Source organism: Cetorhinus maximus, unplaced genomic scaffold, assembly GCF_964194155.1.
Source record: "Cetorhinus maximus unplaced genomic scaffold, sCetMax3.hap1.1 HAP1_SCAFFOLD_2048, whole genome shotgun sequence".
NCBI classification, from domain to species: Eukaryota; Metazoa; Chordata; class Chondrichthyes; order Lamniformes; family Cetorhinidae; genus Cetorhinus; species Cetorhinus maximus.
The window spans coordinates 1-58,125 of record NW_027597988.1 but is presented as its reverse complement, the minus strand read 5'-3'; the positions used below and the strand labels follow the sequence as shown (position 1 = coordinate 58,125).

The 58,125-nt window shown below is 51.6% G+C and overlaps 1 protein-coding gene across 1 annotated transcript; it reads left to right on the top strand.

The window, feature by feature from the left end:
• Nucleotides 1-6,175: 6,175 nt before the first annotated feature.
• LOC144676886 (CKLF-like MARVEL transmembrane domain-containing protein 5) lies at nucleotides 6,176-50,238 on the top strand. The gene is made up of 6 exons (XM_078537204.1): nucleotides 6,176-6,195; nucleotides 6,592-6,781; nucleotides 19,405-19,557; nucleotides 19,935-20,030; nucleotides 20,666-20,774; nucleotides 50,147-50,238. The coding sequence occupies exons 2-6, from the start codon at nucleotides 6,662-6,664 to the stop codon at nucleotides 50,167-50,169; spliced, it is 501 nt and encodes a 166-aa protein (XP_078393330.1). The 5' UTR covers nucleotides 6,176-6,195; nucleotides 6,592-6,661; the 3' UTR covers nucleotides 50,170-50,238.
• The last annotated feature ends 7,887 nt before the right edge of the window (nucleotides 50,239-58,125 follow it).

Here is a 58,125-nt window from a genome sequence, read left to right as displayed (position 1 = left end):
TGTCCGAGTGTCAGTGCTGAGGGAGAGCCCCGCACTGTCGGAGGGTCAGTGCTGAGGGAGAGCCCTACACTGTCGGAGGGTCAGCGCTGAGGGAGCGCCGCACTGTCGGAGGGTCAGTGCTGAGGGCGAGCCGCACTGCCGGAGGGTCAGTACTGAGGGAGAGCCGCACTGTCGGAGGGTCAGTGCTGAGGGAGAGCCGCACTGTCGGAGGGTCGGCGCTGAGGGAGAGCCGCACTGTCGGAGGGTCAGGGCTGAGGGAGAGCCGGACTGTCGGAGGGTCGGCGCTGAGGGAGAGCCGCACTGTCGGAGGGTCAGTGCTGAGGGAGAGCCGCGCTGTCGGAGGGTCAGCGCTGAGGGAGAGCCGCACTGTCGGAGGGTCAGCGCTGAGGGAGAGCCGCACTGTCGGGGGGGTCAGTGCTGAGGGAGAGCCGCACTGTCGGAGGGTCAGTGCGGAGGGAGAGCCGCACTGTCGGAGGGTCAGTGCTGAGGGAGAGCCGCACTGTCGGAGGGTCAGTGCTGAGGGAGAGCTGCACTGTCGGAGGGTCAGCGCTGAGGGAGCACCGCACTGTTGGAGGGTCAGTACCGAGGGAGAGCTGCACTGTCCGAGGGTCAGTGCTGAGGGAGAGCCCCGCACTGTCGGAGGGTCAGTACCGAGGGAGAGCTGCACTGTCCGAGGGTCAGTGCTGAGGGAGAGCCCCGCACTGTCGGAGGGTCAGTGCTGAGGGAGAGCCCTACACTGTCGGAGGGTCAGCGCTGAGGGAGCGCCGTACTGTCGGAGGGTCAGCACTGAGGGAGCGCCGCACTGTCGGAGGGTCAGTGCTGAGGGAGAGCCGCACTGTCGGAGGGTCAGTGCTGAGGGAGAGCTGCACTGTCGGAGGGTCAGTACTGAGGGAGCACCGCGCTGTCGGAGGGTCAGTACTGAGGGAGAGCCGCACTGTCAGAGGGTCAGTGCTGAGGGAGAGCCGCGCTGTCGGAGGGTCAGTGCTGAGGGAGAGCCGCACTGTCGGAGGGTCAGCGCTGAGGGAGAGCCGCGCTGTCGGAGGGTCAGCGCTGAGGGAGCGCCGCACTGTCGGAGGGTCAGCGCTGAGGGAGAGCCGCACTGTGGGAGGGTCAGTGCTGAGGGAGAGCCGCACTGTCGGAGGGTCAGTACCGAGGGAGAGCTGCACTGTCCGAGGGTCAGTGCTGAGGGAGAGCCCCGCACTGTCGGAGGGTCAGTGCTGAGGGAGAGCCCTACACTGTCGGAGGGTCAGCGCTGAGGGAGAGCCGCACTGTCGGAGGATCAGTACTGAGGGAGAGCCGCACTGTGGGAGGGTCAGTGCTGAGGGAGAGCCGCACTGTCGGAGGGTCAGTGCTGAGGGAGAGCCGCACTGTCGGAGGGTCAGTGCTGAGGGAGAGCCGCAGTGTCGGAGGGTCAGTGCTGAGGGAGAGCCGCACTGTCGGAGGGTCAGTGCTGAGGGAGAGCCGCAGTGTCGGAGGGTCAGTGCTGAGGGAGAGCCGCACTGTCGGAGGGTCAGTGCTGAGGGAGAGCCGCACTGTGGGAGGGTCAGTGCTGAGGGAGAGCCGCACTGTGGGAGGGTCAGTGCTGAGGGAGAGCCGCACTGTGGGAGGGTCAGTGCTGAAGGAGAGCCGCACTGTGGGAGGGTCAGTGCTGAGGGAGAGCCGCACTGTGGGAGGGTCAGTGCTGAGGGAGAGCCGCACTGTCGGAGGGTCAGTGCTGAGGGAGAGCCGCACTGTCGGAGGGTCAGTGCTGAGGGAGAGCCGCACTGTGGGAGGGTCAGTGCTGAGGGAGAGCCGCACTGTGGGAGGGTCAGTGCTGAAGGAGAGCCGCACTGTGGGAGGGTCAGTGCTGAGGGAGAGCCGCACTGTCGGAGGGTCAGCGCTGAGGGAGAGCCGCACTGTCGGAGGGTCAGCGCTGAGGGAGCGCCGCACTGTCGGAGGGTCAGTGCTGAGGGAGAGCCGCACTGTCGGAGGGTCAGCGCTGAGGGAGCGCCGCAATGTCGGAGGGTCAGTGCTGAGGGTCGGTGAGGAATGTGTTAAGAGTTCCTTCTCTCTCTCTCTCTCTCTCTGTTTCCTCCTGGATTCTGGGGAACAATGAACTGATTAATATTCTGCTCCACTTGGTAACATCTCCACCAGCGTTGGCCTGGTATCAAAGATCCCCTTTGTTGCCTCACTCCGATCCACCACACGCCTGACGCAGCATCTCCGCCTGGGGGAAGGGGAGGCCATTCAGCCCATCTAGCTTGTGCTGGCGCTTTGAGAGATCAGTCCAATTAACCCTTCTCACCCCCACCCCACCGCCCAAACCTTGGAGTGTTTTCCAATTCCTGTCTTGAAAGTTGCTATTGAATCTGCTTCCATCGCCCCCCCCAGCTCGGTCAGTAGAGTTCCCCCTCAGGGTCAGGGGTTTCTGGCTGCTTTTCCATCCTCTCCGATCCTGTACCCCACCCCCCAAAGGGAACCCGCTCATTCCAATCATAGAGACTAGGAGCGGGAGGAGGACATTCGGCCCTTTGAGCCCTGCTTCCCCCACTCATTATGATCATGGCTGATCATCCAACTCAATATTCTGCTCCCCGCTTTCTCCCCGAACCCTTTGATCCCTTTCACCCCAAAAGCCATATCTAACTCCGTCCAAGTCAATATCCTGCTCCCGCTTTCTCCCCATACCCTTTGATGCCTTTCACCTCAAGAGCTCTATCTAACTCCTTGGAAACACACAATGTTTTGGTCTCAACTACTCTCTGTGGTAGTGAATTCCACAGGCTCACCGCTCTCCGCGTGAAGACATTTCTCCTCATCTCAGTCCTAAATGGTCTACCCCGTATCCTCAGACAGTGACCCCCTGGTTCTGGACTCCCCCCACCACCATCGGGAACATCCTTCCTGTATCTACCCTGTCTAGTCCTGTTAGAATTTTATAGGTTTCTATGAGATTCCCCCCCTCATTCTTCTGAACTCCAGCGAATATAATCCTCACCGACTCGATCTCTCCTCATATGTCAGTCCTGTCATCCCAGGAATCAGTCGCTGCTCTCCCTCTATAGCAAGAACATCCCTCCTCAGGTAAGGAGACCAAAACTGCACACACAATATTCCAGGTTGTGGTCTCACCAAGGCCCCTGTACAATTGCAGCAAAGACATCCCTGCTCCTGTACTCGAATCCTCTGGCTATGAAGGCCAACATACCATTTGCCTTCTTTACCGCCTGCTGCACCTGCATGCTTACCTTCAGCGACTGGTGTACGAGGACCACCCAGGTCTCGTCGCACATTCCCCCTCTCTCAATTTATAGCCATTCAGATGATAATCTAACTTCCTGTTTTTGCTACCAAAGCAGATAACCTCACATTTATCCACATTAAACTGCATCTGCCATGCATTTGCCCACTCACTCAGCTTGTCCAAACCACAACTGAAGCATCTCTGCATCCTCCTCACAGCTCACCCTCCCACCCAGCTTTGTCTCATCTGCAAATTTGGAGATATTACATTCAGTTCCCTCACCTAAATTGTCGAAAGCCCTTCCGAAAGTCCATATAAACCACATCCACTGCCTCCCCCCATCATCAACTCTACTAGTTACACCCTCAAAAAATCCCAGTAGATTTGTCAAGCGCGATTTCCCTTTCGTGAATCCATGCTGACTCTGTCCGATTCTGCCACTGTTTTCCACACGCTCAGCTATTAAATCTTTTATAGTGTGGACTCTAGAATTTTCCCCGCTACCCACGTCAGGCTGACTGGTCTATAATTCCCTGCTTTCTCTCTACCTCCCTTTTTAAATAGCGGGGTTACATTAGCCGCCCTCCAATCTGTAGGAGCTGTTCCAGAGTCCGCAGAATCTCGGAAGATGACCACCAACGCATCCACTGTTTCTCGGGCCGCTTCTTTAAGTGCTCTGGGATGTAGATGATCAGGACCCGGGGATTTCCCCAACACCATTTCCCTATGATTACTGATTTCTTTCAGTTCCTCCCTCTCACTAAACCCTGTGTTCCCCAATCGGTGAAGGCACTGGCTTGGTGCTCTCCCTCTCTGTGACTTTGTCCCTCTTTCTGTTATCACAGAATCACACGGGGTGCAGAAGAGAGGCCCTTCGGCCCATCGAGTCTGCACCGACACGTGAGAACCACCTGACCTACCTACCCTAATCCCATTGACCAGCGCTTGGCCCCCATAGCCTTGAATGTTTATGAGGTGCCAAGTGCTCATCCAGGTACTTTTTAAAGGATGTGAGGCTAACCCACCTCCACCACCCTCCCAGGCAGCGCATTCCAGACCCTCACCTCCCTCTGGGTAAAAAAGATTTTCCTCACACCCTCCCCTAAACCTTCTGCCCCTCACCTTGAACTTATGTCCCCTTCGTGACTGACCCTTCAACTAAGGGGAACAGCTGCTCCCTATCCACCCTGTCCATGCCTCTCATAATCTTGTACACCTCGATCAGGTCGCCCCTCAGTCTTCTCTGCTCCAACAAAAACAACCCAAGTCTATCCAAACCTCTCTTCGTAACTTAAATGTTTCATCCCCAGGCAACATCCTGGTGAATCTCCTCTGCACCCCCTCCAGTGCAATCACATCCTTCCTATAATGTGGCGACCAGAACTGCACACAGTATTCCAGCTGTGGCCTCACCAAGGGTCTACACAACTCCAACATCACCTCCCCACTGTCTCCCTCCCCCCTCTCCCTCTCTCTCTCTCCTCTCTCTCCCTCCCCCCTCCCTCTCTCTCCCTCCCCCCTCCCTCTCTCTCCCTCCCCCCTCCCTCTCTCTCCTCCCTCTCTCTCTCCCTCCCTCCCCCCCCCTCTCTCTCCCTCCCCCCTCTCCCTCTCTCTCCCCCCCTCTCCCTCTCCCCTCTCCCTCTCTCTCCCTCCCCCCTCCTCCTTCTCTCTCTCCCTCCCCCCTCTCCCTCTCCCTCCCCCCTCTCCCTCTCTCTCTCCCTGCCCCCCTCTCTCTCCCTCTCCCCTCTCCCTCCCCCTCTCCCTCTCTCTATCTCTCTCCCTCCCCCCTCTCCCTCTCTCTCCCCCCCTCTCTCTCTCCCTCCCCCCTCTCCCTCTCTCTCCCTCCCCCCCCCCTCTCTCTCCCTCCCCCCTCTCCCTCTCTCTCCCCCCCTCTCCCTCTCCCCTCTCCCTCTCTCTCCCTCCCCCCTCTCCTTCTCTCTCTCCCTCCCCCCTCTCCCTCTCCCTCCCCCCTCTCCCTCTCTCTCCCCTGCCCCCCTCTCTCTCCCTCCCCCTCTCCCTCTCTCTATCTCTCTCCCTCCCCCCTCTCCCTCTCTCTCTCCCCCTCTCTCTCTCCCTCCCCCCTCTCCCTCTCTCTCCCTCCCCCCTCTCCCTCTCTCTCTCCCTCCCCCCTCTCCCTCTCTCTCCCTCCCCCCTCTCCCTCTCTCTCCCTCCCCCCTCTCCCTCTCCCCTCTCCCTCTCTCTCTCCCTCCCCCCTCTCCCTCTCTCTCTCCCTCCCCCCGCTCCCTCTCTCTCTCCCTCCCCCCGCTCCCTCTCTCTCTCCCTCCCCCCTCTCCCTCTCTCTTTCCCTCCCCCTCTCCCTCCCCCCTCTCCCTCTCTCTCTCCCCTCCCCCTCTCCCTCTCTCTCTCCCTCCCCCCTCTCCCTCCCCCCTCTCCCTCTCTCTTTCCCTCCCCCCTCTCCCTCCCCCCTCTCCCTCTCTCTTTCCCTCCCCCCTCTCCCTCTCTCTCCCTCCCCCTCTCCCTCCCCCCTCTCCCTCTCTCTCTCCCTCCCCCCTCTCCCTCTCTCCCTCCCCCCTCTCCCTCTCTCTCTCCCTCCCCCCCCTCCCTCTCTCTCTCCCTCCCCCCTTCCCCTCTCTCTCTCCCTCCCCCCTCTCCCTCTCTCTCCCTCTCTCTCCCTCCTCCCTCTCCCTCTCCCTCCCCCCTCTCCCACCCCCCTCTCCCTCTCTCTCTCCCTCCCCCCTCTCCCTCTCTCTCTCCCTCCCCCCTCTCCCTCCCCCCTCTCCCTCTCTCTCTCCCTCCCCCCTCTCCCTCCCCCCTCTCCCTCCTTCTCTCTCTCTCTCTCTATTTGGATTTTCAGACTCTCTCCTTTTTGCTGATAGGTGGACAGGAATCTCCGGTTTGTCACAGAGACAGAGACAGGAAATTGTTCCAGACCCCGGAGCGGCCGAGGGGGGGAAACCAGACGGAGTCCGCAACTTCCCCTCGCACTGCCCCGAATCTCCGCCAACTGCGCCCCGACCAAACTGCGCCGGACTCTCTGCCAACTGCCCCCCGGACCAAACTGCGCCCCAACTTTCCGCCAACTGCCCCCAACTTTCTGCCAATTGCCCCCCGACTTTCCGCCAACTGCGCCCCAACTTTCCGCCAACTGCACCCCCCAACCAAACTGCCCCCAACTTTCCGCCAACTGCCCCCAACTTTCCGCCAATTGCCCCCCGACTTTCCGCCAACTGCGCCCCAACTTTCCGCCAACTGCCCCACCCCAACCAAACTGCCCCCAACTTTCCGCCAACTGCCCCCAACTTTCCGCCAATTGCCCCCCGACTTTCCGCCAACTGCGCCCCAACTTTCCGCCAACTCCCACCCCCCCCCCCCGACCAAACTGCACCCCAACTTTCCGCCAGCAGCCCCCAACTGCGCCCGACTCTCCGCCAATTGCGCCCCGACTTTCCGCCCACTGCGCTCCAGCTCCGGGCGATGCTGGATTTTCAGGCGGATTCCGGGGATCCTCCGCGATCGGCCAGTGGATTCGCTGCTCTCCGCCTGGACCAGAGTTTCCTGAAGAGCCGGCGAGGGATCGTCCTGGGATCGGAACTGGTAGGAAATCGATAGGAAATTCCCCAGCGACCCAATAGGGACAGAGTGTGATCAATCGCGATCCCTTGTGATCCACAGCAACTGTGATCGAAAGGATTTGATTGCGGTGGATCACCAGGAACGGACTGATCAACAGCAGCCAGCCCAACCAAAGGGCATAGGCAGTGATCAATAGGGATCCACTGTGATCAACAGGAGAATCCCGTGACCAATAAGAACAGACTGTGATCAACATGAATCAAATGTGATCAATAGGAACAGCCTGTAACCAATGAGAATCCACTGTCATCAGTAAAACAAGATCATGATCGATATGAATCAATTGTGATCAATAGAAACAGACTGTGATCCATATGAATCGATTGTGATCAATAGACACAGACTGTGATCCATATAAATCAATTGTGATCAATAGGAAGAGACTGTTATCAACATGAATCAATTGTGATCATTAGGAACAGACTGTGATTCATATGAATCAATTGTGATCAATAGAAACAGGCTGTGATCCATATGAATCAATTGTGATCAATAGGAAGAGACTGTGATCCATATGAATTAATTGTGATCAATAGAAACAGACTGTGATCCATATGAATCAATTGTGATCAATAGGAACAGACTGTGATCCATATGAATCAATTGTGATCAATAGGAAGTGACTGTGATCAACATGAATCAATTGTGATCAAGGGGAACAGACTGTGATAAATAGAAACAGACTGTGATCAACATGAATCAATTGTGATCAAGGGGAACAGACTGTGATCAATAGAAACAGACTGTGATAAATAGAAACAGACTGTGATCCATATGAATCAGTTGTGATCAAGGGGAACAGACTGTGAACAATAGAAACAGACTGTGATAAATAGAAACAGACTGTGATCCATATGAATCAATTGTGATCAATAGCAACGAACTGTGATCCATATGAATCAAATGTGATCATGGGGAACGGTTTGTGATCAATGGGAACAGACTGTGATCAACATGAATCAATTGTGATCAATCGAAACAGACTGATCAATGGGAACAGATTGTGATCAACATGAATCAATTGTGATCAATGGGAACAGACTGTGATCAACATGAATCAATTATGATCAATAGAAACAGACTGTGATCAACATGAATCAATTGTGATCAATAGAAACAGACTGTGATCAACATGAATCAATTGTGATCAATAGGAACAGACTGTGATCAACATGAATTAATTGTGATCAATAGAAACAGACTGTGATCAACATGAATCAATTGTGATCAATAGGAACAGGCTGTGATCAACATGAATCAATTGTGATCAATAGAAACAGACTCTGATCAACATGAATCAATTGTGATCAATAAAAACAGTCTGTGATCAACATGAATCAATTGTGATCAATATGAATCAATTGTGATCAATAAAAACAGTCTGTGATCAACATGAATCAATTGTGATCAATAGGAACACACTGTGATCAACATGAATCAATTGTGATCAATGTGAACAGATTGTGATCAACATGAATCAATTGTGATTAATAAAAACAGTCTGTGATCAACATGAATCAATTGTGATCAATAGGAACAGACTGTGATCAATATGAATCAATTGTGATCAATATAAACAGACTGTGATCAACATGAATCAATTGTGATCAATAGGAACACACTGTGATCAACATGAATCAATTGTGATCAATGTGAACAGATTGTGATCAACATGAATCAATTGTGATTAATAAAAACAGTCTGTGATCAACATGAATCAATTGTGATCAATAGGAACAGACTGTGATCAATATGAATCAATTGTGATCAATAGAAACAGACTATGATCAACATGAATCAATTGTGATCAATTAAAACAGACTGTGATCAACATGAATCAATTGTGATCAATAGGAACAGACTGTGATCCACATGAATCAATTGTGATCAATAGAAACAGACTGTGAACAATATGAATCAATTGTGATCAATAGGAACAGACTGTGATCAATAGGAACAGACTGTGATCCATATCCATCAATTGTGATCAATAGCAACCAACTGTGATCCATATGAATCAAATGTGATCATGGGGAACAGACTGTGATCAACATGAATCAACTGTGATCAATAGAAACAGACTGTGATCAATAGGAACCGACTGATCAACATGAATCAATTGTGATCAATGGGAACAGATTGATCAACATGAATCAATTGTGATCAATAGAAACAGACTGTGATCAACATGAATCAATTGTGATCAATAGAAAAAGACTGTGATCAACATGAATCAATTGTGATCAATAGGAACAGACTGTGATCCATATGAATCAATTGTGATCAATAGAAACAGACTGTGATCCATGTGAATCAATAGAGATCAATAGAAACAGACTGTGATCCATATGAATCAAATGTGATCATAGAGAACAGACTGTGATCAACATAAATCAATTGTGGTCAATTGAAACAGACTGTGATCAATAGGAATAGACTGTGATAAACATGAATCAATTGTGATCAATATAAACAGACTGTGATCAACATGAATCAATTGTGATCAATAGGAACACACTGTGATCAACATGAATCAATTGTGATCAATGTGAACAGATTGTGATCAACATGAATCAATTGTGATTAATAAAAACAGTCTGTGATCAACATGAATCAATTGTGATCAATAGGAACAGACTGTGATCAATATGAATCAATTGTGATCAATAGAAACAGACTATGATCAACATGAATCAATTGTGATCAATTAAAACAGACTGTGATCAACATGAATCAATTGTGATCAATAGGAACAGACTGTGATCCACATGAATCAATTGTGATCAATAGAAACAGACTGTGAACAATATGAATCAATTGTGATCAATAGGAACAGACTGTGATCAATAGGAATAGACTGTGATAAACATGAATCAATTGTGATCAATATAAACAGACTGTGATCAACATGAATCAATTGTGATCAATAGGAACACACTGTGATCAACATGAATCAATTGTGATCAATGTGAACAGATTGTGATCAACATGAATCAATTGTGATTAATAAAAACAGTCTGTGATCAACATGAATCAATTGTGATCAATAGGAACAGACTGTGATCAATATGAATCAATTGTGATCAATAGAAACAGACTATGATCAACATGAATCAATTGTGATCAATTAAAACAGACTGTGATCAACATGAATCAATTGTGATCAATAGGAACAGACTGTGATCCACATGAATCAATTGTGATCAATAGAAACAGACTGTGAACAATATGAATCAATTGTGATCAATAGGAACAGACTGTGATCAATAGGAACAGACTGTGATCCATATCCATCAATTGTGATCAATAGCAACCAACTGTGATCCATATGAATCAAATGTGATCATGGGGAACAGACTGTGATCAACATGAATCAACTGTGATCAATAGAAACAGACTGTGATCAATAGGAACCGACTGATCAACATGAATCAATTGTGATCAATGGGAACAGATTGATCAACATGAATCAATTGTGATCAATAGAAACAGACTGTGATCAACATGAATCAATTGTGATCAATAGAAAAAGACTGTGATCAACATGAATCAATTGTGATCAATAGGAACAGACTGTGATCCATATGAATCAATTGTGATCAATAGAAACAGACTGTGATCCATGTGAATCAATAGAGATAAATAGAAACAGTCTGTGATCCATATGAATCAAATGTGATCATAGAGAACAGACTGTGATCAACATAAATCAATTGTGGTCAATTGAAACAGACTGTGATCAATAGGAATAGACTGTGATAAACATGAATCAATTGTGATCAATATAAACAGACTGTGATCAACATGAATCAATTGTGATCAATAGGAACACACTGTGATCAACATGAATCAATTGTGATCAATGTGAACAGATTGTGATCAACATGAATCAATTGTGATTAATAAAAACAGTCTGTGATCAACATGAATCAATTGTGATCAATAGGAACAGACTGTGATCAATATGAATCAATTGTGATCAATAGAAACAGACTATGATCAACATGAATCAATTGTGATCAATTAAAACAGACTGTGATCAACATGAATCAATTGTGATCAATAGGAACAGACTGTGATCCACATGAATCAATTGTGATCAATAGAAACAGACTGTGAACAATATGAATCAATTGTGATCAATAGGAACAGACTGTGATCAATAGGAATAGACTGTGATAAACATGAATCAATTGTGATCAATATAAACAGACTGTGATCAACATGAATCAATTGTGATCAATAGGAACACACTGTGATCAACATGAATCAATTGTGATCAATGTGAACAGATTGTGATCAACATGAATCAATTGTGATTAATAAAAACAGTCTGTGATCAACATGAATCAATTGTGATCAATAGGAACAGACTGTGATCAATATGAATCAATTGTGATCAATAGAAACAGACTATGATCAACATGAATCAATTGTGATCAATTAAAACAGACTGTGATCAACATGAATCAATTGTGATCAATAGGAACAGACTGTGATCCACATGAATCAATTGTGATCAATAGAAACAGACTGTGAACAATATGAATCAATTGTGATCAATAGGAACAGACTGTGATCAATAGGAACAGACTGTGATCCATATCCATCAATTGTGATCAATAGCAACCAACTGTGATCCATATGAATCAAATGTGATCATGGGGAACAGACTGTGATCAACATGAATCAACTGTGATCAATAGAAACAGACTGTGATCAATAGGAACCGACTGATCAACATGAATCAATTGTGATCAATGGGAACAGATTGATCAACATGAATCAATTGTGATCAATAGAAACAGACTGTGATCAACATGAATCAACTGTGATCAATTGAAACAGGCTGTGATCAATAGGAACCGACTGATCAACATGAATCAATTGTGATCAATAGAACCAGACTGTGATCAACATGAATCAATTGTGATCAATGGGAACAGACTGATCAACATGAATCAACTGTGATCAATAGAAACAGACTGTGATCAACATGAATCAATTGTGATCAATAGAAACAGACTGTGATCAACATGAATCAATTGTGATCAATAGGAACAGACTGTGATCCATATGAATCAATTGTGATCAATAGAAACAGACTGTGATCCATTTGAATCAATAGAGATCAATAGAAACAGACTGTGATCCATATGAATCAATTGTGATCAATAGAAACAGACTGTGATCCACATGAATCAATTGTGACCATTAGAAACAGACTGTGATCAATGTGAATCAATTGTGATCAATAGAAACAGACTGTGATCAATAGGAACAGACTGTGATCCATATCAATCAATTGTAATCAATAGCAACCAACTGTGATCCATATGAATCAAATGTGATCATAGAGAACAGACTGTGATCAACATAAATCAATTGTGGTTAATTGAAACAGACTGTGATCAATAGGAATAGACTGTGATAAACATGAATCAATTGTGATCAATATAAACAGACTGTGATCAACATGAATCAATTGTGATCAATAGGAACACACTGTGATCAACATGAATCAATTGTGATCAATGGGAACAGATTGTGATCAACATGAATCAATTGTGATCAATAGAAACAGACTGTGATTAATAGGAACAGACTGTGATCCATATGAATCAATTGTGATCAATAGAAACAGACTGTGATTCTTATGAATCAATTGTGATCAATAGAAACAGACTATGATCCATATGAATCAATCGTGATAATTAAAAACAGACTGTGATCAATATGAATCAATTGTGATCAATAGAAACAGACTGTGATCAATAGGAACAGACTGTGATCCATATCAATCAATTGTGATAAATAGCAACCAGCTGTGATCCATATGAATCAAATGTGATCATGGGGAACAGACTGTGATCAACATGAATCAATTGTGATCAATAGGAACAGACTGTGATGAACATGAATCAATTGTGATCAATTGAAACAGACTGTGATCAACATGAATCAATTGTGATCAATAGGAATAGACTGTGATGAACATGAATCAATTGTGATCAATTGAAACAGACTGTGATCAATATGAATCAATTGTGATCAATATAAACAGACTGTGATCAACATGAATCAATTGTGATCAATAGAAACAGACTGTGATCAACATGAATCAATTGGAACAGACTGTGATCAACATGAATCAATTGTGATCAATAGGAACAGACTGTGATCAACATGAATCAATTGTGATCAATAGAAACAGACTGTGATCAACATGAATCAATTGTGATCAATGGGAACAGACTGTGATCAACATGAATCAATTGTGATCAATAGAAACAGACTGTAATCAACATGAATCAATTGTGATCAATGGGAATAGACTGTGATCCATATGAATCAATTGTGATCAATAGGAACAGACTGTAAGACCATAAGACCATAAGACATAGGAGCAGAAATTAGGCCATTCGGCCCATCGAGCCTGCTCTGCCATTGAATCATGGCTGATAAGTTTGTCAACCCCATTCTCCCGCCTTCTCCCTGTAACCTTTGACCCCCTTACCAATCAAGAACCTATCTATCTCGTTCTTAAATACACTCAATGACCTGGCCCTCTACAGCCTTCTGTGGCAATGGATTCCATAGATTCACCACTCTGTCTGGCTAAAGAAGTTTCTCCTCATCTCTGTTCTCAAAGGTCTTCCCTTTACTCTGAGGCTGTGCCCCTCGGGTCCTAGTCTCTCCTACTCATGGAAACATCTTCCCCCACGTCCCACTCTATCCAGGCCTTTCAGTTATTCTGTAAGTTTCAATCAGATCCCTCCACCCCTCATCCTTCTAAACTCCATCGAGTATAGACCCAGAGTCCTCAAACCTTCCTCAATATGTTAAGCCTTTCGTTCCTGGGATCGTTCTCATGAACCTCCTCTGGACCTCTCTCCAGGGGCCAGCACATCCTTCCTGAGATACGGGGCCCATTTAGAGTATTTCCTAAGTGGTGAGAGATTAGAAAGTGTAGATGTTACAAAAGGGCCTGGGTGCCCTCATCAATAAGAGACTAAAGGCTGACATGGTGGTGCAGCAGGCAGTTAGGGAGGCTAATGGTATGTTAGGCTTTCAGTACAAATGGCAAAGGTCAGTGGTTGGTAGAGAAGGAGGAACTTAGAACAACCACCAGCACTAGAGGAAAAAGTACTGAAGCAAACTATTGGGATTAAAAGGTGACAGGTCCCCAGGACCTGATGACCTACATCCCAGGGTCTTAAAGGAAGTGGCAGTGGAGATAGTGGATGCATTGGCTGTAATATTCCCAAATTCCCTGGATTCTGGAAAGGTCCCAGTGGATTGGAAAAATGCTAATCTAACGCCCTTATTCAAAAAGTAGGGGGAGAGGCAGAAAGTAGGAAACTATAGACCAGTTAGTTTAACATATGTAATTGTTGGAATCCATTATTAAGGAAGTGGTAATGGGGCATTTGGAAAGTCAAAGTGCGATCCATCAGAGTCAGCCTGGTTTTATGAAGAGTAAACGGTGTTTGACTAATTCGCTAGAGTTCTTTGAAGATGTGATAAGCCAAGTGGATACTGGGGATCCTGTAGATGTAGTATATCTGGGACTTCCAGAAGGCCTTTAATAAGGTGCCGCACAAAAGATTAATACACAAGATAAGATCATATGGAGTTAGGGGTAATATATTAGCTTGGATAGAGGATTGGCTAACCAACAGAAAGCAGGGAGTCGGGATAAATGGGTCTTTATCTGTAACTAGTGGGGTTCCACAGGGTTCGGTCCTTGGAGACCCAGCTATTTACAATCGATATCGATGACTTGGATTCAGGAGTAGAAGGTACTATGGCGAAATTTGCAGATGACACCAAAATAAGGCGGGAAAGTAAGTTGCGATGAAGAAATAAGACATTTACAAATGGATATGGCCAGGTTAGGCGAATGGGCCAAGATGTGGCAGATGGAGTTTAACGTGGAGAAATGTGAGGTTATCCATTTTGGTCGGAAGAATAAAAAGGCAACTTATTATTTCAACGGAGAGAAACTTCAGAATGCTTCAGTGCAGAGGGATCTGGGTGTCCTGGTGCATGAATCACTGCAGGTACAGCAGGTAATAAGGAAGGCCAAGTGGAATTTTGGTATTTATTGCTAAAGGAATAGAGTATAAAAATAAGGAAGTGTTGTTGCAACTGTACAAGGCATTGGTGAGACCGCACCTGGAGTACTGTGCACAGGTTTGGTCCCCTTACTTGAGGAAGGATGTAGTTGCACTGGAGGCGGTTCAGAGGAGGTTCACTCGATTGATTCCAGAGATGTGGGGCTTGTCTTATGAGGAGAGATTGAGCAGTTTAGGGCCTATACTCGCTAAGAGTTTAGAAGGATGAGAGGAGATCTAATTGAGGTCTATAAGATGCTAAAGGGGATGGACCAAGATGACGTGGATGGGATGTTTCCCCTTGTGGGGCATTCGAGAACGAGAGGCCATAGTTTTAGGCTAAGGGGTGTTGGATTTAAATCAGAGATGAGGAGGGATTACTTTTCTCAGAGGGTGGTGAATCTGTGGGATTCACTACCTCAGAGTGCAGTGGATGCCGGGACACTGAATAAATTTAAGGAGGAGATATAGACAGATTTTTAAATTAGTAATGGGCTGAAAGGTTATGGGGGAGAGGGCGGGAAATTGGAGTTGAGGCCGAAATGAGATCAGCCACGATCGTAATGAATGGGCGGGGCAGACTCGAGGGGCTGAATGGCCTACTCCTGCTCCCGGTTCTTATGTAGATGAGCAGCCAAGTCTTGCTTCAGTCGTACAGAAGCTTGGTTAGACCACAGCTGGAGTGCCGTGTGCAGTTTTGGTGTTTCAGTGATCGATTGTGAGACCGTGGCCAATAGGAACAGCCCGTGATCAATGGGAATCCATTGTGATCGATAGGACCGGGATTGTCGTCAATGAGATTGCACTGTTGTAATCCTTTGGGGTGAGATCATGATCGATGTGGATCAATAGGAATCCGCTGTGATCAATAGGAACAGATTGTGATCAATAGGGACAGGCTCTGATCAATATGAACCCACAGTGATCAAGGGGATCAGATTGTTATCCATGGAAACTCACTGATCAAGAGGATAGGCTGCGATCAGAGGAAGCCACTGGGATCAATGGGATCAAATCCTGGTCAATGGGCATCTACTGTAGTCAACAGAAACATACTGTGATCAATAGGATCAAATTCTGATCACTTGGGATCTACTGTAATCAACAGAAGCTTGCTGTGATCAATAGGATCAAATTCTGGTCACTTGGGATCTACTGTAATCAACAGAAGCTTGATGTGATCAATAGGATCAAATTCTGGTCACTTGCGATCTACTGTAATCAACAGAAGCTTACTGTGATCAATAGGATCAAATTCTGGTCACTTGGGATCTACTGTAATCAACAGAAACTTACCGTGATCAATAGGAACCCATTGTGATCAACAGGGATAGACTGTAATGAATAGGATCAGTTTGTGGTTGATTAGCAGGAGACTACAGTGACCATTAAGAATCCACTGTGATCAGTGGGATCAGGTTGTGGCTGATCAGTGCGAACAGACTGTGATCAATGGAAATCCACTGTGATCTATAGGTTCAGGTTGTGAGCAATGGGGAATCCACTGATCAAAAGGAATCGACAATGATCAATAGGAATTTTTGTAGTTTATATGGGTTTCAGCAAAGCCTTTGACAAGGTTCCACATGGGAGACTTATAAAGAAGGCAAATGCACATGGGATACAGGGTAATTTGATAAGGTGGATTCAAAATTGGCTTAATTGTAGGAGACAGAGGGAGATGACAGAAGGAAGCTTTAGTGACTGGAAGCCAGTGTCCAGTGGCGTACCACAGGGATCTGTGCTGGGTCCCTTATTATTTGTCATATATAAACGACATTGATGACTACGTGGGGGGTAGGATTAGTAAGTTTGCGGATGACACAAAGATCGGCCGGGTGGTTAACAGTGAGGTTGAGTGTCTTGGGCTACAGGAAGATATAGACGGGATGGTCAAATGGGCAGATAAGCGGCAGATGGAATTTAACCCTGAAAAGTGTGAGGTGATACACTTTGGAAGGAGTAATTTGACAAGGAAGTATTCAATGAATGGCATGGCACTAGGAAGTTCTGAGGAACAAAGGGACCTTGGCGTGTGTGTCCATAGATCTCTGAAGGCGGAGGGGGCATGTTAGTGGGGGTGGTGAAAAAGGCATAGGGGACACTTGCCTTTATCAATCGAGGCATAGATTACAAAAGTAGGGAGGTGATGTTGGAGTTGTATAGACCCTTGGTGAGGCCACAGCTGGAGTACTGTGCGCAGCTCTGGTCGCCACATTATAGGAAGGATGTGATTACACTGGAGGGGGTGCAGAGGAGATTCACCAGGATGTTGCCTGGGATGAAACATTTAAGTTATGAAGAGAGGTTTGGATAGACTTGGGTTGTTTTCGTTGGAGCAGAGAAGACTGAGGGGCGACCTGATCGAGGTGTACAAGATTATGAGGGGCATGGACAGGGTGGATAGGGAGCAGCTGTTCCCCTTAGTTGAAGGGTCAGTCACGAGGGGGACATAAGTTCAAGGTGAGGGTTAGGAGGTTTAGGGGGGGATGTGAGGGAAAACTCTTTTACCCAGAGGGTGGTGAGGGTCTGGAATGTGCTGCCTGGGAGGGTGGTGGAGGTGGGTTAGCCCCACATCCTTTAAAAAGTACCTGGATGAGCACTTGGCACCTCATAACATTCAAGGCTATGGGGCCAAGTGCTGGTCAATGGGATTAGGTAGGTAGGTCAGGTGTTTCTCATGTGTTGTCCCTCTCACTTGTGAACACCGACACAAAGTATTCATTTAGAACCCTACCTACGTCTTCCGGCTCCACACACAAATTACCACTATGGTCCTTAAAGTGCCCTACTCTTTCCCTAGTTATCCTCTTACTCTTAATGTACTTGTAAAATAACTTCAGATTTTCCTTTAGTTTACCTGCCAATGTTTTTTCATGCCCCCTTTTTGCTTTCCTAATTTCCTTTTTAAGTTCCCCCCCTAAACATTCTATACTCCTCTAGGGCTTCTGCTGTTTTGAACCCTCGGTATCTGCCATAAGCCTCCCTTTTCCTCTTTATCCAATCCTGTATATCCCTCGACATCCAGGGTTCCCTGGATTTGTTAGTCCCACCCTTTATCTTTACTGGAATATATTGGCTCTGTACTCTCCCTGTTTCCTTCTTGAATGAGTCCCACTGGCTCTGACGAAGATTTACCTAAAAGTAGCTGCTCCCAGTCCACTCTGGCCAAATGAGATCTGATCTTATTAAAATCGGCCTTTCCCCCAATCTAGAACTCCGATTTCTGGCCCATCCTCGTCCTTTTCCATAACAACCTTGAATCTAACTGAGTTATGATCACTATCTGCAAAATGCTCCCCCACTGATACCTCTACCACTTGCCCGGCTTCATTCCCTAAAATTAAGTCCAGGACCACCCCCTCTCTTGTAGGATTTTCTATGTACTGGCTTAAAAAGCTCTCCTGGATGCATTTTAAGAAATCTGTTCCCTCTAAACCTATCACACTATGACTAACCCAGTTAATGTTGGGGAAGTTGAAATCCCCCACTATTACTCCCCTATTATTTTTACACTTCTCTGAAATTTGCCTACATATCTGCTCTTCTATTTCTCTCTGACTGTTTGGGGGCCAATAGTACACTCCCAGCAATGTGATTGCTCCTTTTTTGTTTTTCAGTTCTACCCATGTGGCTTCATTTGGGGAGCCTTCTAAGATGTCATCCCTCCTTACTGCTGTAATTGGTTCCTTGATCAATGTTGCGATACCCCCTCCTCTTTTACCACCTTCCCTGTCTCGCCTGAAGACCCAATATCCTGAAATATTGAGCTGCCAATCCTGCCCCTCTCTCAACCATGTCTCTGTTACAGCAATGACATCATACTTCCACGTGTTATTCTGTGCCCTCAACTCATATACCTTATTCGTCAGACTCCTTGCATTACCCAACCTTGCCAAACGCCCTTGTGACTTAACTGGCCTGTAATTTCTATGCCTTCCAGACTCACTTCTAATTTTGGCTGTGCATCTCCCCCTGCTGACCCTCCTCTCAGGATCCCATCCCCCTGCTAAGTTAGTTTAAACCCTCCCCAACAGCACGAGCAAACCACCCGGCAAGGACACTCTTCCCGGACTGCTTCACCGCGATGCTGACTGCAGGACGCTCTTCCCAGACCGCTTCACCGTGATGCTGACTGCAGGACGCTCTTCCCAGACCGCTTCACCGCGATGCTGACTGCAGGACGCTCTTCCCAGGCTGCTTCACCGTGATGCTGACTGCAGGACGCTCTTCCCGGACTGCTTCACCGCCATGCTGACTGCAGGACGCTCTTCCCGGACTGCTTCAGCGCAATGCTGACTGCGGGACGTTCTTCCCAGACAGCTTCACCGCGATGCTGACTGCAGGACGCTCTTCTCGGACTGCTTTACCGCGATGCTGACTGCAGGACGCTCTTCCCGGACTGCTTCACCGCGATGCTGACTGCAGGACTCTATTCCCAGGCTAATGTTATTCACTCTCTTGCAGCTGCTCTTACTCTTGATGTTTATATGCTACGCGATCTCCGTGACAGCGTTCATGGCGGGCCCGCTAATCTTCATCGTAATAACCCTCACCTTCCTCGTCGTCTACATGGCCAACTACCAGGACAAGCTGACCGGGATCAACTGGCCCTGTATAGTGAGTACAGAGCTGCATTGACACCAGGAGAGATACAGTCAGTAACACAGGGCGCTGGGGGGAGAGGGGTTACTGAGTGACAGTGTGAGGGAGCTGGGTTAACATCAGTAGAGATACAGTCAGTAACACAGGGCGCTGGGGGAGAGGGGTTACTGAGTGACAGTGTGAGGGAGCTGGATTAACATCAGTACAGATACAGTCAGTAACACAGGGCGCTGGGGGGAGAGAGGGGTTACTGAGTGACAGTGTGAGGGAGCTGGATTAACATCAGTAGAGATACAGTCAGTAACACAGGGCGCTGGGGGGAGAGGGGTTACTGAGTGACAGTGTGAGGGAGCTGCATTAATTCCCGGATTTGCCGTCTCGTCTAATTTCAGGATTTCCTCCGAGCTGCTTCTTCAGCTGTGATTTTTCTCATTCTCTCGATCACGACAGCAGCCAAGAGCAAGGATGGAGGTTCAGCCTCAGCAGCCGTGAGTTAATGTGACAATCTCCCCTACAATCTGTCTCATCCCAGCTCAGGAACAGAGTAAACCTACCTGTGCATTGTCCCCATCAAACACTCCCAGGACAGGTACAGCACGGGGTTAGATACAGAGTAAAGCTCCCTCTACACTGTCCCCATCAAACACTCCCAGGACAGGTACAGCACGGGGTTAGATACAGAGCAAATCTCCCTCTACACTGTCCCCATTAAACACTCCCAGGGCAGGTACAGCACGGGGTTAGATACAGAGTAAATCTCCCTCTACACTGTCCCCATCAAACACTCCCAGGACAGGTACAGCACAGGGTTAGATACAGAGTAAATCTCCCTCTACACTGTCCCCATCAAACACTCCCAGGACAGGTACAGCACGGGGTTAGATACAGAGTAAAGCTCCCTCTACACCGTCCCCATCAAACACTCCCAGGACAGGTACAGCACTGGGTTAGATACAGAGTAAAGCTCCCTCTACACCGTCCCCATCGAACACTCCCAGGACAGGTACAGCACGGGGTTAGATACAGAGTAAAGCTCCCTCTACACTGTCCCCATCAAACACTCCCAGGACAGGTACAGCACGGGTTTGGATAGATTATTATTCATTGCTGTTTTTCTTTCCAGCTATTTGGATTCATTTTGACAGGCGTCTTGGTCTATGATGCACAAGATTTATATCGAACTATTCTATCAGATCAGAATCCTCAGGTTGAGGGAGCAGGAGCGTCACAGAGTAAGTGCCAGCGAATTCAATAATGTGTTACATCTCCCTCACACTGTCACTCAGTTACCCCACTCCCCCCAGCGCCTTGTGTTACTGACTGTATCTCTACTGATGTCAATCCAGCTCCCTCACACTGTCACTCAGTAACCCCTCTCCCCCCAGCGCCCTGTGTTACTGACTGTATCTCTACTGATGTTAACCCAGCTCCCTCACACTGTCACTCAGTAACCCCTCTCCCCCCAGCGCCCTGTGTTACTGACTGTATCTCTACTGATGTTAATCCAGCTCCCTCACACTGTCACTCAGTAACCCCTCTCCCCCAGCGCCCTGTGTTACTGACTGTATCTCTACTGATGTTAATCCAGCTCCCTCACACTGTCACTCGGTAACCCCTCTTCCCCCAGCGCCCTGTGTTACTGACTGTATCTCTACTGATGTTAATCCAGCTCCCTAAAACTGTCACTCAGTAACCCCTCTCCCCCCAGCGCCCTGTGTTACTGACTGTATCTCTACTGATGTTAATCCAGCTCCCTCACACTGTCACTCAGTAACCCCTCTCCCTCCAGCGCCCTGTGTTACTGACTGTATCTCTACTGATGTTAATCCAGCTCCCTCACACTGTCACTCAGTAACCCCTCTCCCCCCAGCGCCCTGTGTTACTGACTGTATCTCTACTGATGTTAATCGAGCTCCCTCACACTGTCACTCAGTAACCCCTCTCCCCCCAGCGCCCTGTGTTACTGACTGTATCTCTACTGATGTTAATCGAGCTCCCTCACACTGTCACTCAGTAACCCCTCTCCCCCCAGCGCCCTGTGTTACTGACTGTATCTCTACTGATGTTAATCCAGCTCCCTCACACTGTCACTCAGTAACCCCTCTCCCCCCAGCGCCCTGTGTTACCGACTGTATCTCTACTGATGTTAATCCATCTCCCTCACACTGTCACTCAGTAACCCCTCTCCCCACAGCACCCTGTGTTACTGACTGTATCTCTACTGATGTTAATCGAGCTCCCACACACTGTCACTCAGTAAACCCTCACCACCCAGAGCCCTGTGTTACTGACTGTATCTCTACTGATGTTAATCCAGCTCCCTCACACTGTCACTCAGTAACCCCTCTCCCCCCAGCGCCCTGTGTTACTGACTGTATCTCTACTGATGTTAATCCAGTTCCCTCACACTGTCACTCAGTAACTCCTCTCCCCCAACACCCTGTGTTACTGACTGTATCTCTACTGATGTTAATCCAGCTCCCTCACACTGTCACTCAGTAACCCCTCTCCCCCAGCGCCCTGTGTTACTGACTGTATCTCTACTGATGTTAATCCAGCTCCCTCACACTGTCACTCAGTAAACCCTCACCACCCAGAGCCCTGTGTTACTGACTGTATCTCTACTGATGTTAATCCATCTCCCTCACACTGTCACTCAGTAACCCCTCTCCCCCCAGCACCCTGTGTTACTGACTGTATCTCTACTGATGTTAATCGAGCTCCCACACACTGTCACTCAGTAAACCCTCACCACCCAGAGCCCTGTGTTACTGACTGTATCTCTACTGATGTTAATCCAGCTCCCTCACACTGTCACTCAGTAACCCCTCTCCCCCAACACCCTGTGTTACTGACTGTATCTCTACTGGTGTTAATCCAGCTCCCTCACACTGTCACTCAGTAACCCCTCTCCCCCAACACCCTGTGTTACTGACTGTATCTCTACTGGTGTTAATCCAGCTCCCTCACACTGTCACTCAGTAACCCCTCTCCCCCCAGCGCCCTGTGTTACTGACTGTATCTCTACTGATGTTAATCCAGCTCCCTCACACTGTCACTCAGTAACCCCACTCTCCCCGCAGCACCCTGTTTACTGACTGTATCTCTACAAATGTTAATCCAGCTCCCTCACACTGTCACTCAGTAACCCCTCTCCCCCCAGCGCCCTGTGTTACTGACGGTATCTCTACTGATGTTAATCCAGCTCCCACACACTGTCACTCAGTAACCCCTCTCCCCCCAGCGCCCTGTGTTACTGACGGTATCTCTACTGATGTTAATCCAGCTCCCACACACTGTCACTCAGTAACCCCTCTCCCCCCAGCGCCCTGTGTTACTGACTGTATCTCTACTGATGTTAATCCAGCTCCCTCACACTGTCACTCAGTAACCCCTCTCCCCCCAGCGCCCTGTGTTACTGACTGTATCTCTACCGATGTTAATCCAGCTCCCTCACACTGTCACTCAGTAACCCCTCTCCCCCCAGCGCCCTGTGTTACTGACTGTATCTCTACTGATTTTAATCCAGTTGCCTCACACTGTCACTCAGTAACCCCTGTCCCCCCAGCGCCCTGTGTTACTGACTGTACCTCCCCTGATGTAAATCCAGCTCCATCACAGTGTCACTCAGTAACACCTCTCCCCCCAGCTCCCTGTGTTACTGACTGTATCTCTACTGATGTTAATCGAGCTCCCTCACACTGTCACTCAGTAACCCCTCTCCCCCAGCGCCCTGTGTTACTGACTGTATCTCTACTGATGTTAATCGAGCTCCCTCACACAGTCACTCAGTAACCTCTCTCCCCCCAGCGCCTTGTGTTACTGACTGTGTCTCTACCGATGTGAATCCAGCTCCCTCACACTGTCACTCAGTAACCCCTCTATCCCCCAGCGCCCGGTGTTACTGACTGTATCTCTACTGATGTTAATCCAGCTCCCTCACACTGTCACTCAGTAACCCCTCTCCCCCAACACCCTGTGTTACTGACTGTATCTCTACTGATGTTAACCCAGCTCCCTCACACTGTCACTCAGTAACCCCTCTCTCCCCCCAGCGCCCTGTGTTACTGACTGTATCTCTACTGATGTTAATCCAGCTCCCTCACACTGTCACTCAGTAACCCCTCTCCCCCCAGCGCCCTGTGTAACTGACTGTATCTCTACTGGTGTTAATCTAGCTCCCTCACACTGTCACTCAGTAACCCCTCTCCCCCCAGCGCCCTGTGTAACTGACTGTATCTCTACTGATGTTAATCCAGCTCCCTCACACTGTCACTCAGTAACCCCTCTCCCCCCAGCGCCCTGTGTTACTGACTGTATCTCTACTGGTGTTAATCTAGCTCCCTCACACTGTCACTCAGTAACCCCTCTCCCCCAGCGCCCTGTGTTACTGACTGTATCTCTACTGATGTTAATCCAGCTCCCTCACACTGTCACTCAGTAACCCCTCTCCCCGCAGCACCCTGTTTACTGACTGTATCTCTACAAATGTTAATCCAGCTCCCTCACACTGTCACTCAGTAACCCCTCTCCCCCCAGCGCCCAGTGTTACTGACTGTATCTCTACTGATGTTAATCCAGCTCCCTCACACTGTTACTCAGTACCCCTCTCCCCCACAGTGCCCTGTGTTACTGACTGTATCTCTACTGATGTTAATCCAGCCCCCTCACACTGTCACTCAGTAACCCCTCTCCCCCCAGCGCCCTGTGTTACTGACTGTATCTCTACTGATGTTAATCCAGCTCCCTCACACTGTCACTCAGTAACCCCTCTCCCCGCACGCCCTGTGTTACTGACTGTATCTCTACTGATGTTAATCCAGCTCCCTCACACTGTCACTCAGTAACCCCTCTCCCCCAACACCCTGTGTTACTGACTGTATCTCTACTGATGTTAATCCAGCTCCCTCACACGGTCACTCAGTAACCCCTCTCCCCCCCAGCGCCCTGTGTTACTGACGGTATCTCTACTGATGTTATTCCAGCTCCATCACACTATCACTCAGTAACCCCTCTCCCCCCAGCGCCCTGTGTTACTGACTGTATCTCTACTGATGTTAATTCTGCTCCCTCACACAGTCACTCAGTAACCCCTCTCCCCCAGCGCCCTGTGTTACTGACTGTATCTCTACTGATGTTAATCCAGCTCCCTCACACTGTCACTCAGTAACCCCTCTCCCCCCAACGCCCTGTGTTACTGACTGTATCTCCACTGATGTTAATCGAGCTCCCTCACACTGTCACTCAGTAACCCCTCTCCCCCAGCGCCCTGTGTTACTGACTGTATCTCTACTGATGTTATTCCAGCTCCATCACACAATCACTGAGTAACCGCTCTCCCCCCAGCGCCCTGTGTTACTGACTGTATCTCTACTGATGTTAATCCAGCCCCCTCACACTGTCACTCAGTAACCCCTATCCCCCCAACGCCCTGTGTTACTGACTGTATCTCCACTGATGTTAATCGAGCTCCCTCACACTGTCACTCACTAACCCCTCTCCCCCCCAGCGCCCTGTGTTACTGACTGTATCTCTACTGATGTTAATCCAGCTCCCTCACACTGTCACTCAGTAACCCCTCTCCCCCCAGCGCCCTGTGTTACTGACTGTATCTCTACTGATGCCAATCCAGCTCCCTCACACTGTCACTCAGTGACCCCTCTCCCCCCAGCGCCTTGTGTTACTGACTGTATCTCTACTGATGTTATTCCAGCTCCCTCACACTGTCACTCAGTAACCCCTCTCCCCCCTGCGCCCTGTGTTACTGACTGTACCTCCCCTGATGTAAATCCAGCTCCATCACAGTGTCACTCAGTAACACCTCTCCCCCCAGCGCCCTGTGTTACTGACTGTATCTCTACTGATGTTAATCCAGCTCCCACACACTGTCACTCAGTAACCGCTCTCCCCCCAGCGCCCTGTGTTACTGACTGTATCTCTACTGATGTTAATCCATCTCCCTCACAGTGTTACTCAGTAATCCCTCTCCCCCCAGCGCCCGGTGTTACTGACTGTATCTCTACTGATGTTAACCCAGCTCCCTCACACTGTCACTCAGTAACCCCTCTCCCCCAGCGCCCTGTGTTACTGACTGTATCTCTACTGATGTTAATCCAGCTGCCTCACACTGTCACTCAGTAACCCCTCTCCCCCAGCGCCCTGTGTTACTGACTGTATCTCTACTGATGTTAATCCAGCTCCCTCACACTGTCACTCAGCAACCCCTCTCCCTCCAGCGCCCTGTGTTACTGACTGTATCTCTACTGATGTTAATCCAGCTCCCTCACACTGTCACTCAGTAACCCCTCTCCCCCAGCGCCCTGTGTTACTGACTGTATCTCTACTGATGTTAATCCAGCTCCTTCACACTGTCACTCAGTAACCCCTCTCCCCCCAGCGCCCTGTGTTACTGACTGTATCTCTACTGATGTTAATCCAGCTCCTTCACACTGTCACTCAGTAACCCCTCTCCCCCAGCGCCCTGTGTTACTGACTGTATCTCTACTGACGTTAATCCCGCTCCCTCACACTATCACTCAGTAACCCCTCTCCCCCCAGCGCCCTGTGTTACTGACTGTATCTCTACTAATGTTAATCCAGCTCCCTCACACTGTCACTCAGTAACCCCTCTCCCCCAGCGCCCTGTGTTACTGACTGTATCTCTACTGATGTTAATCCATCTCCCTCACACTGTCACTCAGTAACCCCTCTCCCCCCAGCGCCCTGTGTTACTGACTGTATCTCTACTAATGTTAATCCAGCTCCCTCACACTGTCACTCAGTAACCCCTCTCCCCCAGCGCCCTGTGTTACTGACTGTATCTCTACTGATGTTAATCCAGCTCCCTCACACTGTCACTCACTGGCCCCTCTCCCCCAGCGCCCTGTGTTACTGACTGTATCTCTACTGATGTTAATCCATCTCCCTCACACTGTCACTCAGTAACCCCTCTCCCCCCAGCGCCCTGTGTTACTGACTGTATCTCTACTGATGTTAATCCAGCTCCGTCACACTGTCACTCAGTAACCCCTCTCCCCCCAGCGCCCTGTGTTACTGACTGTATCTCTACTGATGTTAATCCAGCTCCCTCACACTGTCACTCAGTAACCCCTCCACCAGCGCCCTGTGTTACTGACTGTATCTCTACTGATGTTAATCCAGCTCCCCCACACTGTCACTCAGTAACCCCTCCACCAGCGCCCTGTGTTACTGACTGTATCTCTACTGATGTTAATCCAGCTCCCTCACACTGTCACTCACTGGCCCCTCTCCCCCAGCGCCCTGTGTTACTGACTGTATCTCTACTGATGTTAATTCAGATCCCTCACACTGTCACTCAGTAACCCCTCTCCCCCCAGCGCCCTGTGTTACTGACTGTATCTCTACTGATGTTAATCCAGCTCCCTCACACTGTCACTCAGTAACCCCTCTCCCCCAGCGCCCTGTGTTACTGACTGTATCTCTACTGATGTTAACCCAGCTCCCTCACACTGTCACTCAGTAACCCCTCTCCCCCCAGCGCCCTGTGTTACTGACTGTATCTCTACTGATGTTAATCCAGCTCCCTCACACGGTCACTCAGTAACCCCTCCACCAGCGCCCTGTGTTACTGACTGTATCTCTACTGATGTTAATCCAGCCCCCTCACACTGTCACTCAGTAACCCCTCTCCCCCCAGCGCCCTGTGTTACTGACTGTATCTCTACTGATGTTAATCTAGCTCCCTCACACTGTCACTCAGTAACCGCTCTCCCCCCAGCGCCCTGTGTTACTGACTGTATCTCTACTGATGTTAATCCAGCTCCCTCACACTGTCACTCAGTAACCCCTCTCCCCCAGCACCCTGTGTTACTGACTGTATCTCTACTGATGTTAATCCAGCTCCCTCACACTGTCACTCAGTAACCCCTCTCCCCCCAGCGCCCTGTGTTACTGACTGTATCTCTACTGATGTTAATCCAGCTCCCTCACACTGTCACTCAGTAACCCCTCTCTCTCCAGCGCCCTGTGTTACTGACTGTATCTCTACTGATGTTAACCCAGCTCCCTCACACTGTCACTCAGTAACCCCTCTCTCCCCAGCGCCCTGTGTTACTGACTGTATCTCTACTGATGTTAATCCAGCTCCCTCACACTGTCACTCAGTAACCTCTCTCCCCCCAGCGCCCTGTGTTACTGACTGTATCTCTACTGATGTTAATCCAGCTCCCTCACACTGTCACTCAGTAACCCCTCTCTCTCCAGCGCCCTGTGTTACTGACTGTATCTCTACTGATGTTAACCCAGCTCCCTCACACTGTCACTCAGTAACCCCTCTCCCCCCAGCGCCCTGTGTTACTGACTGTATCTCTACTGATGTTAATCCAGCTCCCTCACACTGTCACTCAGTAACCCCTCTCCCCGCACGCCCTGTGTTACTGACTGTATCTCTACTGATGTTAATCCAGCTCCCTCACACTGTCACTCAGTAACCCCTCTCCCCCCAGCGCCCTGTGTTACTGACTGTATCTCTACTGATGTTAATCCAGCTCCCTCACAGTGTCACTCAGTAACCCCTCTCCCCCCAGCGCCCTGTGTTACTGACTGTATCTCTACTGATGTTAATCCCGCTCCCTCACACTGTCACTCAGTGACCCCTCTCTCCCCCCAGCGCCCTGTGTTACTGACTGTATCTCTACTGATGTTAATCCAGCTCCCTCACACTGTCACTCAGTAACCCCTCTCCCCCCAGCGCCCTGTGTTACTGACTGTATCTCTACTGATGTTAATCCAGCTCCCTCACACTGTCACTCAGGAACCCCTCTCCCCCCCAGCGCCCTGTGTTACTGACTGTATCTCTACTGATGTTAATCCAGCTCCCTCACAGTGTCACTCAGTAACCCCTCTCCCCCCACCCAGCTCCCTGTGTTACTGACTGTATCTCTACTGATGTTAGTCCAGCTCCCTCACACTGTCACTCAGTAACCCCTCTCCCCCAGCGCCCTGTGTTACTGACTGTATCTCTACTGGTGTTAATCCAGCTCCCTCACACTGTCACTCAGTGACCCCTCTCCCCCCAGCGCCCTGTGTTACTGACTGTATCTCTACTGATGTTAATCCAGCTCCCTCACACTGTCACTCAGTGACCCCTCTCCCCCCAGCGCCCTGTGTTACTGACTGTATCTCTACTGATGTTAATCCAGCTCCCTCACACTGTCACTCAGTAACCCCTCTCCCCCCAGCGCCCTGTGTTACTGACTGTATCTCTACTGATGTTAACCCAGCTCCCTCACACTGTCACTCAGTAACCCCTCTCCCCCAGCGGCCTGTGTTACTGACTGTATCTCTACTGATGTTAATCCAGCTCCCTCACACTGTCACTCAGTAACCCCTCTCCCCCCAGCGCCCTGTGTTACTGACTGTATCTCTACTGATGTAAATCCAGCTCCCTCACAGTGTCACTCAGTAACCCCTCTCCCCCAGCGCCCTGTGTTACTGACTGTATCTCTACTGATGTTAATCCAGCTCCCTCACACTGTCACCCAGTAACCCCCCCAGCGCCCTGTGTTACTGACTGTATCTCTACTGATGTTAATCCATCTCCCTCACACTGTCACTCAGTAACCCCTCTCACCCCAGCGCCCTGTGTTACTGACTGTATCTCTACTGATGTTAATCCAGCTCCATCACACTGTCACTCAGTAAACCCTCGCCATCCAACAACCTGTGTTACTGACTGTATCTCTACTGATGTTAATCCATCTCCCTCACACTGTCAATCAGTAATCCTCTCCCCCCAGCGCCCTGTGTTACTGACTGTATCTCTACTGATGTTAATCCATCTCCCTCACACTGTCAATCAGTAATCCTCTCCCCCCAGCGCCCTGTGTTACTGACTGTATCTCTATTGATGTTAATCCATCTCCCTCACACTGTCAATCAGTAATCCTCTCCCCCCAGCGCCCTGTGTTACTGACTGTATCTCTACTGATGTTAATCCAGCTCCCTCACACTGTCACTCAGTAACCCCTCACCCCCCAGCGCTCTGTGTTACTGACTGTATCTCTACTGATGTTAATCCAGCTCCCTCACACTGTCACTCAGCAACCCCTCTCCCCCCAGCGCCCTGTGTTACTGACTGTATCTCTATTGATGTTAATCCATCTCCCTCACACTGTCACTCAGTAATCCTCTCCCCCCAGCGCCCTGTGTTACTGACTGTATCTCTACTGATGTTAATCCAGCTCCCTCACACTGTCACTCAGTAACCCCTCTCCCCCCAGCGCCCTGTGTTACTGACTGTATCTCTATTGATGTTAATCCATCTCCCTCACACTGTCACTCAGCAACCCCTCTCCCCCCAGCGCCCTGTGTTACTGACTGTATCTCTATTGATGTTAATCCATCTCCCTCACACTGTCACTCAGTAATCCTCTCCCCCCAGCGCCCTGTGTTACTGACTGTATCTCTACTGATGTTAATCCAGCTCCTCACACTGTCACTCAGTAACCCCTCTCCCCCCAGCGCCCTGTGTTACTGACTGTATCTCTACTGATGTTAATCCAGCTCCCTCACACTGTCACTCAGTAACCCCTCTCCCCCCAGCGCCCTGTGTTACTGACTGTAACTCTACTGATGTTAATCCAGCTCCCTCACACTGTCACTCAGTAACCCCTCTCCCCCCCAGCGCCCTGTGTTACTGACTGTATCTCTACTGATGTTAATCCATCTCCCTCACAATGTCACTCAGTAACCACTCTCCCCCAGCGCCCTGTGTTACTGACTGTATCTCTACTGATGTTAATCCAGCTCCCTCACACTGTCACTCAGTAACCCCTCTCCCCCCAGCTCCCTGTGTTACTGACTGTATCGCTACTGATGTTAATCCAGCTCCCTCACACTGTCACTCAGTAACCCCTCTCCCCCCCAGCGCCCTGTGTTACTGACTGTATCTCTACTGATGTTAATCCCGCTCCCTCACACTGTCACTCAGTAACCCCTCTCCCCCCAGCGCCCTGTGTTACTGACTGTATCTCTACTGATGTTAATCCAGCTCCCTCACTCTTTAACTCAGTAACCCCTCTCCCCCCAGCGCCCTGTGTTACTGACTGTATCTCTACTGATGTTAATCCATCTCCCTCACACTGTCACTCAGTAACCCCTCTCCTCCCAGCGCCCTGTGTTACTGACTGTATCTCTACTGATGTTAATCCAGCTCCCTCACACTGTCACTCAGTAACCCCTCTCCCCTCAGCGCCCTGTGTTACTGACTGTATCTCTACTGATGTTAATCCAGCTCCCTCACACTGTCACTCAGTAACCCCTCTCACCCCCAGCGCCCTGTGTTACTGACTGTATCTCTACTGATGTTAATCCAGCTCCCTCACACTGTCACTCAGTAACCCCTCTCCCCTCAGCGCCCTGTGTTACTGACTGTATCTCTACTGATGTTAATCCAGCTCCCTCACACTGTCACTCAGTAACCCCTCTCACCCCCAGCGCCCTGTGTTACTGACTGTATCTCTACTGCTGTTAATCCAGCTCCCTCACACTGTCACTCAGTAACCCCTCTCCCCCCAGCGCCCTGTGTTACTGACTGTATCTCTACTGATGTTAATCCCATTCCCTCACACTGTCACTCAGTAACCCCTCTACCCCCAGCGCCCTGTGTTACTGACTGTATCTCGACTGATGTTAATCCAGCCCCCTCACACTGTCACTCAGTAACCCCTCTCCCCCCAGCGCCCTGTGTTACTGACTGTACCTCTACTGATGTTAATCCAGCTCCCTCACACTGTCACTCAGTAACCCCTCTCCCCCCAGCGCCCTGTGTTACTGACGGTACCTCTACTGATGTTAATCCAGCTCCCTCACACTGTCACTCAGTAACCCCTCTCCCCCCCAGCGCCCTGTGTTACTGACTGTATCTCTACTGATGTTAATCCAGCTCCCTCACACTGGCACTCAGTAACCCCTCTCCCCCCAGCGCCCTGTGTTACTGACTGTATCTCTACTGATGTTAATCCAGCTCCCTCACACTGTCACTCAGTAACCCCTCACCCACCCAGCGCCCTGTGTTACTGACTGTATCTCTACTGATGTTAATCCAGCCCCCTCACACTGTCACTCAGTAACCCCTCTCCCCCCCAGCGCCCTGTGTTACTGACTGTATCTCTACTGATGTTAATCCAGCTCCCTCACACTGTCACTCAGTAACCCCTCTCCCCCGATCACTCTGTGTTACTGACTGTATCTCTACTGATGTTAATCCAGCTCCCTCACACTGTCACTCAGTAACCCCTCTCCCCCCAGCGCCCTGTGTTACTGACTGTATCTCTACTGATGTTAATCCAGCTCCCTCACACTCTCACTCAGTAACCCCTCTCCCCCAGCGCCCTGTGTTACTGACTGTATCTCTACTGATGTTAATGCAGCTCCCTCACACTGTCACTCAGTAACCCCTCTCCCCCCAGCGCCCTGTGTTACTGACTGTATCTCTACTGATGTTAATCCCGCTCCCTCACACTGTCACTCAGTAATCCCTCCCCCCACAGCGCCCTGTGTTACTGACTGTATCTCTACTGATGTTAATCCAGCTCCCACACACTGTCACTCAGTAACCCCTCTCCCCCCAGCGCCCTGTGTTACTGACTGTATCTCTACTGATGTTAATCCAGCTCCCACACACTGTCACTCAGTAACCCCTCTCCCCCCAGCGCCCTGTGTTACTGACTGTATCTCTACTGATGTTAATCCAGCTACCTCACAATGTCACTCAGTAACCGCTCTCCCCCCAGCGCCCTGTGTTACTGACTGTATCTCTACTGATGTTAATCCAGCTCCATCACACTGTCACTCAGTAACCTCTCTCCCCCCAGCGCCTTGTGTTACTGACTGTATCTCTACTGATGTTAATCCACCTCCCTCACACTGTCACTCAGTAACCCCTCACCCCCCAGCGCCCTGTGTTACTGACTGTATCTCTACTGATGTTAATCCAGCTCCCTCACACTGTCACTCAGTAACCCCTCTCCCCCCAGCGCCCTGTGTTACTGACTGTATCTCTACTGATGTTAATCCAGCTCCCTCACACTGTCACTCAGTAACCCCTCTCCCCCCAACGCCCTGTGTTACTGACTGTATCTCTACTGATGTGAATCCATCTCCCTCACAGTGTCACTCAGTAACCCCTCTCCCCCAGCGCCCTGTGTTACTGACTGTATCTCTACTGATGTGAATCCATCTCCCTCACACTGTCACTCAGTAACCTCTCTCCCCCCAGCGCCCTGTGTTACTGACTGTATCTCTACCGATGTAAATCCAGCTCCCTCACAGTGTCACTCAGTAACCCCTCTCCCCCCAGCGCCCTGTGTTACTGGCTGTATCTCTACTGATGTTAATCCAGCTCCCTCACACTGTCACCCAGTAACCCCCCCAGCGCCCTGTGTTACTGACTGTATCTCTACTGATGTTAATCCATCTCCCTCACACTGTCACTCAGTAACCCCTCTCCCCCCAGCGCCCTGTGTTACTGACTGTATCTCTACTGATGTTAATCCATCTCCCTCACACTGTCACTCAGTAAACCCTCGCCATCCAACAACCTGTATTACTGACTGTATCTCTACTGATGTTAATCCAGCTCCCTCACACTGTCACTCAGTAACCCCTCACCCCCCAGCGCTCTGTGTTAATGACTGTATCTCTATTGATGTTAATCCATCACCCTCACACTGTCACTCAGTAATCCCTCTCCCCCCAGCGCCCTGTGTTACTGACTGTATCTCTACTGGTGTTAATCTAGCTCCCTCACACTGTCACTCAGTAACCCCTCTCCCCCCAGCGCCCTGTGTTACTGACTGTATCTCTACTGGTGTTAATCTAGCTCCCTCACACTGTCACTCAGTAACCCCTCTCCCCCCAGCGCCCTGTGTTACTGACTGTATCTCTACTGGTGTTAATCCAGCTCCCTCACACTGTCACTCAGTAACCCCTCTCCCCCCAGCGCCCTGTGTTACTGACTGTATCTCTACTGATGTTAATCCAGCTCCCTCACACTGTCACTCAGTAACCCCTCTCCCCCCAGCGCCCTGTGTTACTGACTGTATCTCTACTGATGTTAATCCAGCTCCCTCACACTGTCACTCAGTAACCCCTCTCCCCCAGCGCCCTGTGTTACTGACTGTATCTCTACTGATGTTAATCCAGCTCCCTCACACTGTCACTCAGTAACCCCTCTCCCCCCAGCGCCCTGTGTTACTGACTGTATCTCTACTGATGTTAATCCAGCTCCCTCACACTGTCACTCAGTAAACCCTCTCCCCCCAACGCCCCGTGTTACTGACTGTATCTCTACTGATGTTAATCCAGCTCCCTCACACTGTCACTCAGTAACCCCTCTCCCCCCAGCGCCCTGTGTTACTGACTGTATCTCTACTGATGTTAATCCAGCTCCCTCACACTGTCACTCACTGGCCCCTCTCCCCCCAGCGCCCTGTGTTACTGACTGTATCTCTACTGATGTTAATCCAGCTCCCTCACACTGTCACTCAGTAACCCCTCTCCCCCCAGCGCCCTGTGTTACTGACTGTATCTCTACTGATGTTAATCCAGCTCCCTCACACTGTCACTCAGTAACCCCTCTCCCCCCAGCGCCCTGTGTTACTGACTGTATCTCTACTGATGTTAATCCAGCTCTCTCACACTGTCACTCAGTAACCTCTCCCCCCAGCTCCCTGTGTTACTGACTGTATCTCTACTGATGTTAATCCAGCTCCCTCACACTGTCACTCAGTTACCCCTCTCCCCCCAGCGCCCTGTGTTACTGACTGTATCTCTACTGGTGTTAATCCAGCTCCCTCACACTGTCACTCAGTAACCCCTCTCCCCCCAGCGCCCTGTGTGACTGACTGTATCTCTACTGATGTTAATCCAGCTCCCTCACACTGTCACTCAGTAACCCCTCTCCCCCCAGCGCCCTGTGTTACTGACTGTATCTCTACTGATGTTAATCCAGCTCCCTCACACTGTCACTCAGTAACCTCTCTCCCCCCCAGCGCCCTGTGTTACTGACTGTATCTCTACGGATGTTAATCCAGCTCCCTCACACTGTCACTCAGTAACCCCTCTCTCCCCCAGCGCCCTGTGTTACTGACTGTATCTCTACTGATGTTAATCCAGCTCCCTCACACTGTCACTCAGTAACCTCTCTCCCCCAGCGCCCTGTGTTACTGACTGTATCTCTACTGATGTTAATCCAGCTCCCTCACACTGTCACTCAGTAACCCCTCTCCCCCCAGCGCCCTGTGTTACTGACTGTATCTCTACTGATGTTAATCCAGCTCCCTCACACTGTCACTCAGTAACCCCTCTCCCCCCAGCGCCCTGTGTTACTGACTGTATCTCTACTGATGTTAATCCAGCTCCCTCACACTGTCACTCAGTAACCCCTCTCCCCCCAGCGCCCTGTGTTACTGACTGTATCTCTACTGATGTTAATCCAGCTCCCTCACACTGTCACTCAGTAACCCCTCACCCCCCAGCGCCCTGTGTTACTGACTGTATCTCCACTGATGTTAATCCAGCTCCCTCACACTGTCACTCAGTAACCCCTCTCCCCCCAGTGCCCTGTGTTACTGTCTGTATCTCTACTGATGTTAATCCAGCTCCCTCACACTGTCACTCAGTAACCTCTCTCCCCCAGCGCCCTGTGTTACTGACTGTATCTCTACTGATGTTAATCCAGCTACCTCACACTGTCACTCAGTAACCCCTCTCCCCCCAGCACCCTGTGTTACTGACTGTATCTCTACTGATGTTAATCCAGCTCCCTCACACTGTCACTCAGTAACCCCTCTCACCCCAGCGCCCTGTGTTACTGACTGTATCTCTACTGATGTTAATCCAGCTACCTCACACTGTCACTCAGTAAACCCTCTCCCCCCAGCGCCCTGTGTTACTGACGGTATCTCTACTGATGTTATTCCAGGTCCCTCACACTGTCACTCAGTAACCCCTCTCCCCCCAGCGCCCTGTGTTATTGACTGTATCTCTACTGATGTTAATCCAGCTCCCTCACACTGTCACTCAGTAACCCCTCTCCCCCCAGCGCCCTGTGTTACTGACTGTATCTCTACCGGTGTTAATCCAGCCCCCTCACACTGTCACTCAGTAACCCCTCTCCCCCCAGCGCCCTGTGTTACTGACTGTATCTCTACCGGTGTTAATCCAGCCCCCTCACACTGTCACTCAGTAACCCCTCTCCCCCCAGCACCCTGTGTTACTGACTGTATCTCTACTGATGTTAATCCATCTCCCTCACAGTGTTACTCAGTAATCCCTCACCCCCAGCGCCCTGTGTTACTGACTGTATCTCTACTGATGTTAATCCAGCTCCCTCACACTGTCACTCAGTAACCCCTCTCCCCCCAGCGCCCTGTGTTACTGACTGTATCTCTACTGATGTTAATCCATCTCCCTCACAGTGTTACTCAGTAATCCCTCACCCCCAGCGCCCTGTGTTACTGACTGTATCTCTACTGATGTTAATCCAGCTCCCTCACACTGTCACTCAGTAACCCCTCTCCCCCCCAGCGCCCTGTGTTACTGACTGTATCTCTACTGATGTTAATCCAGCTCCCTCACACTGTCACTCAGTAACCCCTCTCCCCCCAGCGCCCTGTGTTACTGACTGTATCTCTACTGATGTTAATCCAGCTCCCTCACACTGTCACTCAGTAACCCCTCTCCCCCCAGCGCCCTGTGTTACTGACTGTATCTCTACTGATGTTAATCCAGCTCCCTCACTCTTTAACTCAGTAACCCCTCTCCCCCCAGCACCCTGTGTTACTGACTGTATCTCTACTGATGTTAATCCAGCTCCCTCACACTGTCACTCAGTAACCCCTCTCCCCCAGCGCCCTGTGTTACTGACTGTATCTCTACTGATGTTAATCCAGCTCCCTCACACTGTCACTCAGTAACCCCACTCCCCCCAGCGCCCTGTGTTACTGACTGTATCTCTACTGATGTTAACACAGCTCCCTCACACTGTCACTCAGTAACCCCTCTCCCCCAGCACCCTGTGTTACTGACTGTATCTCTACTGATGTTAATCCAGCTCCCTCACACTGTCACTCAGTAACCCCTCTCCCCCCCAGCGCCCTGTGTTACTGACTGTATCTCTACTGATGTTAATCCAGCTCCCTCACACTGTCACTCAGTAACCCCTCTCCCCCCAGCTCCCTGTGTTACTGACTGTATCTCTACTGATGTTAATCCATCTCCCTCACAGTGTTACTCAGTAATCCCTCTCCCCCCAGCGCCCTGTGTTACTGACTGTATCTCTACTGATGTTAACCCAGCTCCCTCACACTGTCACTCAGTAACCCCTCTCCCCCCAGCTCCCTGTGTTACTGACTGTATCTCTACTGATGTTAATCCATCTCCCTCACAGTGTTACTCAGTAATCCCTCTCCCCCCAGCGCCCTGTGTTACTGACTGTATCTCTACTGATGTTAATCCCGCTCCCTCACACTGTCACTCAGTAACCCCTCTCCCCCCAGCGCCCTGTGTTACTGACTGTATCTCTACTGATGTTAATCCAGCTCCCTCACACTGTCACTCAGTAACCCCTCTCCCCCCAGCGCCCTGTGTTACTGACTGTATCTCTACTGATGTGAATCCAGCTCCCTCACACTGTCACTCAGTAACCCCTCTCCCCCCAGCGCCCTGTGTTACTGACTGTATCTCTACAAATGTTAATCTAGCTCCCTCACACTATCACTCAGTAACCCCACTCCCCCAGCGCCCTATGTTACTGACTGTATCTCTACTGATGTTAATCCAGCTCCCTCACACTGTCACTCAGTAACCCCTCTCCCCCCAGCGCCCTGTGTTACTGACTGTATCTCTACTGATGTTAATCCAGCTCCCTCACACTGTCACTCAGTAACCCCTCCCCCCAGCGCCCTGTGTTACTGACTGTATCTCTACTGATGTTAATCCAGCTACCTCACACTGTCACTCAGTAACCCCTCTCCCCACAGCGCCCTGTGTTACTGACTGTATCTCTACTGATGTTAATCCAGCTCCCTCACACTGTCATTCAGTAACCCCTCTCCCCGCAGCGCCCTGTGTTACTGACTGTATCTCTACTGATGTTAATCCAGCTCCCTCACACTGTCACTCAGTAACCCCTCTCCCCCAGTTCCCTGTTTACTGACTGTATCTCTACAAATGTTAATCTAGCTCCCTCACACTGTCACTCAGTAACCCCTCTCCCCCAGTTCCCTGTGTTACTGACTGTATCTCTACTGTTGTTAATCCAACTCCCTCACACTGTCACTCAGTAACCCCTCTCCCCCCAGCGCCCTGTGTTACTGACTGTATCTCTACTGATGTTAATCCAGCTCCCTCACACTGTCACTCAGTAACCCCTCTCCCCCCAGCGCCCTGTGTTACTGACTGTATCTGTACTGATGTTAATCCAGCTCCCTCACACTGTCACTCAGTAACCCCTCTCCCCCCAGCGCCCTGTGTTACTGACTGTATCTCTACTGATGTTAATCCCGCTCCCTCACACTGTCACTCAGTAACCCCTCTCCCCACAGCGCCCTGTGTTACTGACTGTATCTCTACTGATGTTAATCCAGCTCCCTCACACTGTCACTCAGTAACCCCTCACCACCCAGAGCCCTGTGTTACTGACTGTATCTCTACTGATGTTAATCCAGCTCCCTCACACTGTCACTCAGTAAACCCTCGCCATCCAACAACCTGTATTACTGACTGTATCTCTACTGATGTTAATCCAGCTCCCTCACACTGTCACTCAGTAACCCCTCTCCCCCCAGCGCCCTGTGTTACTGACTGTATCTCTACTGATGTTAATGCAGCTCCCTCACACACTCACTCAGTAACCCCTCTCCCCCCAGCGCCCTGTGTTACTGACTGTATCTCTACTGATGTTAATCTAGCTCCCTCACACTGTCACTCAGTAACACCTCTCCCCCCAGCGCCCTGTGTTACTGACTGTATCTCTACTGATGTTAACCCAGCTCCCTCACACTGTCACTCAGTAACCCCTCTCTCTCCAGCGCCCTGTGTTACTGACTGTATCTCTACTGATGTTAATCCAGCTCCCTCACACTGTCACTCAGTAACCCCTCTCCCCCCAGCGCCCTGTGTTACTGACTGTATCTCTACTGATGTTAATCCAGCTCCCTCACACTGTCACTCAGTAACCCCTCTCCCCCCAGCGCCCTGTGTTACTGACTGTATCTCTACTGATGTTAATCCAGCTCCCTCACACTGTCACTCAGTAACCCCTCTCCCCCCAGCGCCCTGTGTTACTGACTGTATCTCTACTACTGTTAATCCAGCTCCCTCACACTGTCACTCAGTAACCCCTCTCCCCCCCAGCTCCCTGTGTTACTGACTGTATCTCTACTGATGTTAATCCAGCTCCCTCACACTGTCACTCAGTAACCCCTCTCCCCCCAGCGCCCTGTGTTACTGACTGTATCTCTACTGATGTTAATCCAGCTCCCTCACACTGTCACTCAGTAACCCCTCTCCCCCAGCTCCCTGTGTTACTGACTGTATCTCTACTGATGTTAATCCAGCTCCCTCACACTGTCACTCAGTAACCCCTCTCCCCCCAGCGCCCTGTGTTACTGACTGTATCTCTACTGGTGTTAATCCAGCTCCCTCACACTGTCACTCAGTAACCCCTCTCCCCCCAGCGCCCTGTGTTACTGACTGTATCTCTACTGGTGTTAATCCAGCTCCCTCACACTGTCACTCAGTAACCCCTCTCCCCCCAGCGCCCTGTGTTACTGACTGTATCTCTACTGGTGTTAATCCAGCTCCCTCACACTGTCACTCAGTAACCCCTCTCCCCCAGCGCCCTGTGTTACTGACTGTATCTCTACTGATGTTAATCCAGCTCCCTCACACTGTCACTCAGTAACCCCTCTCCCCCCAGCGCCCTGTGTTACTGACTGTATCTCTACTGATGTTAATCCAGCTCCCTCACACTGTCACTCAGTAACCCCTCTCCCCCCAGCGCCCTGTGTTACTGACTGTATCTCTACTGATGTTAATCCAGCTCCCTCACACTGTCACTCAGTAACCCCTCTCCCCCCAGCACACTGTGTTACTGACTTTATCTCTACTGATGTTAATCCATCTCCCTCACAGTGTTACTCAGTATTTCGTCTCCCCCCAGCGCCCGGTGTTACTGACTGTATCTCTACTGATGTTAACCCAGCTCCCTCACACTGTCACTCAGTAACCCCTCTCCCCGCAGCGCCCTGTGTTACTGACTGTATCTCTACTGATGTTAATCCATCTCCCTCACAGTGTTACTCAGTAATCCGTCTCCCCCCAGCGCCCTGTGTTACTGACTGTATCTCTACTGATTTTAATCCAGTTGCCTCACACTGTCACTCAGTAACCCCTGTCCCCCCAGCGCCCTGTGTTACTGACTGTACCTCCCCTGATGTAAATCCAGCTCCATCACAGTGTCACTCAGTAACACCTCTCCCCCCAGCTCCCTGTGTTACTGACTGTATCTCTACTGATGTTAATCCAGCTCCATCACACTGTCACTCAGTAAACCCTCTCCATCCAACAACCTGTATTACTGACTGTATCTCTACCGATGTGAATCCAGCTCCCTCACACTGTCACTCAGTAACCCCTCTATCCCCCCAGCGCCCGGTGTTACTGACTGTATCTCTACTGATGTTAATCCAGCTCCCTCACACTGTCACTCAGTAACCCCTCTCCCCCAGTGCCCTGTGTTACTGACTGTATCTCTACTGATGTTAACCCAGCTCCCTCACACTGTCACTCAGTAACCCCTCTCTCCCCCCAGCGCCCTGTGTTACTGACTGTATCTCTACTGATGTTAATCCAACTCCCTCACACTGTCACTCAGTAACCCCTCTCCCCCCAGCGCCCTGTGTTACTGACTGTATCTCTACTGATGTTAATCCAGATCCCTCACACTGTCACTCAGTAACCCCTCTCCCCCCAGCGCCCTGTGTTACTGACTGTATCTCTACTGATGTTAATCCAGCACCCTCACACTGTCACTCAGTAACCCCTCTCCCCCCAGCGCCCTGTGTTACTGACTGTATCTCTACTGATGTTAATCCAGCTCCCTCACACTGTCACTCAGTAACCCCTCTCCCCCCAGCGCCCTGTGTTACTGACTGTATCTCTACTGATGTTAATCCATCTCCCTCACACTGTCACTCAGTAACTCCTCTCCCCCCCAGCGCCCTGTGTTACTGACTGTATCTCTACTGATGTTAATCCAGCTCCCTCACACTGTCACTCAGTAACCCCTCTCCCCCCAGCGCCCTGTGTTACTGACTGTATCTCTACTGATGTTAATCCCGCTCCCTCACACTGTCACTCAGTAACCCCTCACCCCCCCAGCGCCCTGTGTTACTGACTGTATCTCTACTGATGTTAATCCCGCTCCCTCACTCTTTAACTCAGTAAACCCTCACCACCCAGAGCCCTGTGTTACTGACTGTATCTCTACTGATGTTAATCCAGCTCCCTCACACTGTCACTCAGTAACCCCTCTCCCCCAGCGCCCTGTGTTACTGACTGTATCTCTACTGATGTTATTCCAGCTCCATCACACAATCACTGAGTAACCCCTCTCCCCCCCAGCGCCCTGTGTTACTGACTGTATCTCTACTGATGTTAATTCTGCTCCCTCACACTGTCACTCAGTAACCCCTCTCCCCCAGCGCCCTGTGTTACTGACTGTATCTCTACTGATGTTAATCCAGCTCCCTCACACTGTCACTCAGTAACCCCTCTCCCCCCAACGCCCTGTGTTACTGACTGTATCTCCACTGATGTTAATCGAGCTCCCTCACACTGTCACTCAGTAACCCCTCTCCCCCAGCGCCCTGTGTTACTGACTGTATCTCTACTGATGTTATTCCAGCTCCATCACACAATCACTGAGTAACCGCTCTCCCCCCAGCGCCCTGTGTTACTGACTGTATCTCTACTGATGTTAATCCAGCCCCCTCACACTGTCACTCAGTAACCCCTATCCCCCCAACGCCCTGTGTTACTGACTGTATCTCCACTGATGTTAATCGAGCTCCCTCACACTGTCACTCAGTAACCCCTCTCCCCCCTGCGCCCTGTGTTACTGACTGTATCTCTACTGATGTTAATCCAGCTCCCTCACACTGTCACTCAGTAACCCCTCTCCCCCCTGCGCCCTGTGTTACTGACTGTACCTCCCCTGATGTAAATCCAGCTCCATCACAGTGTCACTCAGTAACACCTCTCCCCCAGCGCCCTGTGTTACTGACTGTATCTCTACTGATGTTAATCCAGCTCCCACACACTGTCACTCAGTAACCGCTCTCCCCCCAGCGCCCTGTGTTACTGACTGTATCTCTACTGATGTTAATCCATCTCCCTCACAGTGTTACTCAGTAATCCCTCTCCCCCCAGCGCCCGGTGTTACTGACTGTATCTCTACTGATGTTAACCCAGCTCCCTCACACTGTCACTCAGTAACCCCTCTCCCCCAGCGCCCTGTGTTACTGACTGTATCTCTACTGATGTTAATCCAGCTGCCTCACACTGTCACTCAGTAACCCCTCTCCCCCAGCGCCCTGTGTTACTGACTGTATCTCTACTGATGTTAATCCAGCTCCCTCACACTGTCACTCAGCAACCCCTCTCCCTCCAGCGCCCTGTGTTACTGACTGTATCTCTACTGATGTTAATCCAGCTCCCACACACTGTCACTCAGTAACCCCTCACCCCCCATCGCCGTGTGTTACTGACTGTATCTCTACTGATGTTAATCCAGCTCCCTCACACTGTCACTCAGTAACCCCTCTCCCCCCAGCGCCCTGTGTTACTGACTGTATCTCTACTGATGTTAATCCAGCCTCCCTCACACTGTCACTCAGTAACCTCTCTCCCCCCAGCGCCCTGTGTTACTGACTGTATCTCTACTGATGTTAATCCAGCCTCCCTCACACTGTCACTCAGTAACCCCTCTCTCCCCAGCTCCCTCACACTGTCACTCAGTAACCCCTCTCCCCCCAGCGCCCTGTGTTACTGACTGTATCTCTACTGATGTTAATCCAGCTCCCTCACACTGTCACTCAGTAACCCCTCTCCCCCCAGCACCCTGTGTTACTGACTGTATCTCTACTGATGTTAATCCAGCTCACTCACACTGTCACTCAGTAACCCCTCTCCCCCCAGCGCCCTGTGTTACTGACTGTATCTCTACTGATGTTAATCCAGCTCCCTCACACTGTCACTCAGTAACCCCTCTCCCCCAGCGCACTGTGTTATTGACTGTATCTCTACTGTTGTTAATCCAGCTCCCTCACACTGTCACTCAGTAACCCCTCTCCCCCCAGCGCCCTGTGTTACTGACTGTATCTCTACTGATGTTAATCCAGCTCCCTCACACTGTCACTCAGTAACCCCTCTCCTCCCAGCGCCCTGTGTTACTGACTGTATCTCTACTGATGTTAATCCAGCTCCCTCACACTGTCACTCAGTAACCCCTCTCTCCCCAGCTCCCTCACACTGTCACTCAGTAACCCCACTCCCCCCAACGCCCTGTGTTACTGACTGTATCTCTACTGATGTTAATCCAGCTCCCTCACACTGTCACTCAGTAACCCCTCTCCCCCCCAGCGCCCTGTGTTACTGACTGTATCTCTACTGATGTTAATCCCGCTCCCTCACACTGTCACTCAGTAACCCCTCTCCCCCAGCGCCCTGTGTTACTGACTGTATCTCTACTGATGTTAATCCAGCTCCCTCACACTGTCACTCAGTAACCCCTCACCCCCCAGCGCCCTGTGTTACTGACTGTATCTCTACTGATGTTAATCCAGCTCCCTCACACTGTCACTCAGTAACCCCTCACCCCCCAGCGCCCTGTGTTACTGACTGTATCTCTACTGATGTTAATCTAGCTCCCTCACACTGTCATTCAGTAACCCCTCTCCCCCCAGCGCCCTGTGTTACTGACTGTATCTCTACTGGTGTTAATCCAGCTCCCTCACACTGTCACTCAGTAACCCCTCTCCCCCCAGCGCCCTGTGTTACTGACTGTATCTCTACTGATGTTAATCCAACTCCCTCACACTGTCACTCAGTAACCCCTCTCCCCCAGAGCCCTGTGTTACTGACTGTATCTCTACCGATGTTAATCCAGCTCCATCACACTGTCACTCAGTAACCCCTCTCCCCCCAGGGCCCTGTGTTACTGACTGTATCTCTACTGATGTTAATCCAGCTCCCTCACACTGTCACTCAGTGACCCCTCTCCCCCCAGCGCCTTGTGTTACTGACTGTATCTCTACTGATGTTAATCCAGCTGCCTCACACTGTCACTCAGTAACCCCTCTCCCCCCTGCGCCCTGTGTTACTGACTGTACCTCCCCTGATGTAAATCCAGCTCCATCACAGTGTCACTCAGTAACACCTCTCCCCCCAGCGCCCTGTGTTACTGACTGTATCTCTACTGATGTTAATCCAGCTCCCACACACTGTCACTCAGTAACCGCTCTCCCCCCTGCGCCCTGTGTTACTGACTGTACCTCCCCTGATGTAAATCCAGCTCCATCACAGTGTCACTCAGTAACACCTCTCCCCCCAGCGCCCTGTGTTACTGACTGTATCTCTACTGATGTTAATCCATCTCCCTCACAGTGTTACTCAGTAATCCCTCTCCCCCCAGCGCCCGGTGTTACTGACTGTATCTCTACTGATGTTAACCCAGCTCCCTCACACTGTCACTCAGTAACCCCTCTCCCCCCAGCTCCCTGTGTTACTGACTGTATCTCTACTGATGTTAATCCATCTCCCTCACAGTGTTACTCAGTAATCCCTCTCCCCCCAGCGCCCGGTGTTACTGACTGTATCTCTACTGATGTTAATCCAGCTCCCTCACACTGTCACTCAGTAACCCCTCTCCCCCCAGCGCCCTGTGTTACTGACTGTATCTCTACTGATGTTAATCCCGCTCCCTCACTCTTTAACTCAGTAAACCCTCACCACCCAGAGCCCTGTGTTACTGACTGTATCTCTACTGATGTTAATCCCGCTCCCTCACACTGTCACTCAGTAACCCCTCTCCCCCCAGCGCCCTGTGTTACTGACTGTATCTCTACTGATGTTAATCCAGCTCCCTCACACTGTCACTCAGTAACCCCTCTCCCCCCAGCTCCCTGTGTTACTGACTGTATCTCTACTGATGTTAATCCAGCTCCCTCACACTGTCACTCAGTAACCCCTCTCCCCCAAGCACCCTGTGTTACTGACTGTATCTCAACTGGTGTTAATACAGCTCCCTCACACTGTCACTCAGTAACCCCTCTCCCCCCAGCGCCCTGTGTTACTGACTGTATCTCTACTGATGGTAATCCAGCTCCCTCACACAGTCACTCAGTAACCCCTCTCCCCCAGCGCCCTGTGTTACTGACTGTATCTCTACTGATGTTAATCCAGCTCCCTCACACACTCACTCAGTAACCCCTCTCCCCCCAGCGCCCTGTGTTACTGACTGTATCTCTACTGATGTTAATCCAGCTCCCTCACACACTCACTCAGTAACCCCTCTCCCCCCAGCGCCCTGTGTTACTGACTGTATCTCTACTGATGTTAATCCAGCTCCCTCACACACTCACTCAGTAACCCCTCTCCCCCCAGCGCCCTGTGTTACTGACTGTATCTCTACTGATGTTAACCCAGCTCCCTCACTCTTTAACTCAGTAACCCCTCTCCCTCCAGCGCCCTGTGTTACTGACTGTATCTCTACTGATGTTAACCCAGCTCCCTCACACTGTCACTCAGTAACCCCTCTCCCCAGCGCCCTGTGTTACTGACTGTATCTCTCCAATTGTTAATCCAGCTCCCTCACACTGTCACTCAGTAACCCCTCTCCCCCCCAGCGCCCTGTGTTACTGACTGTATCTCTACTGATGTTAATCCAGCTCCCTCACACTGTCACTCAGTAACCCCTCTCCCCCAGCACCCTGTGTTACTGACTGTATCTCTACTGATGTTAATCCACCTCCCTCACACTGTCACTCAGTAACCCCTCTCCCCCCAGCACCCTGTGTTACTGACTGTATCTCTACTGATGTTAATCCACCTCCCTCACACTGTTAGCCAGTAACCCCTCTCCCCCCAGCGCCCTGTGTTACTGACTGTATCTCTACTGATGTTAATCCACCTCCCTCACACTGTCACTCAGTAACCCCTCTCCCCCCAGCACCCTGTGTTACTGACTGTATCTCTACTGATGTTAATCCAGCTCCCTCACACTCTCACTCCGTAACCCCTCTCCCCCCAGCGCCCTCTGTTACCGACTGTATCTCTACTAATGTTAATCCAGCTCCCTCACACTGTCACTCAGTAACCCCTCTCCCCCCAGCGCCCTGTGTTACTGACTGTATCTCTACTGATGTTAATCCAACTCCCTCACACTGTCACTCAGTAAACCCTCTCCCCCGATCACTCTGTGTTACTGACTGTATCTCTACTGGTGTTAATACAGCTCCCTCACACTGTCACTCAGTAACCCCTCTCCCCCCAGCGCACTGTGTTACTGACTGTATCTCTACTACTGTTAATCCAGCTCCCTCACACTGTCACTCAGTAACCCCTCTCCCCCCAGCGCCCTGTGTTACTGACTGTATCTCTACTGATGTTAATCCAGCTCCCTCACACTGTCAGTCAGTAAACCCTCTCCCCCCAGCGCCCAGTGTTACTGACTGTATCTCTACTGATGTTAATCCAGCTCTCTCACACTCTCACTCAGTAACCCCTCTCCCCCCAGCGCCCTGTGTTACTGACTGTATCTCTACTGATGTTAATCCAGCTCCCCAACACTGTCACTCAGTAACCCCTCACCCCCCAGCGCCCTGTGTTACTGACTGTATCTCTACTGATGTTAAACCAGCTCTCTCACACTGTCACTCAGTAACCCCTCTACCCCAGCGCCCTGTGTTACTGACTGTATCTCTACTGATGTTAATCCAGCTCCATCACACAATCACTGAGTAACCCCTCTCCCCTCAGCGCCCTATGTTACTGACTGTATCTCTACTGATGTTAATCCAGCTCCATCACACTGTCACTCAGTAACCCCTCTCCCCCCAGCGCCCTGTGTTACTGACTGTATCTCTACTGATGTTAATCCAACTCCCTCACACTGTCACTCAGTAACCTCTCTCCCCCCAGCGCCCTGTGTTACTGACTGTATCTCTACTGATGTTAATCCAGCTCCCTCACACTGTCACTCAGTAACCCCTCTCCCCCCAGCGCCCTGTGTTACTGACTGTATCTCTACTGATGTTAATCCAGCTCCCTCACACTGTCACTCAGTAACCCCTCTCCCCCAGCGCCCTGTGTTACTGACTGTATCACTACTGATGTTAATCCAGCTCCCTCACAGTGTTACTCAGTAACCCCTCTCCCCCCCAGCGCCCTGTGTTACTGACTGTATCTCTACTGGTGTTAATCCAGCTCCCACACACTGTCACTCAGTAACCCCTCACCCCCCATCGCCGTGTGTTACTGACTGTATCTCTACTGATGTTAATCCAGCTCCCTCACACTGTCACTCAGTAACCCCTCTCCCCCAGCGCCCTGTGTTACTGACTGTATCTCTACTGATGTTAATCCAGCTCCCTCACACTGTCACTCAGTAACCCCTCTCCCCCCAGCGCCCTGTGTTACTGACTGTATCTCTACTGATGTTAATCCAGCTCCATCACACTGTCACTCAGTAAACCCTCTCCATCCAACAACCTGTATTACTGACTGTATCTCTACTGATGTTAATCCAACTCCCTCACACTGTTACTCAGTAACCCCTCACCCCCCATCGCCGTGTGTTACTGACTGTATCTCTACTGATGTTAACCCAGCTCCCTCACACTGTCACTCAGTAACCCCTCTCCCCCCAGCGCCCTGTGTTACTGACTGTATCTCTACTGATGTTAATCCAGCTCTCTCACACTCTCACTCAGTGACCCCTCTCCCCACAGCGGCCTGTGTTACTGACTGTATCTCTACTGATGTTAATCCAGCTCCCACACACTGTCACTCAGTAACCCCTCTCCCCCCAGCGCCCTGTGTTACTGACTGTATCTCTACTGTTGTTAATCCATCTCCCTCACACTGTCACTCAGTAACCCCTCTCCCCCCAGCGCCCTGTGTTACTGACTGTATCTCTACTGATGTTAATCCTGCTCCCTCACACTGTCACTCAGTAACCCCTCTCCCCCCAGTACACTGTGTTACTGACTGTATCTCTACTGATGTTAATCCTGCTCCCTCACACTGTCACTCAGTAACCCCTCTCCCCCCCAGCGCCCTGTGTTACTGACTGTATCTCTACTGATGTTAATCCAGCTCCCTCACACTGTCACTCAGTAACCCCTCTCCCCCAACACCCTGTGTTACTGACTGTATCTCTACTGATGTTAATCCATCTCCCTCACACTGTCACTCAGTAACCCCTCTCCCCCCAGCGCCCTGTGTTACTGACTGTATCTCTACTGATGTTAATCCAGCTCCCTCACACTGTCACTCAGTAACCTCTCCCCCCAGCTCCCTGTGTTACTGACTGTATCTCTACTGATGTTAATCCAGCTCCCTCACACTGTCACTCAGTAACCCCTCTCCCCCCAGCGCCCTGTGTTACTGACTGTATCTCTACTGATGTTAATCCAGCTCCCTCACACTGTCACTCAGTAACCCCTCTCCCCCCAGCGCCCTGTGTTACTGACTGTATCTCTACTGATGTTAATCCAGCTCCCTCACACTGTCACTCAGTAACCCCTCTCTCACCCAGCGCCCTGTGTTACTGACTGTATCTCTACTGATGTTAATCCAGCTCCCTCACACTGTCACTCAGTAACCCCTCTCTCTCCAGCGCCCTGTTACTAACTGTATCTCTACTGATGTTCATCTAGCTCCCTCACACTGTCACTCAGTAACCCCTCTCCCCCCAGCAACCTGTGTTACTGACTGTATCTCTACTGATGTTAATCCAGCTCCCTCACACTGTCACTCAGTAACCCGTCTCCCCCCAGCGCCCTGTGTTACTGACTGTATCTCTACTGATGTTAGTCCAGCTCCCTCACACTGTCACTCAGTAACCCCTCTCCCCCCAGCAACCTGTGTTACTGACTGTATCTCTACTGATGTTAGTCCAGCTCCCTCACACTGTCACTCAGTAACCCCTCTCCCCCCAGCGCCCTGTGTTACTGACTGTATCTCTACTGATGTTAATCCAGCTCCCTCACTTTGTCACTCAGTAACCCCTCTCCCCCAGCGCCCTGTGTTACTGACTGTATCTCTACTGATGTTAATCCAGCTCCCTCACACTGTCACTCAGTGACCCCTCTAACCCCCCAGTGCCCTGTGTTACTGACTGTATCTCTACTGATGTTAATCCATCTCCCTCACAGTGTTACTCAGTAACCCCTCTCCCCCCAGCGTCCTGTGTTACTGACTGTATCTCTACTGATGTTAATCCATCTCCCTCACACTGTCACTCAGTAACCCCTCTCCCCCCAGCGTCCTGTGTTACTGACTGTATCTCTACTGATGTTAATCCAGCTCCCTCACTCTGTAACTCAGTAAACCCTCACCACCCAGAGCCCTGTGTTACTGACTGTATCGCTACTGATGTTAATCCATCTCCCTCACAGTGTTACTCAGTAATCCCTCTCCCCCCAGCGCCCTGTGTTACTGACTGTATCTCTACTGGTGTTAATCGAGCTCCCTCACACTGTCACTCAGTAACCCCTCTCCCCCCAGCTCCCTCACACTGTCACTCAGTAACCCCTCTCCCCCCCAGCACCCTGTGTTACTGACTGTATCTCTACTGATGTTAATCCATCTCCCTCACACTGTCACTCAGTAACCCCTCTCCACCCAGCGCCCTGTGTTACTGACTGTATCTCTACTGATGTTAATCCAGCTCCCTCACACTGTCACTCAGTAACCCCTCTCCCCCAACACCCTGTGTTACTGACTGTATCTCTACTGATGTTAATCCAGCTCCCTCACAGTGTCACTCAGTAACCCCTCTCCCCCCAGCGCCCTGTGTTACTGACTGTATCTCTACTGATGTTAATCCAGCTCCCTCACACTGTCACTCACTGGCCCCTCACCCCCCAGCGCCCTGTGTTACTGACTGTATCTCTACTGATGTTAATCCAGCTCCCTCACACTGTCACTCAGTAACCTCTCTCCCCCCAGCGCCCTGTGTTACTGACTGTATCTCTACTGATGTTAATCCAGCTCCCTCACACTGTCACTCAGTAACACCTCTCCCCCCAGCGCCCTGTGTTACTGACTGTATCTCTACTGATGTTAATCCAACTCCCTCACACTGTCACTCAGTAACCTCTCCCCCCCAGCGCCCTGTGTTACTGACTGTATCTCTACTGATGTTAATCCAGCTCCCTCACACTGTCACTCAGTAACCACTCTGCACCCGCAGCGCCAGTTTCCTGACCGCGCGCCCGACGCTCGAATGCTTTGGCCTCGCATTGACCCCGTGTTTGTGTCACCTTACCAGGTTCAAATCTCGACGCCGAATGAAGGTGATCGCTTCCTACTGGAGCCGACAGCGCCTTTCTCTCCCACGCTGGACTTCTCCTGAACCCTGACCTCCGACGACGTGTGAAGCGATATTTTCTTTCCCCACTCCACCTCCCACTAACCATAAAAGCGACAGAGATTGACCATGGCTCGATGACCCCCCTGCCCTAAGCTGTGCCTGGCTTATTCACTCTCTCTCCATCTCGCGCCCCAGCCTTTGCTTCTTGAGGGGTGGGGAATCTTTGCCACAGCGTCTCTCCCCCAACCCCGTCTGTTCACGGGAATGGGCGGGTGGGTATTCGCTGCAGCGCGGTGCTGAGGTCCCACGATAGCCGACGGTGCTGGGAAACCTGTGCCTGGATATGAATTGCCGACCCCCCAACCGTTGACTCAAGACTCTCGCTGTCCACCCTCGCCGATCCACCCCGGCCTGGTCCGAGCTCACAACTGTCCACGGAGCCTACTGGAGCTACTGCCCCCACCCCACACCTCCCACTCTCTACTGTGTCCAGGAGGCTGTGTCCATTCAGCCCCCTCCTACAACCCGTCACACAGGAAGCCATTCAGCCCCTCCTCGAGCAGTGGGATTAGGTTGGGATTGATACAGGTCGATGGGAAGAGAGTGGGGCAGTGGGATTAGTTTGGGGATTGATACAGGGCTACGGGGAGAGAGTGGGGCAGTGGGATTAGTTTGGGATTGATACAGGGCTATGGGGAGAGAGCGGGGCAGTGGGATTAGGTTGGGGATTGATACAGGGCTATGGGGAGAGAGAGGGGCAGTGGGATTAGGTTGGGGATTGATACAGGGCTATGGGGAGAGAGCGGGGCAGTGGGATTAGGTTGGGGATTGATACAGGGCTACGGGGAGAGAGTGGGGCAGTGGGATTAGTTTGGGGATTGATACAGGGCTACGGGGAGAGAGTGGGGCAGTGGGATTAGGTTGGGGATTGATACAGGGCTATGGGGAGTGGGGCAGTGGGATTAGTTTGGGGATTGATACAGGGCGATGGGGAGAGAGTGGGGCAGTGGGATTAGTTTGGGATTGATACAGGGCTATGGGGAGAGAGCGGGGCAGTGGGATTAGTTTGGGGATTGATACAGGGCTATGGGGAGAGAGCGGGGCAGTGGGATTAGTTTGGGATTGACACAGGGCTTTGGGGAGAGCGCGGGACAGTGGGATTAGTTTGGGGATTGATACAGGGCAATGGGGAGAGAGTGGGGCAGTGGGATTAGTTTGGGATTGATACAGGGCTATGGGGAGAGAGCGGGGCAGTGGGATTAGTTTGGGGATTGATACAGGGTGATGGGGAGAGCAGGGCAGTGGGATTAGTTTGGGGATTGATACAGGGCTATGGGGAGAGAGCGGGGCAGTGGGATTAGTTTGGGGATTGATACAGGGTGATGGGGAGAGCAGGGCAGTGGGATTAGTTTGGGGATTGATAAAGGGCGATGGGGAGAGTGGGGCAGTGGGATTAGTTTGGGGATTGATACAGGGCGATGGGGAGAGTGGGGCAGTGGGATTAGTTTGGGATTGACACAGGGCGATGGGGAGAGAGCGGGGCAGTGGGATTAGTTTGGGATTGATACAGGGCGATGGGGAGAGAGAGGGGCAGTGGGATTAGTTTGGGATTGATACAGGGCGATGGGGAGAGAGCGGGGCAGTGGGATTAGTTTGGGGATTGATACAGGGCTATGGGGAGTGCGGGTCAGTACGATTATTTTGGGATTGATACAGGGCTCTGGGGCGTGTGTGGGATTAGTTTGGGATTCATGCAAGACTATGGGGAGAGGTGGCCATTCAGCCCCCTCCATGAGCCAGTTGCACAGGAAGAGGCAGTGGGGGTCATTCAGTCTCTCCTTGGAACAGGACGCTGATCAGCCTCCTCAAGACTGTTACACAGGAACAGGAAGAAGCCGTTTAGCGCCCCCCCACCCCCGCAACCCAATGTCCATTTCAGTTGTATTATGGTCAGTGTTGTCTCGAGGCTCCCCCTAACACCTTTCGAATGCTGATCCTTCATTGGCTGATGAATGCACGATCCACGGAATCTCTCCTGAATAAACTCAAGAATTCCACCGCCTTGTGGGCTTTTGCCTCCTTCAATCCCTGTCGCGTGCGTGTAGTCCTGCGGGCCACCAGTCATTCTTGCATCCCGCTACTTGCTCCCCTCGGCGACAGCACACAGGGGGTAGGAGCGGGGGACATGCCCCGTATCCCATGCAGCGCGAGTGTGTGTGTGTGTGTGTGTGTGTGTGGCGGGGAGGGAGGGAGAGTGCTACAGCGCCAGGTCGAAACCCCGCCCAGCAGCCCCCTCACACAGCCAGCCGACAATGAACGAACGCACAGGCGGGTAAACTAACAGCTGATTTTAATTCATCCTCAAGAGGCAGAAAAAAAAACAAAAAAAAAAGGAAAAGGGAGTCCTGGGGGAGGGGTGGGGGGGGGTGGTTACGCGGAAAGAGAGCCCCATTTACATGTCGAGAGGGTTCCGGGGTGGGGTGGGGGGATGAAAGGAAGGGGGGTGGTACACAACAGGGGCAAGGGGTGCAACTAAAACCTCGCTTGGAACCTCCCGAGGGGCACCTCCTCCTGCACAGGCCCCCCAGGGGGTTTACAGAGGTGGGGGGGGGGAGAGAAGGACGTTCAAACACCTTATGTCTCTCGCCCCATAGCCTGGCCGCCCGGGTTTCCCCTAGGAACAGCGCCTCCCCCCGGCTCCGAACATCAAAAAACCCCCTGCGTCCCTGCCACCGCTGCTCTCCTGGCCACTCTGGCAGTGGGGTGGGCTGGGGGGGTGGGATCCCTGCCCCGCACTGACCCCCCGCTCGCCGCCCTCGGAGAGAAGGGATCGACGGGACAAAATCGGGAAGCGCCGATCTTCCGCTCTCTCGTGCTGACTCAACGCCCCTAATGGGCGAAGGATGTGGGGGAGGGGGTGTTGGGGCGACGAGAGGGGGTTTCGGGGGAAGACGCATCTCATTTAGAAAAACAAACAGGTGCGAGAGGGAAGGGAGGGGAGGGGAGGAGGAAATAACCTATCGAAAAGAACTGAACTAAAGTCTATGATCGGCGGGAAGAGGGGGGCGCCTGACCTGTGGCCTCCACCACATCCCCTCCTCCCCCCACACCATCTCAGTGCATGACACGGGAGAGGGGGAGTGTGAGAGCGGGAGAGGGGGGAGGGTCCCACCTGTGATCCCGCGCCCCCCGCCCCCCCACCCGCCCCGGGGAGTTTAGAGCAGGACATGCCATCGCCTCCCGGGCCGCTTCGTTTTTTTTTATTATATAAAAAAAAAGGGGGACGGGAGTTGAAGTGGACGTCGCCCTCCCCTCCCTCCCGCCCTCAGTCTCCGCGGCCGGCCGGGCCGGGCCGGTCAGTCGGTCGGTCAGCGCCTGCTCCGGTCACGAGTCGACGTGCTCCGGCTCCGGCTCCTGCGCTTGGCGTCCCGCCGATCCCGCTCCCGGTCCCTGTCGCGGCCCCTCTCCCGCTCGCGGCTGTGGTCCCGCTTCCGCTCCAGCTCCCGGCTGCGCTCGGCCTCCTTCTCCCGCTCCCGCTCCCTCTCCTTCTCCCGCTCCTTCGCCCTCTCCTTGCGCTGCTCCGCCTGCTTCCGCTCCTCCTCCTCTTGCTCCTTGCGCCGCTTCTCCCGCTCCCGGGCCCGGTCCGCCCGCTCCATCTCCTTCTGGAGGATCTGCAGGGTGGGGTGGGGTGGGGGGGTGAAGTGGACGGCACAAGTCAGTGTATCGGTGAACCAGGAGCCCACACACCTCCCCCCACCGACTCGTCGTGGTTCAGTCACGCCCCACCCTCCATTCATCGCTCCCTTCCCCACGCCGCTCCCTGCCCCCTCACCTGTTCGACTGTCAGGGGAAGCCAGTATATACACGGTGCGGCCTTCGTCTTGCGGAACAGGTCGTCCAGTAGTTTAGCGGGGGGCTCCTCGGGGGCTTTCTCTGTGCGATGGATACACAAGGGGAAGGAAGGAGTTAATCGCTCCGTCGGAGGGGCTAAATATAAACCCCGACTCCAGAGACCACAGCCCCATATCACTGAGGGAGAGCCGCACTGTCGGAGGGTCAGCGCTGAGGGAGAGCCGCACAGTCGGAGGGTCAGCGCTGAGGGAGAGCCGCACTGTCGGAGGGTCAGTGCTGAGGGAGCGCCGCACTGTCGGAGGGTCAGCGCTGAGGGAGAGCCGCACAGTTGGAGGGTCAGCGCTGAGGGAGAGCCGCACAGTCGGAGGGTCAGTGCTGAGGGAGAGCCGCGCTGTCGGAGGGTCAGCGCTGAGGGAGAGCCGCACTGTCGGAGGGTCAGTGCTGAGGGAGAGCCGCACTGTCGGAGGGTCAGTGCTGAGGGAGAGCCGCACTGTCGGAGGGTCAGTGGTGAGGGAGAGCCGCACTGTCGGAGGGTCAGCGCTGAGGGAGAGCCGCACTGTCGGAGGGTCAGTGCTGAGGGAGAGCCGCACTGTCGGAGGGTCAGTGCTGAGGGAGAGCCGCACTGTCGGAGGGTCAGTGCTGAGGGAGAGCCGCACTGTCGGAGGGTCAGCGCTGAGGGAGAGCCGCACTGTCGGAGGGTCAGCGCTGAGGGAGAGCCGCACTGTCGGAGGGTCAGTGCTGAGGGAGAGCCGCACAGTCGGAGGGTCAGTGCTGAGGGAGAGCCGCGCTGTCGGAGGGTCAGTGCTGAGGGAGAGCCGCGCTGTCGGAGGGTCAGTGCTGAGGGAGAGCCGCACTGTCGGAGGGTCAGTGCTGAGGGAGAGCCGCACTGTCGGAGGGTCAGTGCTGAGGGAGAGCCGCACTGTCGGAGGGTCAGCGCTGAGGGAGAGCCGCACTGTCGGAGGGTCAGCGCTGAGGGAGAGCCGCACTGTCGGAGGGTCAGTGCTGAGGGAGAGCCGCACAGTCGGAGGGTCAGTGCTGAGGGAGAGCCGCGCTGTCGGAGGGTCAGTGCTGAGGGAGAGCCGCGCTGTCGGAGGGTCAGTGCTGAGGGAGAGCCGCACTGTCGGAGGGTCAGTGCTGAGGGAGAGCCGCACTGTCGGAGGGTCAGTGCTGAGGGAGAGCCGCACTGTCGGAGGGTCAGTGCTGAGGGAGAGCCGCACTGTCGGAGGGTCAGTGCTGTGGGAGAGCCGCACTGTCGGAGGGTCAGCGCTGAGGGAGAGCCGCATTATCGGAGGGTCAGTGCTGAGGGAGAGCCGCACTGTTGCAAGCTCCACCTGCCCCCTCTTCTAGATGCACGAGATCCACACTGCCACTTCTGGAGAAGCCGGCAGGTTCTCCCCAAAGCCCTGGGGTGGGGGGCAGACAGTCATCCCAGAACAAACATTACCGAAGTGGACGATATCTGGGTCATTACCACCTGGCCGCGTGTGGGATCTTGCTGTGTGCGATTGGCCACCGCTTTTCGTACGCTGCAACGGGGGCTGCGCTACCCCCACCCCCCCCCCCAAAAAAAAAGCAGCAAAGAGCGCTCGATTGGAGTGTTTGGTGGGGGGGGGGATCAATGTGAAGGCACGAGAGATAACGATAGAAACGCACGTTCCTCTTACCGTCACGTTAAAAGGGGGGGGTGGGAAAGTGGAAGGTGAAGGCGATTCATCTCCCCCACACCCCGGTCGGGCTGAGGCTCTGAGGCACAGTCGACCCCAAAGCGAGCGAGCGAGGGAGGGAGTCCCGCCAGGCGAGGGAGACCGAGGCACCGAGCACAGCCGAGGGAGACGGGACAAGGTGACAGAGCCGGACGCGTCGGGAGGTGTGGAGAATCGGGAGGCTGCACTCACGGGCGGAGGTGCCGCTGACCAGCCGCTCGGGTTCGTGAAGACACGTCCGGGTTCGGGGCCTCGGGCTTCCGGTTTCAATGGTCGTTGAATGTTTTGAGCGGCCGGTTGCAATAAAAATAAACCCCTCCCGCCAATGCTTAAGAGGTGATTATTTATGTTGAGGGAGGGGCTGCGCCCGTCGGACACGGTTTAACCCCTGTCGGTTCCTTCCTCCCGGTTAGCGGTACACCTTCCCTCAACACCAGCACCTGGAAGTTCCCCCTCCGAGCCCCTCACCATCCCGACTTGGAAACATATCGGCCGTTCCTTCACTGTCGCTGGGTCCAAATCCTGGAACTCCCTCCCTAACAGCGCCGTGGGTGTACCTACACCACATAGGGGACAAAATCCTGGAACTCCCTCCCTAACAGCGCTGTGGGAGATAGAACTTCAAAAAACCCAACACAGGCTGAAGGTATGCAAAGTAACTGGGGTTAACAGGAGCAAATGTGAGTTTGCAGAAGGCATCGGATAAAGTGCCAGACGTAAGGCTTTGTTGGTGTGAGAGTGACGGACGAGCTGACAGCTCATGGGGGAGGGAAGTTCAGCTATGTGGCCTCATGGTGATATTGCAGGTTGAGGAGTCCGGATGCCTGGGCCCATTCTCAGAGACATGAGTCGGGTACCTTACCTTTCTTTTCGTTCCTCTTCTCCTTGGACTTGGCACGTTCTTTCCTCCGGCGGTCGCGAGACCGGGAGCGGGAACGCGAACGAGCCTTGGCGCCCTCTTTGCTCTCATACTCCTTGACCTTGTCACGGTCCCACTCCCGCTCGGAGCGCGTGCGCTCCCGCCGTTCCATCTCCCGCTCGCGCTCGGCCCACTGGTCCCGGGCCGCCCGCTCGTGGTCCCGAGCGTCCGTACGAGGCTCCTCCATCTTCTGCTCTGTCGGTTTGTCCAGCTTCAGCCCCTTGTGGAAATCCAACTGTCAGGGGAGGGAAAGGAAATTAGATTCATGTCAAAGCTTCCTCTACACTGTCCCCATCAAACACTCCCAGGACAGGTACAGCACGGGGTTAGATACAGAGTAAAGCTCCCTCTACACTGTCCCCATCAAACACTTCCAGGACAGGTACAGCACGGGGTTAGATACAGAGTAAAGCTCCCTCTGCACTGTCCCCATCAAACACTCCCAGGGCACGTACAGCACGGGGTTAGATACAGAGTAAAGCTCCCTCTACACCGTCCCCATCAAACACTCCCAGGACAGGTACAGCACGGGGTTAGATACAGAGTAAAGCTCCCTCTGCACTGTCCCCATCAAACACTCCCAGGGCAGGTACAGCACGGGGTTAGATACACGGTAAATCTCCCTCTGCACCGTCCCCATCAAACACTCCCAGGACAGGCACAGCACGGGGTTAGATACAGAGTAAAGCTTCCTCTACACTGTCTCTCCATCAAACACTCCCAGGACAGGTACAGCACGGGGTTAGATACAGAGTAAAGCTCCCTCTACACCGTCCCCATCAAACACTCCCAGGGCAGGTACAGCACAGGGATAGATACAGAGTAACTCTCCCTCTACACCGACCCCATCAAACACTCCAAGGACAGGTACAGCACGGGGTTAGATACAGAGTAAAGCTCCCTCTACACCGTCCCCATCAAACACTCCCAGGACAGGTACAGCACGGGGTTAGATACAGAGTAAAGCTCCCTCTACACCGTCCCCATCAAACACTCCCAGGACAGGAACAGCACGGGGTTAGATACAGAGTAAAGCTCCCTCTACACTGTCCCCATCAAACACTCCCAGGACAGGTACAGCACGGGGTTAGATACAGAGTAAAGCTCCCTCTACACCGTCCCCATCAAACACTCCCAGGGCAGGTACAGCACGGGGTTAGATACGGAGTAAAGCTCCCCCCACACTGTCCCCATCAAACACTCAGAGGACAGGTACAGCACGGGGTTAGATACAGAGTAAAGCTCCCTCTACACTGTCCCCATCAAACACTCCCAGGGCAGGTACAGCACCGGGGTTAGATACAGAGTAAAGCTCCGTCTCGTTCAGGATTGGAAGGTTATAGTAACATGTTTCCTGAAAGGGATGTCCCAGGATCTCGCACTTCACCCTCCATCTCTGGACATTGGGATCAGGTATTTGGGGATTGAGGTCTATCCAATGGGGAGTGGGATCTATCCAACGG

What these genes read in the sequence shown, in the direction of transcription:
- LOC144676886 (XM_078537204.1), top strand. Translation starts at nt 6,662, where the DNA reads ATGCTGGATTTTCAGGCGGATTCCGGGGATCCTCCGCGATCGGCCAGT. An exon ending in GGATCAACTGGCCCTGTATA is followed by an intron (nt 19,558 to 19,934) that starts GTGAGTACAGAG and finishes GTCTAATTTCAG; the next exon opens with GATTTCCTCCGAGCTGCTTC. An exon ending in GAGGTTCAGCCTCAGCAGCC is followed by an intron (nt 20,031 to 20,665) that starts GTGAGTTAATGT and finishes TTTTCTTTCCAG; the next exon opens with CTATTTGGATTCATTTTGAC.